The following is a 72089-nucleotide window of genomic DNA, read 5'->3' on the forward strand; positions in this document are numbered from 1 at the left end:
AATGAAGCAGGTCTGCAGGTGTCTATCTTTTTCTTTCCCCTTCTCTCTCCTTCCACTCTCAATTTTTCTGTCCTGTGGAATAAAATAGGAAAAATAAATAATAAATAAATAAATAAATAGAAAAAATGGCCACAGAGAGTGATATATTTGTAGTGCTGGCACGGAGCCACTGCAATAACCCTGGTGGCAAAAAGGAAAAGAAAAATTCCTAAGCTAAAGTTCTCATAAATATATATTTATTTTCTTCACCCTCTTCTCCCCCTTTCTTTTTTCTTTTTCTTTTTTCTTTCTTTCTTCTTTTTTTTTTTTTTTTTTTTTTGCCAAAGCACTGTTCAATTCTGAGTTATGACGGTGTCAGCAATTTAACTTGGGACCTCAGAGCCTCAGGCATGAAAGTCTATTTTATAGCAGATGTGTTTTCTCCAGGGGTATTTGATTATTCTTTTAAAAGAAACATTGAATTTATACTTTATATGAAATGGGGCACAACCAGATATTTCATAATAAAAGTAAGGATGTGATATGAAATATAAAAGAACTACTTATGCCTTCTATATAGAAGAAGATTAAAGAATGCTCTGTAAAATCCAATTTTGTTGTAATCTTAGCCTTTTAATGTTTAACAAAAAAGAAAATTGATGGAAATTTGTATAAGTAACAAAAAATAGAGTTTAATACTGTTATATAATATTGAACAGTGCAATAAACAATATATAGCCCTGCAATTACCTGTTACCCAATGTTTTTAGAACACAACCAGAAGATATAATTTTTAGGATTTTAATAATACTACCAGTTAATAAAACAACTCTTAATCTCATTCAATTCCACCTAAGCATGGCTTGTCAATTATTACCATAAGCAGTGGCATTTACAGGAAATGTTTAACTCCAAGTTATGTCAAAGCACTCTTCTGAGGGATATAATGTGTGTTAACTCTGCAAAGGACTACATTTAATGGTCCATTTCAGACATGGTCTCTTAGTTGCTGCTACAATCTAGTAATGAATGTAGAACAAACCAATGTCAAGTTTTTCCATTTAAAAAGGCATAGAGACACTGTCTTCCCCAAGCTGATCTTAGATTCATAGATTCATAGAAATATTGTATGCAGTAGTTCACTTTTTTTCTTCCCTATGCAACTTTTTTTTTCTCAGTTAATACCTTATATTCATGTTATATAAGATTGGCCAGTAAAATTCCAGCAAAAGTGACCTAAATTTTGTCTTTATTTTTTATCCTGTTCTTATACCCTCTGGAAGGCACTTTCATTGTAGAGGAAATCCTGATCTTTTATTGCTACAAGTAGCTTGTTTTCCAGTTGGTCAGCTACTTATGATGATCTTTAGTCTATCACTAAATCAGTTTCTGAACTCACTAAGCTAGTCAATTATCTATTTAAAAGATGCTTAATGAGTGCTTAGCATATGAAAGGTACCATTCTAATTGTTAGAGATAAGTGAGCAGCCTGGGATTGAATGGTACATTGGGTTCTAGAGTATGAGGCCCTGTGTTCAACCCCCTGGCATCACAATGCTAGAGTGATGCTCTGGTTCTTGATTATCTACCTTTCTATCTCTACCTTGTTAATAACGTTTTAAAGGAGATATACAGTAAGTAAAACATAACATTTCTTGATGTATTTGTTCCAGAGGAAGGAGAAAGACAATAAGTGATTCCCATTAACAAAGAGTGACCAAAAGACACACTGCAAAAAATGTTTAGAGAAAATAAATTATAAAACGTGTATGAGGAATGTTGGTGAGGATGGATATTGTTGCTGTATTAGATAAGGTAGTCAGGGGAAACCACATTAAAAATGTGACATGTGGGTAGAGAAACTGAAGTAGTGAGAGCAAACCATTGAATAAATGAGGGAGGTACCTACCCGTATACAGAATATCTGGGAAATTCAAGGAAAAACAGGGAGGCTGGTGTGTCTGGAAACGAAGAGAGACATTGAATATGAAGTCAGAAAGAGAAGTGAGAACAGAGTGTGTGAATCTTGGTAAGCAACTGGAAAAACTTCCTTTTTGCATTTTGAAAGAAGATCTTGAGAGTGTTGTGTAGAGGAGTGACAGGATTTAATTCGCAGCTAAAAGAATCACTGTAGTTTCTATACTGAAGGAAAATTGTGGTTAGACAAGCACAGAAACAGAAGTACTTACTAGGAAGCTATGAAAATAATGTAGGTGATTTATAATGGTGATACAAAGTAATTCAGAAGAAAAGTTGTTGGTGGAAGTTGTAACTAGTCAGGAGAATATATATATATATATATATATATATATATATATATATATATATATAATCTTGGAATGGAAACTGCAGGGTTTGCTGATTGATTAAAGATGGGAATTGAAAAGAAGAGCTTAAAATACTTACAGACTTTTGGGCCTGAGCAACCAAAGAAAAGTTCTTGGATTTGCTGATACAGGAAGGAAATATGGGATAATCAGTTACAAGGACGATAAGGAAGATTAGAAGCTAGATTTGGAGCAAGTTTATTTGCAGAATTCAACTTGACACAGAGTTGACAGTTATGTGAGTTCAGGGAAGAGACTTGGCTTGGAGACTAAATTTAGGAGTTCTCAATTTGTGAACAATAATCTGTAAGGTTCCTGAGAGAGTGAGTGTACATAGGAAAGACATAGTTCTGTGACTCAATCTCGAGGTATCCCCAACATTTCAAGTCTGAGGAATTGAAGGGGAAAACAGTAAAAAATATGGACAGAAGTAGTCAACAAAGTCGTAGACAAATTAGGAAATACGTTGTACTAGAAGATAGCTGTAGCATAAGTTTAAAGAAAGAAATGATTACTTATGTCAAATGCTGCCAATTTGATCAACTAAAATGAGGAATGACCACAGGTTTAACAGTGTGATCAATAGTTCTTCTCATTGGGGAAAAGAAGCAAACAATGAATGAGGCATGTTGCCTCATTTAAAGTTCTCCTTAGATAACCTCTACTTTCCATGGATTTATGAGTTGATGTCAGAATTCTTTATTTTATTTTATTTTATTATGCTTCAGTAATCAACCCCACATTTCTTTGCCATATCTGATTTCATAGTAGTATTTTTAAACTATTAATTAATTAATTAATTTATTTATTATTTTTATCAGAACACTCTGGTTTATGATGGTATGGAACATTGAACCTGGAACTTCAGAGTCTCAGACATGAGAGTCTCTTTGCATAACCATTATACAATCTATACCCCATCTTCACAATAGTATTTTCAAGTTTATCTATAAAAAAATATATGGTGGTCTGGCAGGTGGCACAATGGATAAAGCATTGAACTCTCAATCCTGAGGTCCTGAGTTTAAGCTCCAGCAGCACATGCACCAGAGCAATGTCTGGTTCTTTCTGTCTCTCCTCCTATCTTTCTCACTAATAAATAAATAAAATTCTTTAAAAAACATGTGTGAGAGCAGTCACTATTACTCTTACTGTTTTGTAAAAAATGGCAGTTTTCAAGAAATTGAATGCTTCATTGTCATATATCTGGCTAATGAAAGAGTAGTAATGACTTCAGCTCAGACTCTTCTGACTCTTATGAAATCACCTTTGATTTCATAAAAGAAGTGGCAGATGCCTCTTTGCTTGTTTTCAGAACTTCCATAATGCATTACCCACTTTTATTTATTCTTGCCTAATCCCTTGAATTTTGGTCCTTAGGTATTTTTAAAAGCTGCATGCCATGACCTTTAAGGACAAATAACGTTATGACTTCAGTGCTTCAGGGAGTTTTGATTTCTTCCTGACTCCAAACCCAGAGAACAGTTTTCATATCCCTTCATATCAATATCCTTTAATGCAGGATTTACTTCCACCTAGCATAGATGAAAGCCAGGGTAAGGGATCATTGAACAAAGAAGTTCCATTCTCCTGTTAAGCAGGTGACGATGGGGTAACAGGTTCAACATCCAATTACTCAGTAAGTCTTGATGGTGCTATATCATAGATCATCACAGTATTTGTTCTGATTCTTTCTTTGCAAGAGTTTTGTTTCCATCCTTGTATTGAAATAAGAAGTTCATACAATCTCAATGACATAAAATACTATATTGTTATTACTAGCAGCTTTGGCTTGACTTCACAGTGATGGGAACACAGTAGTATAAATTCATGCACCAAAGCCTGCAATTGCAATAAAATTATTGGATTAAGCACAGATACTAAATCATATGCCATAAACTGCAAAAATCATGCAGATAGTGAATTGTATCAGTGTCCATTTCCTGGCTGTGATGCTATACTAGAGTAATACTAAATGTAACCATTGGGAAAAACCAGTTGAATTCTCTAGACTGCATCAGATCTATAGTTATTCCTGAATAAATTAAAAAAAACATTAAAGATACATGTAAGTATAAGAATGTTCATGGCCATACCTCTTTGTTCTGAATCATCAGATTGCTGTGACACTGTGAAAGGAATGCATTAAGGAAAGTACTGACTCAGGCAGAATTTACCATGCTGGCTTTTCAAAGTGGTTTCAGCCAAAACTCCAGATTCAGTTCCCTTGCAGCAGCATAAGCCAGAGGCTGAGCAGTGCTCCCCCTTCTCCCTCTCTCTCTCTCTCTCTCTCTCTCTATTTTTGCTCTGACCTATCATTGAAATTAGCAAGTAAAAAAAAACCGGTATCAAAAAGTCACATAAATAAACAAATGGAAATCAAGGAAGAAAATGGTGCTAAAATAGAAATTTATATTTTTCACTTAATTGAAATGTGTTGATGTTAAGTATTTTTGTAACTATAGACTTTACTTCCTATCCATAGCCATACTCCGGGCCACCCACTGCAGGATAGTTTATTTTCCACAAGAATCACTTAATCTTTGTATCTTGTTATTCGTAGTTCTATTTTCCTAAAGCAAAGCTAAACAAATTGCTCTTGTTTCCTTTTTTTAAAATCATTTGGCCTTCTCTTCCTTTCTCAGGATTTCTTAAGATCATTAACTCCACTGACAGACATCAGACTTCTGACTTCCTAATAAATAAGTCCATCAGTTTAAAAAAAAAAAAAAGCCTATTTTTTATTCTGTTTAATTACAGGTTTCAGAGACACTCAGAATGGAGGGTATCTTAGGGACAAATAATACTGTAGGCTCAGTTTACTTATCTCCTGTTGGCTTTGGCACCAAGCCCTTCCTCTCTTTTGAAATTCATGACTGTGTCAGTGGCTGCATACTAAACAGACCAAGGCCACCACACTGCCTGCTTAACTCATCCAGATGCAGCTCAGCTAATCCATGTATTTTTTTAATGGCCAACTCCCAACAGTAGTTTAGATACCTTACACAGTCGGTTTGTTTTTAGCACAATCTATGTATTCCATCATAAAAGATGTAATGTCTTATCATTTGAATTAGATTTGGTCAATTGTACTAAAGCCTGAAGAAGGCTGTTTATGAATTCTACATGGTTAGATAGAAATATATGCATGTATAACATGATTTGATGACATATAGGAAAATCTAAAATTCAAACATGAAGTAAATGAATCATGGAGAATAGTTTTTTATACTTGCTTACTTAGACTTCCCTTTACTAGGAAAATTACTATTAGTAGTTTCAACCAGAGGTGTTCTATGCATATAAAAAGTACATGTATGCGATCACCATTCACCTTATTTAGAGAGAAAGCACTATAGCTATAATCCCTATAAGTTGTATGAAAGATAACAGTGATATACATAGTGTTCCAAAATCTGTTCCATTTGTCTAATGGTAACTCTTAGAAGCCTTCTTTCCATTTCAGCATCTGAAATCTGCTCACACATTTTTAAACAGCTGCCTAGTATTTTGTTGAGTGGATACGACCATTTTATATTCAAACAATTACATTTTAATGGACTTTTGCTCTTTCCAATATTTTTATTACCAGCAATGCTTTTGTGAACATCATTGCTTATAATTGTTTAGGCCATGTATCATGTCTGTAGGATATATTCCTGAAAGATAATTCTTGGCTAAATGGTATATTCAGTTTTTAGGTTCATCTAGGTTGCTAAATTGTTTTTCAAAGAGGTTGTGTGACTTTTCCAGTTGCATAATTATAGATTTGTTGCCCTACTATCTATCTCACCTCACTTTCTAATTGATTTTTTAAAATTACTAATTGGGTTATTATGAGTATTCACAGTTATCTTATTAAGCCACATCAGAAAATAATTCTTGGAGCCAGAGAGATAGCTCACCAGGTAGATAGAATATATGCTTTGTTTTGTACTGCATGGGTTCAATCTTGGACACAAAAGAGATAGTATGGTAAAACAGGAAGTTCTCTCCCTCTGTGTGTTTTTTCTCTATATCTCTATTTTAATGAAAACGCTGGGGTGGTGTAACTGTGCATTGTTAGTCCCTTGCCCTTCAAAACAACAACAACAACAATAATAGTTTGTTATATCATTTCCGTATGGTTACACTATTCTCTATAATTTATCACTGATTTGAAATGAGCTAAGCTAGACATCTCTCTCTCTCTCCCTTTCTCTCCCTCCAGTGTTATCACGAGGGCTCTGTGCCAGCACTATGAATTCACTTTTATTAGATAGGACAGAAAAATTGTAATACTTATAGATCTGCTTCACCACTTGTGAAGCATCCCCTCTGCAAGTGGGGACCTGGGGGTTCGAATCAGGATCCTTGTGTTTAGTATTTTGTGTGCTAAACTGGATGAGCTACTGCCACTGCCACTGCCCCTGCCAAGATAGATATCTATGTTTACTTTAATCTATTTTTCAATTCTGTTTATCATATCACTGTTTATATGCATCAATATCATGTTTTATAAGTTTTTATATCTTTATAATGTCTTAGTGCATAGTTCTTCTTCTAGCGTTTGCCCTTCTTCCGTAGCCAGTAGCCAGTCAACAGCGTCAGGTTGAGCCTGATGTAAAGTTTCGAGACCTCCTTTGAATCTGGAGAGGTGGCAGTTGTTGACTAAGTGGGTCATAGTCTGTCTGGAGCCGCAGGGGCAGTTCGGATCGTCTCTGGCTCCCCAGCGATGGAACATAGCGGCGCAACGGCCATGGCCTGTTCGATAGCGATTGAGGAGGGCCCAATCATAACGTGCTAGGTCAAAGCCGGGTTGACTGACGCTTGCAGGGGTCTGTGATGAGGTGTTTGTTCTTTACCTCAGCTGACTGCCAACTCTGTTTCCAAGAGTCTGGAACAGAGAAGTTCAGTGTAGGCGTAGGAGACCAGATTGGGTGACTAGACGTCAAGCGTTGGACAGGGTGGGCGAAGATATCTGCGTATATTGGCAGGTCCGGTCGAGCGTAGACGTGGGAAATGAACTTAGATGATGCTGCATCCCGACGAATATCTGGCGGGGCGATGTTGCTAAGAACTGGCAGCCATGGAACCGGGGTGGAACGGATGGTTCCAGAAATTATCCTCATGGAGGAATATAATTTGGAATCGACCCAGTGGACATGGGGGCTACGGAACCATACTGGGGCACAGTATTCTGCAGTGGAATAGCATAATGCCAGAGATGATGATCGTAGTGTGGAAGCGCTCGCGCCCCATGAGGAGCTGGCCAGTCTTGCAATGATGTTATTCCTCGCGTGCACCTTTGCTGCAGTTTTTATGACATGTTCGTGAAATGACAGAGTGCGATTGAGAGTAACGCCAAGATAGACGACTGGGCTTCATGCCGGATTCTCGTATCGCCAAGCTGCACATTAAGCTCATGCGAGGCCGAGGCATGGTGTAGATGGAAAACAGATGATACCGTTTTTGCAGTGCTAGGGATTAGTCACCATTTTTTACAGTAATCAGATATCAGAGACATGTCTTTCGTGAGTGCATAATGATTTAGTAATCCTTTCTTGTTCCTTTTCAGAACTTACCTACATATTTTTGAAGGTGCTCTACATGGTGGTAGTGGTGGAAATGTTTCATTAAAATTAATACTGAAAACTTTATGACCACGACCCAGTTTGATATGTAGGGATTGGATTTACCATAGGCATGACTCAGGTTTGAATCTGGCCCCCACCACATTGAAGGAAGGCTCAGTGCTGTGTTATCTATCTTTCTCTACCTTTGTTTTTGTATTTCTCTTTTTTTCCCAAAATATTTTATTGATTTTATTTTCTTGAGAGAGAAAAAAAATACATAGGAGAAAGATGGTACAGGGGATTGAACCTGAAACTTTGAGGTCTAGGGCATGAAAGTCATTTGCATAACCTGCCCTGCCTCTTTCTATCTGAGAAAGTCAGCCTAGGGGGCTGGGGGGTTAAGCACACCAGGGTTTGAGCCCTCACTCCCCTCCAGCAGGGGTTCCTTTTCATGAGTGAAACAGGTCTGCAGGTGTCTCTCTCTTCCTCTATCTCCCTATCCCCTCAATTTCTCTGGAAGAAAGAGAGGGACGGAGGGAGGTAGGAAGTAAGGAAGGGAAGAAAGAAGGAAAAAAGAAAGAAGGAAGGAAGGAAGGAAGGAAGGAAGGAAGGAAGGAAGGAAGGAAGGAAGGAAAGGAAGGAAACCTGGAACACTGAAGCCCTGGTAAGGACAAAACAATAAGAATAAGAATAATAAGAGGGAGTACGCGCAAGTAGCGCTGTAAGGATAGGCTTAAGGATCCTGGTTATTGCCTGATTGCAGGGGCTCCCCACCAGCAGGGAGTCCCTTCACAGGCGGTGATGCAGGTCTGAAGGTGTCTGTCATTCTCTACCCCCTCTCTGTCTTCCCATCCTCTCTCCATTTCTCTCTGTCCTATCTAACAACAATGCCATCAGTAACTACAACAACAATAAAAAGACAAGGGCAACAAAAGGGCAAATAAATAATTTTTTTTTAAAAGAATTACTAAAAATTAATAAGAATAAGAATAAATGTGTATAGAAAAAAAAGGGCAAACAGAAGAAAACTAAATAAAAACTTCCAATATAAGATTTGATTAAGCATACACTCACACGCACACAGAACAGTACTTTGGAATGAAACATGTACTTGAATGTCCTCAGCTATTTAAACAGCCAGTTTATTTTGCAGGTCCCCGTGTATAACCCTTGCTTTCAGGGTTATAAACCATGTACTCCTGACAACCAGTACTAAGGTTCTGACCTTAAACTCAAATTCCTTGAACTCTCAGCACCCCACATTCCTGCCCACAGGATGCACTTCCCCCATTACAAGGAGCCATCACTAATGAGAGATCTTGTAGGAAGCATAACTTACACAGAAAGTAACAAGTTCTGAGAAAGAGGGAGGCAAACGGGTGACAAAGCACTGTCCTGTGCAGCTTCTCCTCTAATAAGTATGTTTAGATCCAGATCTTTTAGTTTTACTGCTATGATCTCAAAAGCTGGAACCTTGTGTTTGTCACTATTCCAGGTAACCCTTTTGCTTTCTGAAAATGGTTTTGGAGTTACTTTAAGAATGATCTGTTATAGATTTGTTCTTTGGGTAAGCAAACTAATCCTACACTTAAAAGGTTTCTTTCAAGGAAGTGGCAGTAGCATCTCCCAGTGTATTTAGTGATCAGAGATACAGAAAACAAAAGTTTTAACATTAGTTTCATTTCTTCTTGATGTTATTCTCTTGCTAATGAAATAACATGATGCCATTTAACCTTTGCTTAACTTTGTTGTGCTTTAACATTTTGGAAAATCAAAAACGTGCTATTGACACAGAAAAATGTCATAGCAGGATTCGTGTAAGATATGCTTATTTTGCCTTACCCACGATCTGACAGTTTTTCAGTGCTTAGCAGTATAGACAAAACCATCTCTGAGTCTATTTTGTTGACTCTGTTCTAGCATTTCATTCTCACTAATATTTGTATCTCTTTACCCGTGAATGCAATATATCTGAAAGATTTAAATCTGAGATATATTAAGACTTTGCTTGCTATTTCATGACAGTGAAAGCACTGGCAGTGATGTGGTATAAATGTGATATTTTGTGGACCTTACTAGGGTCCAGCATACCAAAAGACTAAGAATTGACTCAGAAATGAAATGCTGGCATTATTTGTTTAACTGTTAAACAGTATCCCAAAGGATTCAATCTACTCATAAATAAGCTTTCTTTATGGACAAAATTTGAATGTTCATTTTCCTCTTAGTTAGTATGCAAATCTGTTTGCTACATACCAGCAAAAGAGAGTGCAACTTATTTTCTGCGCTTATAAATTGTTCATTACCATGCTCTCTGATGGCCAATTCACAGCTCCATCTGCAACTCCACAAATCTCTTTGCCCAGAGAAATTTGGTGGAGTAAATATAAGGTGTTAAAGAAGATGTGTTTGGGATTGAAAATAAAAACAGTCATCTTGCACAAAAATGACCATTTCTTTCTCTTTTTTTAAATTTTTGACTATTCTTTTTTATTTTTATTGCCAAAGTCTTTTCATTAGGGCACAGTGCCAATACAGTGAATCCGTTGCTCCTGGTGACCATTTTTCCCCTTTTACTTGACAGGACAGAGAGATATTGAGAGGGAGGAGGAGACAGAGATGGAGACGGAAAGGAGATACCTGCAGCACTGCTTCACCATTTGTAAAACTTCCCCACCTCCCACCCCCCACAGGTGCAGACTAGAGGCTTCCACCTGGGTCCCTGAGCATGGTAGCATATCCACCTAACTGGGTGTGATGCTGCCTGCTGCCCCTACTCCCTCAACCCTATTTCTATCAGTATAATTTTTTCAATCGTACTTGTATTTATTATAGTACATGCAAACAGATACATCACTGATATCACCAACTTAATTTTCGGGTAACAAAAATGCTTCATGACTTTTCTAACAATGCAGTAGATAATTTTCAAGAATTTTCTCACTGTAAAAAGGACTATCAGTTCAAATAAAGCAAACATACAAATAAACACACACTCCAGATATGTGATGTGAGTTCTTACATCCTGTAATGTTGAACACAGAAAACTAAGATGATTGTGCCTAAATGCTTTGAGTTCTAGCCAGAGAAAGCAAAGCAGCCAAGTTTCTCACTTCATTCCCCCTTTGATATAGGAGTTGAAATCTCAACAGTCAATCACTTGTTCTGAAATCAGCTGCATCCTTAGAGCAGGTTGAAGTAAGGCTATGCATGTGTTTTACATACATAGCTGCCAAAGGGATGAACTTTTTCTAGGTAAGAAACTTGATTCCTTTCAGTGAAAATAATGCTCACACTACTGAATTTCCTTTCTTTAACTAAACTGTGAAAATAAAGAAAAATGTAAGGTGCACAAAAGTTCTTTAAAGCAAGCAAAACTGGCCAATAGAAAAAACAAAATGTGGACTGGGGAGATAATGATTATACAAAAGACTCTCATGCCTGAGGCTCTGAGGTCTCAGATTCAATCCCTAGGTACATAATCTACAGCTGAGCAGTTCTCTCTCTCTATCTCTCTTTCTGTGTGTGTGAGAGAGACTTTTCTGTATTTCCCTCTCATCAATATAAAATAAATAAAATGTAAAAAAACAATAGTATGTCTACGTTCATTGTAGTTATATCCAAGAAAGCAATCTGACTTATAATATACAATGCTTGTCATTGTTTAGCTGGAGAATCTACCCAGAATTTTTTTCAATTAAAATTCTGTCCACCGACAATAGACTGCTATGGGGCTTTTAATTAAAAACAAACAAAATGATATAAACTCCCATTGTCTCTGAGTACTGTTTGTATTAAAGCATTAGACTAATAAGATCTTTGGATTTTATTGTTCTAAACATATGTTTCAGGTGGTGTTCTCGAGCTCACCATGTGAAGACAATGAAATGTAAGTAAATAGCAGATGTTTCGTGTTTTTATTTAGCACTGTCAAATTTTAAGAAACAAAATAGGTCATTTCAAAAGCCCTAGATGACTTTTCAATGATCATTATAATCATGCAAGAAAAAATGCAAATTATTGTAATATAAATTGCTAAATTTATCTGAAAGTAAACAAATACATTCTTCACTATATTTAGCTTTGTTAGATAAATAAGAGATCTCATTGATTTCTAGGTATTTTTTTTTCCTTACTGCATTCCCCATATTCTTCAAGATCATGGAAAAATCACAAAGTCATTAATTGTTGCTTTTATGGGGTCCAGGGGCAGTGCACCTGGTGGAGTGCACGTTACAATGAGTAAGGACCCTGGGTTTGAGCCCCTGTTCTCCACCTGTAGGGGAAAAGCTTCAGGAGTGATGAAGCAGGGCTACAGGTATCTCACTCTCTCTCCCTCTCTGTCTCCCCTTCCCTCTCGATTTCTGGCTGTCTCTATCCAATAAACAAATAAAGATAATAAAAAATTTAAATGGTTGTGTTTATATCCTTAAACCACAATATTAAGGTGGGGGTTTTCTGGCTTATTCCATTTCAAATGTAAGTAAACTAACAAAAGTTCTAACCTATGTTATGTATACCTTTCAAAGTGCCTTTGATGTAAGTTATATGACTGACTCAATTTTCTCACTTTTTGTGCTGTACACTTACTGGCTCAGAATTCTATTTGAGACATGGGAAGAAGGTACCATTAATAATGCTGCTGATGATTAATGATGTCTGTAATGCACTTTGACTTAGTGCAAGTGTCAGAAAAGCACTTCTGCCAAGCATTGTCTTCTCTTGGGTTTAGCCTTCACTGCAAGCTAGCTGTTTTCAATTATCACTGCCTCTTAGTCTCAAGGCTAAAGTCTTCAGGTATTGACTCCAGATTAAGAGGCCATATTAGTGGTATGCTTTTCTTGGCTTTGAAACTATTCACCTGATTCTGTTATATCATCTTATTATTAATCATGTCTGTGTTAACTTTGGGTCCCTCTTTTGGTGTTTGCATGACTCTCCATTGCTATTTCCTTACATTCATTTAGGAATTTTTCTCTATCTTCTGGTGCTTCTGACATAGTGGGTGTTAGTTGTTGTTGTTGTTGTTGTTGTTGTTTTGTATTTTTTTATTATTATTGATGTGGTTTACCTAATTCTGCACCTCATAGTTGCCTATCTTGTCCCTTGAACTCAGATTTTATAACAAGAAAGGGTCTAACTCTCCAATGATCCTGAAAGGACAATATGGTACTAAGAAATTTTAGAGTTTTGAGAATGCAGTTTTGATTTATTTCAGATATAGAGATTGAGGGGCCAGGCGGTGGTGCACCTGGTTAAGCACACACATTATAGTGCTCAAGGATCCAGGTTCAAGCCCCTGGTTCCCACATGCAGGGGGAAAGCTTCAAAAGTTGTGTAGAGCTGCAGCTATCTCTGTCTATCTCCCTCTTTATCTCTCCCTCCCCTCTCAGTTTCTCTCTGTCTCTATCCAACAATAAATAAGATGAAAAAGAAACAGATTGAGACCCAAAAAAATATAGTAGCAAATTGATTGTGGAATTTCTATTAGCTTTTAAGTATGACTTTTTCTTTGGTTACATAATTTTGCATATATCTGTCATTATTTGATATTACCATTGCTTTTTAATATTTAATTTTTATTTTAATGAGGGGGAAAGATAAATTAGGGCACTGCTCAATTCTGGCTTTTAGTGGTGCTGGGGATTGAACTTGGTACCTCAGAGTCTCATCCATGAAAGTTTTTTTTTTAATTATTTAAAATATTTTTCTTTTTCTCTATTTAGTGGATAAAGACAGAGGGAAACTGAGAGGGAATGGGGAGACAAAGAGGAGAGAAACAGAGAGACACCTTCAGTACTGCATCATTATTAGTGAAGTTTCCCCCTGCAGGTGCAGACTAGGGGCTTGAACCTGGGTCCTTGTGCATTGGAATATGTGTGTTCAACCAAGCCCAGGAAAGTCTTTATGTTGTGTTCCCAGATCTTAATACCATATTTAAATGTGTGTAAGCAAAAGAAAAATCTATCTTCCTGTGGAATCTTATAGACTGGGCAAATAGGCAAGCAAAAATGAGTTAGATTAGTAAGAGAAAAAGGAAAGCAAGATATTTTATTAACATCACGTGTACTTCCTATACACACAGGAGAACTCTGTGTATTCTGAGCATGCTTTCGTACATGGCCTCAGGCACTGGTATATATATATCTGAATATATATATATATATATATATATATATATATATATATATATATATTCAGATATATATATATTCGTTTTACTCAAAGAACTTTGGAGGGGGAAGGCATAGTGATGCAAATTACACCTTCTCCAAGAAGGAGAAGTTCATATACACTATTATGGCAGCACCAGACCATGATTTCATTCCTGGTTGTCTACTGATACCTGGGCCAAGTGGCTCATGGAAGGTGGAGGTGGCCGGTAGCTATGATTAGTCTCCACAGAACTGATTCTCCCTAGGAGAATACATTTCAGGAATAATCACATCTTGTCTTTGGGAGCCTGTTCTATGAAATCAACACTTTTGCCAAAAGCATATTTTGTTTCTCTCTGAGTAAAAATAAAAGCCTCCTCAAAATAAATACAGATTAATGGACAGTAAAATGTAGAAAGGAAGAAAGGTGTTGGCATTATCAGAAACAATGCAAAGTGAATAAATGTACTGAAGATTGATACACTGTCTCAGATTTTCTGATACTATTACTACAAAAAAAAAGTAGTTTGGGGGAACCATTATTATGTCTGTTTAAGTTTACTTTCAATGACCAGAATATTTTTCCTCTAATCTAACCTCTTTAATTAATGTTTATAATAGCATGTTAACTCAAACGATGCATTATTATACTGCCTTTGTGTAAAATTTATATACTGTAAATAATCTAACATGTGCAATAAAATATAACAGACACCTCTGGCCTTAATTATGCCTCTAATCTCTCTCTCCAGAAATAGCTAGTTACACGGATACACATCTATATACATGTAGAGGCACTGGATGAAATTCGCCTGCATGTCTTTTGGCAAACTAGGAAATAAATTCACATTAGAAATATTGGTAGGAAGAAAAGACCAAATTTAATTACACATTTATGGAGATTTACATGGCTACAATCTCAGAAATTAATGGGATATCTGAAGGTTGTATGTTATGAGCTAAGAAATGGCATAGTGATATGTATGTATATACAGAATGGGAGTTGTGGAATTGTGCATGTGTGAGATGCCAATATCGAGAAAAGAAAAAGATAGTTTTATTTAATATTTATTCATCTACTCATTCATTTATTTGTTTAATTTATTGCCACCAGAGTTACTGCTGGGGCTTGGTGTCTGCTCTACAAATCCACTCCTGGTTGCTAATTTTTTCCTTTTTTTCTTTCTAATTCTTATTAGATAGGGGTGGAGAGAAATTGTGAGAAGGCAGGGAGAGAGCAAGGGAAGGGGGGGAGAGAGGCATCTGCAGACATGCATACCACTCATGAAGACGACCTCCTGCAGATTGGGAGCGGGGACTTGAACCTGGATCTTTGTGCTTAACCAGGTGCACCACAGCCCAGCCCTCCAAAGATAGGTTCCTATGATCTTCAAACAGGGTACTTTTTATTCGTTAAGGTTATGGTTTCTCCTGAAGCTTACAGGACATCTACTGACCTGATTTCCACATACCAAGGTGATAAATATATTGCAAAATAAAAAATCTGAACATTTGTGGAATGCCAGTCCTAAAAACATAAATAGGGTAATTTACAAAAGCATAAATAATATATTTATATCATATGGTACTGTAAATTAATTGCATTAGTGGATTCTTATTTTTTTATATTTTATTTGTTTTCCCTTTTGTTGCCCAGGTTGTTTTTTATTGTTGTTGTAGTTATTGTTGTTATTGTTGATGTTGTCATTGTTGGATAGGACAGAGAGAAGAAATGGAGAGAGGAGGGGAAGTCTCTGGACACAGTCAGAAATGAAGCACGCTGGGGTGATATTTATTGTGTTGATAGGGTTGGGATCGGTGGATGCAGTATTATTTGGTATGAACTGAGAGAAGCATGCAGGAAAGTGTGCCCCACCTTAATGTTCCAGGACTGGGGGAAATATAGGTTCTATAGTGGAAATGTGAGGTTCCTGATGTCTTAGAGTTCAAGAAGACAATAGATTGTGATTGTCAATTTTTTTCTTCCCTATAAAATAAAATTGTAAGAAAAGAAAAAAAGAAGCAATCAACTAGAGGAGAACTATTGCCCCTTAGACAACCATTATTGGAATCATCGTAGTGTGGAAGCGCTCGTGCCCCATGAGGAGCTGGCCAGTCTTGCAATGATGTTATTCCTCGCGCCCACCTTTGCTGCAGTTTTTATGAGATGTTTGTGAAACGACAGAGTGCAATCGAGAGTAACGCCAAGATACACTGGCTGGGCTTCATGCCGGATTCTCATATCGCCAAGCTCACGCGAGGCCGAGGCATGCTGTAGATGGAAAACAGATGTTACCATTTTAGCAGTGCTAGGAATTAGTCGCCATTTTTTACAGTAATCAGATACCAGAGACATGTCTTTCGTGAGTGTTTCCTCAAGGATGTCGAACTTTGATGCCTGAGTTGCACAGCAGATGTCATCGGCGTAGATGAACTTCCTTGAAGAAGTTTCTGGGAGGTCATTGATGTAAATATTAAATAGCGTAGGAGCCAGAACAGAGCCCTGGGGGAGGCCACTTGAGACAAGTCTCCATCTGCTAGACTTGTCACCCAGATGCACCTGGAATCTTCTGTTTTGGAGAAGAAACGATATAGTGTTGGCCACCCATGGAGGCAGGCATCTTGAGATCTTGACCAGGAGACCACGGTGCCAGACCGTGTCATAGGCTGCTGTGAGATCAACAAAGACAGCACCCATCTTTAAATTCTTCTGGAATCCATTTTCAATGTAAGTTGAGAGTGCCAGAGCTTGTTCGCAGGTAGATCTTCCTGGGCGGAAACCAGCCTGGGCGGGTGATAGGAATTTCTCTGTAAAATGAGAAATACGTGATAGAAGCAGCCTCTCAAGGAGTTTGTAACACACGGAGAGGAGAGAAATTGGTCTATAGCTGGCAGCCAGTGTTGGGTCTTTCTTTGGTTTCAAAACCGCTATAATCTTCGCATGACGCCAAACTTTGGGCATAGACTCAGATTCCAAGATGTGGGACAGGAATGAAGCGAGCCACTTCTTTGCTGCGGGGCCCAAGTTAAGAATGAGTTCTGGGGTGATGTTATCATAGCCAGCAGCTGTTCCCAGTTTAACCTTCTTCAAAGCGTCTTCCAGTTCAGACAGTGTAAAGGGAGAGAGTTTTGGAGATGGACAAGATAAACGGAAGTGGGATGACCACTCATGGGAAATTTCTCTTTTCCAGACTGGGTCGATCTTAGCATGTCCAACTTGAGTTAGGTGACTGGCCACTGAGTTTGGAGATACGGGAGAATGGGAGACGGGAGGGGGTTGGCTACCGGCACCCAGTCTGTGAAGAAGCTTCCAGGCCTTCCTACTTGAGTGGGTGAAGTTCAGACTTTCCGCATCTCTGGCATTATGCTATTCCACTGCAGAATACTGTGCCCCAGTATGGTTCCGTAGCCCCCATGTCCACTTGGTCGATTCCAAATTATAGTCCTCCATGAGGATAATTTCTGGAACCATCCGTTCCACCCCGGTTCCATGGCTGCCAGTTCTTAGCAACATCGCCCCGCCAGATATTCGTCGGGATGCAGCATCATCTAAGTTCATTTCCCACATCTACGCCTGACCGGACCTGCCAATATATGCGGATATCTTCACCCACCCTGTCCAACGCTTGACGTCTCATCACCCAATCTGGTCCCCTACGCCTACACTGAACTTCTCTGTTCCAGTCTCTTGGAAACAGAGCTGGCAGTCAGCTGAGGTAAAGAACAAACACCTCATCACAGACCCCTGCAAGCGTCAACCCGGCTTTGGCCTAGCACATTATGATTGGGCCCTCCTCAATCGCTATCGAACAGGCCATGGCCAGTGTGCTGCTATGTTCCATTGCTGGGGAGCCAGAGACGACCCGAACTGCCCCTGCGGCTCCAGACAGACTATGACCCACTTAGTCAACAACTGCCACCTCTCCAGATTCAAAGGTCTCGAAACTTTACATCAGGCTCAACCTGATGCTGTTGACTGGCTACGGAAGAAGGGCAAACGCTAGAAGAAGAAGAAGAATTGGAATCATCAAGCAAGTAAATGCAATAAAACTTGAGATTAATTTATAACTCACTAAAATCCTAGGCATATTTCCTCTCCAACTTGAGACCATATCTCATAGATCTAATACCAATTTGTATACAATAAACGATACTCAACAATGATGGGAGAAAGTCCAGGTTGGTCAGATAAAGAAGGAAATACAAAAGTTGGAAAAGGGCAAGAGACTGACTCTCTTAATGATGGACATTTTTGTTACTACCAAGCTACCCCATCACCAGGGGCTCTAGTCAGGGAATTCTAGGATTCCCCTATAGATATGATGGGCCTAGCCCTCTAATAAACCTCTCTCTCCACCATCACTGGTCACCTCTATGAAGAACATAATCATAAGCCCTTTTGAGGGCCTCTCCAGGACCATATTCTCACTGTAAAATAGCAATGGTAAGGATTGCCCCATTTTCCAAAGGGAGGCTGTGTCAGCTCACTCTGCTACTTGAAGAAGACTGGTTCTGAAATGAATGCAGCCTAGAATGTTCCCAGCTGTGACCATGGACTGTGAACTCAGATTGACAAGGACTCAGATGTCATATAGGCTTCTATGCCAAATATGATTAGACATGGGCCCTGGGTCAGATTGATGTATTAATTGTATTTATATTTTATTTATATTTATTTTTATATTGTGAGCAATTCTCCGCCATAATCTAGGTTTCTAGTTCTACTCTCAACTCTGACAACATCTTGCCAGACAATATCCTTAGTTTACCCTCCTATTAATTATCAAGCTCAAGCAAAAATTTCTTTTTTTTTATATTTATTTTATTTATTTATTCCCTTTTGTTGCCCTTGTTGTTTTACTGTTGTAGTTATTATTGTTGTTGTTGTTGTTGGATAGGACAGAGAGAAATGGAGAGAGGAGGGGAAGACAGAGAGGAGGAGAGAAAGATAGACACCTGCAGACCTGCTTCACTGCCTGTGAAGTGACTCCCCTGCAGGTGGGGACCCGGGGTTCGAACCGGGATCCTTATGCTGGTCCTTGTGCTTCGCGCCACCTGCGCTTAACCCACTGTGCTACAGCCCAACTCCCCAAGCAAAAATTTCTTAAGTCATAGACCACTAGGAACATGCCTAACATAAACTCCTTAGCTTCTTACCACCCTAAAATTACTCTTCTCACCTATTTTATTCATCCTTTTTGGTTCCTGTTTATTAAACATTTTTGTCCTGCTTCATATCTTTTTTAAATTTTTTTACATATATGTATTTTTCTTTTTGTTGCCCCTGTTGTTTTTTATTATCATTGATGTTGTTATTGATGTCTTTGTTGTTAGGACAGAAAGAAATGGGAAGTGGAGGGGAAGACATGGGGAGAGAAAGACACTTGCAGACCTGCTTCACCACTTGTGAAGAGACTCCCCTGCAGGTGGGGAAGGGCAGGGGCTGGAACAGGGATCCTTACCTTGTCCTTGAGTTTCGCTCCACCTGCGCTTAACCCCCTGCGCTGCTGCCCAACTCCCCTTGATTCATATCTTAACAGCCTTTTTCAGTTGCAGATGCTATTATGATTCTATTCTGAACTCCCTGGACAACTTTACCAATGTGTCTCTAGAACTCTACCCCACCAGGGAAAGATAGAAATGGGCTGCAGGTATTCATGTATGGATTGACCTGCCAATGTCCACATCCTCTGGAGAAGCAATTACAGGTTCATATTCCAAGAGTGGGAAGAAATATTAGGGGAAGATCACTAGAGGGCTCTGAAGCCCAATTCCATCAGGACTCAGTAGTAATAGGTACAGGTATGATTTAGAAAGAAAAAAAAAAGGGGGTCCGGGGATATTGCAGCGGGTTAAACATACATGGCACAAAGCTCCATGACTGGTATAAGGATCCCTGTTCCAGCCCCCTGGGCAGTCGCTTCACAAGCGGTGAAGCAGGTCTGCAGGTGTCTATCTTTCTCTCCCCTGTCTTCCCCTCCTCTCTCCATTTCTCTCTGTCCTATCCAACAACCAAGACACTGAGAACAACAATAATAGTAACCACAACAACGATCAAACAACAAGGGCAACAAAAGGGAGAAAAAATAGCCTCCAGGAGTAGTGGATTCGTGGTGCATCAAGCCCCAGCAATAACCCTGGAGGAATAAGAAAAAAAAAAAAAAAGAGAGAGAAAGAAAGAAAGAAAGAAAGAAAGAAAGAAAGAAAGAAAGAAAGAAAGAAAGAAAAGACCGGGCCATAGAAAATGTGGGTAGGGGGGTCGGGCAGTGGCGCAGTGGGTTAAGCGCAGGTGGCGCAAAGCACAAGGACCAGCATAAGGATCCTGGTTCGAGCCCCTGGCTCCCCACCTGCAGGGGAGTCACTTCACAGGCAGTGAAGTAGGTCTGCTGGTGTCTATCTTTCTCTCCCTCTCTCCGTCTTCCCCTCCTCTCTCCATTTCTCTCTGTCCTATCCAATATCGAACAACATCAACAATGGCAATAATAATAACCACAACGATGCTACAGCAAGGGCAACAAAAGGGGGGGGGGGAAGAATGGCCTCCAGGAGCAGAGGATTCATGGTGCAGGCACCAAGCCCAGCAATAACCCTGGAGGGAAAAAAAGAAAAGAAAATATGGGTAGGGAAGTCGGGCGGTGGCACATCGGGTTAAGCGCAGGTGGCACAAAGCTCAAGGAGCAAGTTAAGGATCACAACACAATGGGCCTGGTTCCAGCAGGCTCCCCACCTGCAGGAGATTCACTCCACAGGCGGTAAAGCAGGTCTGCAGGTGTCTATCTTTCTCTCCCCCTCTCTGTCTTCCCCTCCTCTCTCCATTTCTCTCTGTCCTATCCAACAACAATGACATCAATAACCACAACAGTGTTAAACAAAAGGGAAAATAAATAAATAAATATTTTAAAAATATATGGGTAGATAAATACACAGATAGATATAGAAACAAAAATCAACCAGTATCTGTGACTTTGGGAAAATCACTTCAGTTTCCACTAAGGGGAATGGGGACACAGAACTCTGGTGGTGTGGGATTATTCTCCTGTTATCTTGTACTTGTGTAAACCAATATTAAATTACTAATTAAAAAAAAAATAATGAAAAAATATGAAACAGGAAAAGTGAATTCCTAGTGCTGGTGTTAAGCCCGCGATAACCCTGGTGGCAAGAAAGAGAAAAAATAGACCAAATATATTTGAGCTTGAAATAAAAATTAAAAATATATTTTACTTATTTCATATTAGAAATGAGACAGATAGATCAAAGCCATTTTGGTACATGCATAATTGGAGATTAAACTGGGACACTCAGGCCTCCAGGTCCTGCCCTTTACCATCTGAAATATTTCCTCAACCTCTATGCCTCGTGAAATTTTGAGGTATGTACCCTGTATTAATTAGTTTACCCTGTATTAGTAGTTTACCCTGTATTAATTAGATCAGATCATAAATCATTATTTGTACTGGTCACCTATATATTGTATCTTGTTGTACTCTGAAATTTTTATTTTTATTATTATTTTTATGATCACTGGGGTTATAGATGACACTCAATGCCTGCATGAAAAGTTCACTACACTGACTTCATCTTCACCTCCTCTGCTCTTCCACCCTTCCATTCCTTTCCCTTCCCTTCCCTTCCCTTCCCTTCCCTTCCCTTCCCTTCCCTTCCCTTCCCTTCCCTTCCCTCCCCTCCCCTCCCTTCCCCTTCCCTTCCCTTTCCTTCCCTTCCCTTCCCCTCCTCTTCCCTTCCCCTCCTCTTTCCCCCTTCCCTTCATTTTTCTTATCCCCTTCTCCCCTCCCCCTTCTCTTTCCCTACCTTTTTCTTTCTCCCTCCCCTCCCCTTCCTTCCTCTCCTCTCCTCATCCTTTCCTTTCCCTTTCTTTCTCCCTTTCCTTGTTTTCCTGTAATTCTTCCTATCTTGGAGAGAAAGGTAGAGGAGTCAGGACACTGATGGTTGGGGGAGGGGAAATAGAAAGGGAGAAAGACTGTGAGGCACTTGCAGCACTACTTTGACACTTGTGAATCTTTTCCCCAGCAAGCAGGGATGACGATTTAAGTTCAGATTTTTGAGTATGATTACTTGAGCACTCAGCTGGATGTGCCACCACCTGGCTCTCTTTAGCCTACCTTAAAGATGTTTGTTTTTTTTTTAAAGACTCACAAAGCTTATTATTTGCATTTTTCCTCGGGATGCTGTGAAAAAGACATTGTTTCTGTTATTTAAAATGCCATCTTCATAAAAATCCCAAATTTGATTTCCCCCCTCAGATTTCCATGCCAGGATTTATTGTGCATCTGGTAAGCCGTGTTTTGTGAGTTTTAAGGATATACCATATAACCAGTTCTCTCTCATCTTATTAACTGCTAGAAAGCTTAAGCCAGACCTAGAGTTCAGCTCTAATTGTATATATGGGATTTACTACTTCCAGTTTGCAAACTGATCTCACTCTTGACTTATTCTAATACTCTCCAGGTTCATCTCTTCTCTTCTCTTCTCTTCTCTTCTCTTCTCTTCTCTTCTCTTCTCTTCTCTTCTCTTCTCTTCTCTTCTCTGCTCGTCTCCCCTCCCCTCCCCTCCCTTTCCCTTCCCTTCCCTTCCCTTCCCTTCCCATTCTCTCTCTTTCTCTCCTCTTTCTCTCCTCTCTCTCTCTCTCTCTCTCTCTCCTTTTATTATTTCCTTAAAGCATTTTGGAATACAGGATGTTGAATGTATTCAGGGAATGTTCTACATAGTCTTAAGCACTAGAGCTGATTTTACTGTTCCCAGTTGCAGGAAAGCATGATAGGTAAGAAGAGACAAAGACTACACAACCAGGGGCTTTTAGGTTTCAAGCCAACTCCTACCACTGCAGTCATGTTATCTTAAGCAAATTACTTCTCTAGATTGAATTTTCTCAATTGTAAAAAGAGGGTTATGATAGTGTGGCCCTGCCTTAGTAGTATTATAAGTTAATTCACATGAACTTATACAACTGGGGCAGAAGAATGTCTCGCACAGGAAATTTTAGGTAATCTAGCAGAGAAACCAATGAAGTGATTTTTTTTCTTAAATTTATCAAATCAATGAATTCATAGCTAAATTTAGTTTCACAGGTTGTCGGCAACAAAAAGAATAATAAAGGTCAACCATTCTTATAAATCAAGAATTATCTCAAAATCTAAGTAAAGCATTGATTCTTCTGGTAAGAAGGGAAATTATCTCCTTCCGCAACTATTTTTATAAAACTCTGATTTTGGAAATGCCTTTTTTAAACATCGCACTCAGTTTTCTCTTCTTTGTGATATGTGCATATATTTTTCTGGCATCAGTATATTTTTATATATACTCAGCTTGACCAAGTATATATAAAAATCTCTGAGTAATGCCTTCATCTCAAAAAAATAAATTTTTATACTGAAGTACTTACATATAAAAATTTGTATATTTAGAATAGTATTATAGTTCAGTTTTATATATACACATATTTTTATTTAAACTTAGAAAAACCATAATTTATGGTGTTGGGAAGAATCAGGTGAGTTAGAAGATCTATATTCTAGTTTAAGACCCTTTATCACCAGTCACCTTCCCACCATATCTTTCCAATCTTGTCCTCGTTTGAACCGAGAATAAAATTAGTGTGGAATTGGACTGGTAAATGACTGGCTTAGTGTGGTTGCTTTATCATGTTTGTGACCCAGGTTTAGACCAATATTTCCTCCCCTAGTAGTGAAGGGAGTTTCTGTTCTGTGATGTCCTTCCCTCTGTCAGTCTGTCTTGGTTTTATCTTCCTGTCTGAACCAGTCAGACTGAAGTGATAAATCTCCAGTAACGAAGAAAGCAAACAACAGAAAAATATCAGTGTGAAATAAGTGACTCAAAAGTCACTGAAATTCTGAAATTACATGATCACTTTGTATTTTTCCATCTTGCTGTGTTTTTAACATTTATTATTAGATATGTAGATTATTGGATGCAATTAAGAAAGTGCATCTCTGAGACTTTCAGAAGTGCAAAGCCCACCACTTGTCCAGAGGACCACTGTTATTGATGTATTTGACCCACAAGCCAATGGGGATTGTATGTTTCCATGCAGTTGATCTGCATTAATCTTTGAGTTCTACTTTTTAGAAATATGGATCTTTTGGCAACATGAGAACTTGAAGTTGGCCTTGTTCAGGGCTGCAATCACACACTCCTTGTTCTGCAGGTTGGTGCTGATGGACGTGCTGTCCTGGCCAATGTTGACTCTGGCCACAGTGCCCTGGGGTTTTCCAAAGACACCTCATATTCCTGCCTAGAGGCAGTAAGATTGGGGACAGCAAATGGTCCGGCATAAAATTAGTATTCTATGGGAAAGGCTGTCTCTAGTGTCCCTTAGGACAACTTATATAAGCAGCAGGCTACAGATTCTCCCAAGGAATCTGTGTAGAACTATTCCACACCAGGCCCCATGAGGAGAAGAATATGATCAGCTTAATTAGCTGCATAGTGGTGTTGCAGAATCTCTACCACGGGATCAAAACAAAGGAAGTGAAGCCAGTCCATTTGGAAAGCTGTTAGCACTAAATATATATATTGATTGGCTCAAAATTAGAGGTAAGTAAAGTAAGAATAAATGGTAATTAGAATTCACATATTAATAAAGGTTAGGTCTACATTTAAATGTAGAAAAGAAACAGATTTACATATTTGAGGAGATAAAATCTTTCTGAGTAATGAACATAGATATCTAGATTCAAAAATATGAGTTTTCTAATTTTTAATATACTTAAACTGCTACCTTTCCACAGTTATTTGTACCTGTAGATTGCTAAATCTTCTACATTCAGCAAAATAATTCCCCCAGGCCAAATGGCACTACATGTATTACCATAGTGAGTGTGTTTCCTCTTAAATGGGGTTTCTATGTGGAAAATTCATTTATGACTAGTATGATGATAAACACGGCACACTGCCTCCTTAATTGCTGCTGGGCGCACTAAATTAGCTGACATTTATGAATTCTCAAGTGTTATTTTAACAAAGGCTGAAAAGATGATTAAATATAGCTTCCGCTCAAAAGCTTATTGGACTGTGATGCACACGTTTCCACTGGTTAATTCCTAAACACTGTAACAGGGGCCAATGTATCTCAGAGGTCTGAAGCCTATTCCACCAGCAAACTAGCATACAGTGCACCTTGCTGGACATCATGAGGAGTGAACAACACATAAGAGTCTACACCTGGAGAGTTAAACTCTACAGTCGCATGGTAAACTTCAGTTTTCAGTGATTTTTTTTTTTCTGTTCTTCGTATTTTTATATCACAGGACAGAGAGAAATTGAGAAGGAAGAGGAGATGGAGAGAGAGAGAGAAGGAGAGGCAGGTAGACCTGCAGACCTCCTTCACAGCTCATGAAGGTTCCCCCTACAGGTGGGGAGTGGAGCTCCAAGCTGGATCCTTGGGTGGGTCCTGGTGCTTAGTACTATGTGCACTTAACTGGGTGTGCCACCACCTGGCCCCTTTAACGATATTTTTTAAATTGTCTTGGGAATGACAGAGTTGTGACTAAATACCCAAATGATTTGATTATCTGGTTGGAAGAAATCAATTTATAACTCCTTGGTAAATGATAAGTGTGGCTATACTCGTTCATTTAACTTTCAATCTAACTTCTCCTTGCATCCTTTCTTTGCATCCAAGGAGACAGCTCAGTGAGTAAATTATGCAGGAATTGGATGTGCATTTGATCTCTGGAAATCCGAAGCATAATACCCACTGAGCAGCGTTCTGCTCTACTTCTATATTACAAAATAAAGAAGATATGTATTAAAAAACAAAACAAAATAAAATAGGAGCCGGGCAGTAGTGCAGCAGGTTAAGCGCACGTGGTACAGAGTACAAGGACCATCCATAAGGATCCTGGTTCCAGCGTCCAGCTCCCCACCTGCACGGGGGTCGATTCACAAGTGGTGAAGCAGGTCTGCAGGTGTCTATCTTTCTCTCCCCCTCTGTATCCCTTCTTCTGTCGATTTCTCTCTGTCCTGTCCCACAATAACAACATCAGTGACAATAGCAACAAGGGCAACAAAGTGGGCAAAATGGCCTCCAGGAGCAATGGATTCATAGTGCAGGCACTGAGCTCCAGCAATAACCCTAAAGTTTCCATCTTGGTCCTCAGTACACAGGGATGAGGGGATGGGGACCTACTTTGTTACAGTGTTCTTTCCTTTTCTCCCTATATGTCTGTCTTTTTCTATCTGAAGAAGTTGGCATGGAGTAGTGAAGCCCCTGTAATGACCAAAATATTGATTAACAATTAATAAACAAATGTTTCCAGGAGTTGGGCAGTAGCACAGCCAGTTAAGCGCATGTGGCGCAAAGCGCAAGGATAGGCATAAGGATCCCAGCTCGAGCCTCTGGCTTCCCACCTGCAGGGGAGTCGCTTCACAAGCAGTAAAGCAGATCTGCAGGTGTCTCTCTTACTCTCCCCCTCTGTCTACCCCTCCTCTGTCCATTTCTCTCTGTCCTATCCAACAACAATGATATCAACAACACAAATAACTACAACAACAATAAAAAATAACAATAATAACTACAACAACAATAAAAAACAACAAGGGCAACAAAAAGGGAAAAATAAATATAAATAAATAAATAAATGTGTTCCTTGAGAATTTGCACTTTAAAGGATTCCAAGTCTTATATGCCCAGTTTCTGAAATCTATGGCATGTTCACCCTGAAAATTTAGTCATTGCTTTCTCAATGCACAACGGTATTCTTAACTCTTGAATCTAACTATCAATATTATATGCAATTTTTGCTTTTGCATATCTGACAGATTTATACTTACCTCTATTCTCAGTGCCTTGCATGAAATGGGCATATGGTAAACATTTGCTTAAATGTGTTGGGAGAAGGTTTCAGTGAGTGAATAGCTATTTGGGGAAACAATTGTAGTCATAACAAATATAATGATTGTGAAAAAAGTCTTTGGCCATGTATAAATCCAACACTAACTGTACTGCTTTTATCACTAGGTGTACAGATTACAAAAATCAATACCATAATGGCTGGTATATCTGGTAAGAAATTCTTAATTTGTTTTATAAAACTTTTAAGATATATAGGCATGTAAAATGATAGACCTAAGGGAATTTTAGGGATCAGGTGAACAAATATATACAGACACATCAGTTTTAGGTTGTTTGTTGTTGTTGTTGTTTTTACATTTTCTATGATAGGTTCAGAGCTCTTTAAGAGTAAAATAATATTTCTTTCTAGTGACATCTTCCTAAATGACTTCTCTACTGGCTTTAGTTTTGACCTTAACAACCATTTTAAATAAGGCTGCTACTTCTTTTAAGAACTAATTCTTTTGAAATGTTAAGAGAACTTATTATACCCTCTTAGATCTTGACTTCTGTGTCTTTTAAATATCACCAGTTCTCTTAATTAGATAGTTCCCCAAAGACAAGACACTGTGCTAATTTAACTACCCTGAGTCTCCAATTCCAACCACTAAAATCTATACTGTTGCTTAAACACTAAGTGAACTGAGTGAATGAGGTGAATAATGAAAGAATTAAGGGACAAAAACACTGATTTTTAGAACAATTGTCTAATTTCCAAAGAGAAAATGGTTCTTATCACCTGGCAAGATAAACTAACTTTAAGCTCAGAAAACATCTGCATTCATTGTCAGTGTATAGTGGTAATTAAAGAATTGGATTCCCCAGATTACTTGCAGTGAATAGAACTGAAGGCATGCCCTTTCCCAAGAGGTAGTAAGTGTTTTCAATAACCATGGAGGGCAGACCATACTCCCCCCTTTATCTGATGTCAGGTTCCTGCTGCTGATCTTCCTGGTGGCTCTTCTCTGCGGAGTAGTGCTCTTCTGCCTTCAGTGTTGGCTGAGATCCAGAATTGGTTCCCCAAGGCACACAATGGCTGTTTTTGCTGTTGGAGACTTGGACCCTGTTTATGGTGAGCTGTATGCATACTTCTTTGTAAAACTCTGAATAAGAAAGTTTGCGAATTTGCTCTAGTAAAAAATGTAATGATTTGACCTAAGTCATACTTTATTGGAAACTTGAGACATGCATTGGGCATAGAGTATAAGCTGGATAACCCCAAAAGAGGGGGGGGGGGCAATCTGTTATAAGGATTGAAGTCATAGATGAGTACAGATATAGACCTTAAACATTTTTCTCAGTAAAAAAAAAAAAAAAATAGAATAAAAGAGATATGCACAATAATATCTTTGAGTTTTTGTTATCTGTCTATCCTATCCCCTTGTTCATAGTTTCATTCACTGAACTCTCTAATGCCTTATATATCTTCAGTAGTATTGAACCATATTTTTCACATTGCTGTCAATAGTGAGCCTGGAATAACTGAAATTCAGCCCGGGAGTATCAAATACCCATGATCTGTGTCTCCCCAAATACTTTGGCAGTATCCTGACCGCCTTCCCCATCCCCAAACCATGTCCTTCCTATTGTTTCCCAGTCAGCACTAAGTGGTAAGAAATGGAGGAAAGTGGTTGTTTTAGCTATATGGAGAAAAATTATCACCTACTGGCTACTATTGATAGTATTGTAAATGATGTCCAATTAAAATTACTTATCAAGGCAAAAAATAAGGAGTTGAAGCAAGGCATTTATTCTTTTTTTTTTTTTTTCAAGTATTTTCTTTATTTTATTTTTGAGAGAGATGCAGAGAGAGAAAGACAGAAACACCAGAACACTGCTCAGCTCTGGCTTATGGTGGTGTGCTGAGATTGAATCTGGTACTTCAGAGCCTCAGGCATGAGAGTCTCTTTGCATAACCATTATGTTATCTATCCCCACCCAGCAAGACATTGATTCTTTTGCAAAAGGGTGTGCAGTGCTGGCAACAGTGGCTGTCAGGCAGCAGCATGACCCCTTCACTCTTCTCCCGTCTTTTATACCTGACACAGAGCTGTCTCCTCCACCCCTGGGCTGGGCTTCAGAGCTCACAATCTCCCCATTGCCTAAATAAGGAAAGGAGGAAGAGCGTGTGAGGGTCTCTGCTGGGGGATTAGCAAGCACTGCAAGGAGCTGACCTAAAGAATTCAGAACTACTAGCCACAGGCGATCATAGATAACAACTTATAAAAAGAATTTTTGTACTAAACAGTTGTTCTATTCATGTTGTTTTGAAAAGAAGACCTAACCATCTCTCACAATAACCTCCTTTTTACATTAAGCATTGTTTTCAGTCAGACCATCTTTACTGAAGATTTTTTCCTCTAAGATTCTTCATTGTACACCAGAATTAATTTAAGTGTGCTTGGTAGAAATTAGCTACAATAAGAGTATAAGTCCTAGAAAAGTATGGCAGAGGACCTAGTGGGGGTTGTATTATTATGTTGAAAACTGAGAAATGTTATGCATGTACAAACTATTGAATTTACCATCGACTGTATAACATTAATCTCCCAATAAAGGAAAAAATATTTTAATTAGCTACTAATTAGAAACTTAGACCAGAGCAAGAGCTGTTGTGAAAAATAGACAAACAAAAGAGCTGATAGCTAAATAAAAAGTGGGACAAAAAGTAAAGTAAAATATTTTAATCATAAAATTTGATGTCCTAAGATTTAGTGATTATATACACTATTTTTATTTTTCTCAGCAGAGTACTGCTTAGGTCTGGCATATGGTGGAGCTAGGGCCTGAACTGGGGTTCTCAGAGCCTCAGACATAAAAATATGTTGCATGAACTTCAATGCTGTCTCCCTGAATCTTCTTTTAAATTATTTTTTTTAAATATTTATTTATTTCCTTTTGTTGCCCTTGTTTTATTGTTGTAGTTATTGTTGTTATTGATGTCATCGTTGGTGGATAGGACAGAGAGAAATGGAGAGAGGAGGGGAAGATAGAGAGAGGGAGAGAAAGATAGACACCTGCAGACCTGCTTCACCACCTGTGAAGCAAATCTCCTGCAAGTGGGGGGAGCCAGGTGCGCAAACAGGGATCCTTAGGAAGGTCCTTGTCCTTCGCACCATGTGCACTTAACCCGCTGCACTACTGCCCATCTCCCTATTATTATTTTTTATTTTGGGTAGAGACAGAAAGAAATTGAGTAAATGGAAGGTAAAAAGCGAGAGAGACACCTAAAGTACAATTTCACCACTTGTGAAGCTTCCCCTCTGCAATTGGGAATCGGAGACTCGAACCCAGGTCCTTGCACAATATACACAATATAATGTGTGCGCTCAACCGGATATGCCACTAGCTGGCCCCATATACTATTGTTTTTAAATTTATTATTTGAGAAGGATAACTTTCTGTCAATCTGAGAAATGGGAATTGTGGAATGATATTCAAACTTCCAGTGAAAATACTTCTTTCTCCTAAAACTAACAAAGTTTCTACTGATAACAGAGATAAATGAAGTTAATTATCGTCTAACAGAATGTATGAGTCATGACCATGATTTTCTTTATTTAAGTGGAGAAATTTAATAAATACATGACACTATGTTTTTCTCAACCTGACTTAAATTTTTAAGTAGAATATTCCAAAATGGTCTTCTTAGTCCTTTTCTCACTTTCAGGGAATTTTTTTTTTTTTTTTGCTAGACTATACTGACTGCTTAAAAATAAAATTCATATTTTAATTTTAAGTTATGTAATTGTAATAGTAAAGCAGTTTAAGTGCCACTGTTCCATCTCTACTTATCTAATGTTTTTATGTCTTCTTATGATAATTTACTGATATGCTCATGAGAAGGGGCTTAGGACTGACATAGAATTTCAATAATGGTATATGTAACAGCACTCAGTTATAAGACATTCACATCACATTCTGTAAAACAAAATAAAATACATCAGATGAAATAGTTTTTTAATGAAAGAATTTAGTGTTAAATATAATATGTCTGCATAATGACTGGGAGGGCCACATCTCTATCAAAGACTGTGTTTGCTGCTTGTTCTGTCATACATCCTGAGCTTGCCTGGGATAGGCTTGGAGAGAGGATGGGGAAGACAGAGAAGGGGAGAGAAATCGTCCGTACCCTGCCACCTGGGACAAAGCATTGATAATGGCAGCAGTAGGAATAAATTCCAGCTAATGATGTGTCTAGTCAAACATGTTGACCACTCCAGGAAGAATGATAGCTATTTAACCACTTACTCTGTATTGAATGCACCCAGGAAGGCTTTACTTATAAAATAAATGGTCTCAGTACAATGGTGGGAAGTCCTGGGCAAGTCTGTGCTGTCAGCCTTGACTCTGTTCTAGCAAGTCCACAGACTCAGCCTGACTAACACAGAGATAAAGCTTTCTAACTTTACAACAGACCCACTACAAGGAAATTTACTTTTATTAACCCTTTTTCTTTTGTCATCACTGGGGAGTCACTGCTGTGGGCCAACTTTTTCAGAATGAGAGAGAGGGAAGTGGGAGAGACACTACAGTACTGGAGCTTCCCCCGGTCTTATACTACTCTCATGTGATATACTCTTTTAATAAGTTCTATACAGTATCATTAATAATGGTAACTAATAAATTGTTTAACTATTAATATAGGATAGATTATGAAATATTACTGTAAATAAAAATACATGTACCTTTCTGGTGAAATACAGTTCTTGATCTTTAATAGTAGTAGCAGTAGTAATTATGATGATTATAAACCTTTTATATTTTTTTATCAGAGCACTGCTCAGGTCTGGTTAATGGTAATGTGGGGGACTGAGCCTGGAGCCTCAGGCCAGAGGCAAGAGAGTCTTTTTGCATAGCCGTTATGCTACCTCTCCCACCCTGTGATGATGTAAACTTTTAATGAGCAATTATTCTTTCCTAAGTCATATTTTGCATACATTATTTTCATTTTACCTTGACTTCATAGGCAGACATGTTATCATTTTTTGGAGGAAAATATATATTCTCAATATGACTATCTTTCATATACTAATATCTAAATTATTATATTTTGCTTTGCAAACCTATGAGATATAAAATAATATAAAACAAATCATAAAAATCTCTGATTCTGAATAAACATAAATGCACACCAAATTGATGATTTTGAGTAAACAAAAAAAAAATCTTTCTGGGATTCCCATGACTCAACTATTGCCTAATAAGCAACCATTATTTTGAAACATGCTGACAATTGGAGCATGTTTTGATACCCTCAATGGTATCAAATCTCAGTCTTTTAAGGAAAATATCAGCAACATTTTTCCATTAAAGGCCAGATAGCAAATAGGTTTGGTTTCACAGTTCCTCTGGTCTATGTGAAGATTGCACATCTCTACTATCGTTGTCCTCTCAAGGTGATGAATTCATAGAAGAAAATGCTTCCTTTTTTAATTTATTTTTTCTTTATTCTTTTTTTTTTTTTTACATAAACACCATTCCCACCACCAAAAGGCTGAGTCCCATCCCACCCACCTCCCCCGTCTTCCTTTTTAATATATTTAATGGCTCACTGCTGACCTTAATGTAGTATATACACATGATGATTTTTAGTTATATGTACCTGAAACCTATATAATGCATTGTTACTTTACAAGAAAATTTTTTATTGAAAGCATTTTATTTTAATATCTGAAAGGGTCTTTATTGTCTGTATACTTTCAAAGCAAACTTTGTATGTAACTTAGCATTTTTACTAATGATTATATGGAGATATACAGAGTAATTGTATTATAATTTTCAGGCATAAATATCAAATAATGAAATTCAGAAGTAGTATTTGAGTTCTTCATGTGACATTTGGATTTCCAAAAATGGAAACATAAACTAAATTGGCATTCTTGCTTGCAGAAATCTTTTAAAAATATTTTTTAAATTTATTATTGGATAGAGACAGAGAGAACTTGAGAGGAGGGGGAAGAGTTAGAGAGGGTGAGAGAGAGAAACACCTGCAGCACTGCTTCACCACTCATGAAGCTTTCCAGCTGCAGGTGGGCCAAGGGCTCAAACCTGGGTCCTTGTGCACTGTAATGTATGTGCTTAAGCAGGTGTGCTACCACTTGATCCCTTGCAGGAATTTTGATTTCTTATCTACCAAAAGGATATTCCCTCTAGTTTAAGCTGCTAAAGTGTAAGTGTTTACTGATAGGTTAGTCAGTGATGATCTAATCAGTTCATGAGAGCAAATTTTCTTCTGTAGTGAATACACTCTCACTGTAGAAAGCACAATGGTTGTATTTTTTTTCCTCTAGAGTGCAAATAATTTTCGGTAGCTACAGCGATCCAAGACATGTCAGATTTTATTAAGCAGTTCATGTACTTTTGTTTCACACTGACTAGAAAGATTATAAGACTCCATTTTTCTCTTTCCAGGGACTGAAACAGCTGTGAGTCCAACTGTTGGAATTCACCTTCACACCCAAAACCCTGAAATGTATCAAGTTCCATGTTTGGGTACCTTAGATCCCCCACCTCCATATGAAGAAATCCTAAAATCAGCTCAAGTTCAGAAATGAATTATCAGCTGAAAATATTAGAGCTACTTGAACTATAAGCCATCAAATTTCAGAACAACTGCTTAATATAGTCAGAGATTTTAGACATCAGGAAATATAGCCTAATAAACAAAATAGTGATTGAAGGAAAATTATTTTGGTCTTTGAGAATTTTGGTAGTAAATTTTTAAACTTTTAAAAAATTTTTCTTTATTGGGAGACTAATGTTTTACAGTCAATAGTAAAATACAATAATTTGTACTTGCATAATATTTCCACATGACAGTCCAACCCCACTAGATACTTCTCTGCCATCATGTTTCAAGACCTGAACCTTCCCCCACCTACCCCAGAGTCCTTTCCTTTGGTGCAATACACCAGATCCAGATCCAGTTCAAGTTCTGCTTTGTGTTTATTGTTCAACTTTTTTTTTTTTGGGTAATTGGATTCGTTTCATTGAACATGCCTTTAAAATCTAGATAGAAAAGAGTTCTGCCAATAATTTCCTCTAAGTATTTTATAGTTTCTCATCTAACATCCAAGGGGTGTTAAAATACCATACTATTACTGTGTTGCTGTTAATACATTGTTGTAGCCCTTTCAGTAGATGTTCAATGTGTTTAGATGACCTTTCATTCTATAGGTGTATACATGTTAATAATTTTTGAGACCTCTTGATTGACTGATCCTCTGAGCTTTAAGTAATTTCCACCCTCATTTCTGATGATATTAATTTCAAACTATTTCCTCACTCCTATGTCTAATGCCTTAGTTAGTGTTTGGATCTTATCCTCATTTTTATGTGCATCTACCTTTGGAGAGGGGGTTTTTATCTGGTTTTTTGTCCTTGTAATTTCTCCTATGTTTCGTCTTGGTTTAACCATTGTATATGATGTGTTATGAGGTCCCTCTCTCAATACTATTCAATCCACTGATCACACTTGCCTGGATTGAGTTGTGACCAAGAAAGGTATTTAAAGAATCCAAAATTATGGAAATTAATAGTTGTTTCAATATTGTCTCAATCCTTGAGGGGAAGCACTATGGCTATTAAAGCCCCTTTTATTCTTTATTTTCCCTGTAGGCTATGGGAGACTTAGAGCTTTTTAAGTATAAGTAGACTTTTTAGCTTAATTACTAATTGGTAACCTAGAGATAACACAGGCTGGGGAGAGACAGAACAGTGGTTATGCAAAGAGATCTCATGTCCCAAGGATCCAAAACCCCAGGCCCAATTCAGCTTATTTGACAGCAGTCAGAACCAAGATAGGCAGCAGTCCTTGGCACTGTGAGTTTCTAAACAAATCCTGTCTGTACTCCATGGGTTATGAGGCAATTATTCAATGTGTCTCTCCAAATTCATTAGGAGAACTGTCGGCTTTCAGGTAGGGTGACACCAGCAGGAAGGCAACTGACCGATGCTCTCTTGCCCATTCAAGAGATGCGACAATTTAGACAAGAAACACCAGGGAGACTGAAGTGTGCTCAGATCTCGTTCATTGGCAGATGGACATGAGTTTAAATAGAAAACCAAACAAAGAACATATTTCAAACATGTCAGGAATTACAAGTTTCTTAAAGGTCAGCTTGCCTCTATGGTAGGGGGCTGGCATGACAGAAATTGATGAGATACATAAAGGTCAAGACAATTATTCTCCATGATGCAAGCAACTTAATTATCAAAAGGTATTTGAGAGAAACATAGGGGTTAAGTCAGCAGAGTGAGATAGGGTAAAGATAAACAGAGCATGGTAGGTATCAAAGCTACAAGGAAATAAAGTTTAGTGCTTCACTGACTATTGTCAGTGTGTGATGATGTATGCTTTCTCTAGTGATCAGAAGTGGGTTGGTTGTGTGAATTCTGGATGACTATGTGAACTCTGAATGAAGCATAAGGCAGGCAGCCATATGGCCTGCAGTTAATGAAGAAGGGTATTGAGGTTTCTGTGTGCTTGAGAGTCAAGAAGGGACGAACTTAGCCTGAGAGACAATTTCTCCCCTTTGCTCACCTCGGTTGAGAGAGACTAACAAGTGGGTATCTTCTCAGACCTCTATCCAAGGATGGGGGGAGTTCTACCTAAGCTCTATCAAGCTTACACAGAGCCCCAACATCTCCTCCTTATTTCTTTAATTAATGAATGGTGTCTATGGATCAATGTCAGCAAGAGCATTTACCTCTTCTAAAGGAATACGGGTGTAAGGGTGAACAGAGACCCTCTGAACTGTGACATGTACAATGTCATGTATGCGTTTCTTGAGGAATTGAATGAGGCAAGGAGCAATCAGTAATAGGACGACAATAGCTAGCAAAGGGCATAGGAGAGGCAGAAGCCAAGCAATTAAAGGAGAAGAAAACCAAGAGTTAGTACCAGAAAAGGAAAAGGAATCCTTAATATCACGGCTAAGTTTGTGCAAGGTATCAACATTCTGTTGTACAAATTCAGTTTTATTCACGAAAAAAACATTCTTCTTGCAATGCCAGGCAAAGGCCACACTGTTCTGCATAAATCAAGTCCAAACCATGGCGGTTCTGGAGTACCACCTTAGCAAAGGAGTTTTCTGTCTCTGGAGAGGCTCCAAGCTGTCAGAGGTGAAGTCAACGGACTGTTGAAGTTGATTTTCAATGTGTTCAGCAGCATAGAGACATTGTCCCAAAGTACCACCAGCAAGTCAGTCGGTGTGATGGCCAGGAGAAGGAAATCAGCATGCCTGGTCCTCTGGTGGGTTGCCAACGCCAGCTGATGAAATTTTTCTTCTTCATAGAGGGTCAGCTATGGAACAAGAGAAATTAGGAGGCAAGGACTAGGTAGAGAGGAATTGACACGAAAATACATGTTAGTGTTGCACCAAAACACAAACAGAGGAGGTGCATACACATTAGAAGTCAAGGTGAGCTTCCTTGAACATCGAGGAACATTGGGAGTAAAAGAAAAGGTCAATAAACATGTAAGAATGAAGTCAGAGCCAATGGCTTCTGTATAAAGAGGAATTGATGTCAGAGGTGGTAGGTCAGCAGAGAGAGAAGAATTAGGCAGGCTGGTGAGATTAGCTGGAGTAGATACTGGCATGGTGTCCTTTATGGTAAGGACTTGCCAACAGGGACTCTGTGGATTTTGCAGGAGCAATAATAGCATCCACCATAATAATCAAAAGGAAAACAACATCTAGTGTTGGAAAAGAAAAAGAAAAAAATATGTCTTTATGACTGGAAGAATGGGTAGCTTTGCCAATGAGATATAATAGATGGACAATTCGAATTTCTGTAAATATTAAGAAGGTTTAGTATAGTTACTTCATTAACACTTTAGCCAACTGAATATTGGGGGGTGCATTCCCCTTTTTTATTTAATTGAGCTTAAAGATTATAGTATAGGGAATACTGTAATGAGAGTAATGTTCTAAAAACCACTGGGAGTGTATGTCTTCTCCTGAGTTTCCCCATCAGGTCTCTGTCCCCAGTGTCAGCACGGGGCCTCCCCACTGCTGCTCCAGCCTCCAAGGGACAGTAGCAATGGAGACTCACAGTTGCATTTGGTGAGCCTTAGGGGATCCCCTCCTCCTGCCAGCAGTTTATTTGTTGGTAAAACTCAGACCGGAGGTGGTGCCTTAACTGGTAAACTGCCAGACTGTTACCAGTCACTCCTGAGTAGTAGCTTTCAGCCCCAGGAATCTCTCCTTAGGCTTCTCTCCATCCATGAGCCACACGTGTTTGCACTCATCCATGACCTAGTGGGTTCCCAAAGTAATCAGAGTCTTGTCTTGTTGTGTTCCCAGGTGATCTTCACTATTATTAGTTGACTAGGAAGAGGAGAGAGATACAGCTGCTGCTACTCTGTTGCCTCACCTCCAGAAGTCATTATTGAACTTTTGATATATCATGACTATGAAAGATTTTTATATTATACAACAAAGTGAATTCTTCTTCAATAGCACTTCAATAAGTAAAAATTATTATAAAGATCACAAGTCTTGGTCCTAGATGTTGAAGTTTTTTAATAGTGATTTAATAATTTTTGACAAGACTGTGGGATAAGAGTGGTATAATTCCACACAATTCCCACCCCCAGAGCTCTGCATCTCATCCCCTCCATTGGAAGGTTCCCTATTTTTTATCTGTCCGGGAGTATGGACCAAAGATTTTTATGGAAAGCAGAAGGTAGAAGGTCAGGCTTACTTAGTTGCTTCTCTGCTGGACATGGGCATTGTCAGGTTGATCCACATCCCCAGCCTGTTTCTATTTTTTCCCAAGTGGGGTAGGTCTCTGGAGAAGTGGGGTTCCAGGACACACTGGTGAGGTCATCTGCCCAGGGAAGTCAAGTTGGTGTCTGCAGCTTGGTGGAAAGAAAAACATTAAGATATAAAGTACAAAAATTGATTAATAATCATTAACCTAAAGGTAAGAATATAGCAGATGAGATTTGGAGTTGAATACTATAGTTTGAGGAGAAAGGAAATGTAGATAGTAGCCGGAGATTACTTAAGATATGGAAATGTGTTTTATAATTTCAATAAGCAATCTCCCTGTTTATGTGGATGAATGTGGACCCAGAAGCCCACAGTTCTCCAGTGCCACAAGCTTTGACATTTCTTGTAGAACTATCAATATTATAAGACACTTCCCCTTGCCCTCCAAATTAGATCACAATGTTTTCATTGAGGACTATAGTTGGAGACGTAGCAGTGAGACACTACAAGTGGAATATTCATGGTTATCAAGGGGGACAAGAGGGTGTATAGGAGATGGGGTAGGGTGGTGGTGACAAAAAGAAAAAAATAGAAATATGTAGCAGTATAGCAATGTGCTCTAATAATTCCTGTTAAGTTCATAGAGGTTTAAGGTACGCAGACTACTTTCAGATTTTTCTCTCTTAGCAATTTGGTAACCTGAATATTCCTACTTTCAAGTTGTTCACAGAAAACTGAAAAAAAAACTACTATCTGAAATATGCTAAATTTACAGTGAAAACAAAAATGATTTTTAGTTCATAAGAACAAAGAAAGTGTCAAGAAGGTTGCAAAATGATTAATTAAGGAAGTTGAATTAGTTCCATAAAATATATAAGCTATAAATTATATTAGTAATTAACACTGAGTTTTAAAATGAGTGTTATTCATGTTGACAAGCAGTCAGTGGGGGAGTGTGTATGAGAGAAAGTGGCAAGACTTAATGTGAAAGCTAAATTTAATCTCAAATTGAGGGATCAAAAAACAAACAAAAACTCTTAAGATGTAAACATTTATTCCAGTTAGAAGACAGTTACAATTAACATCTATGAAAAATAAAGCATATCTGGAAACAGGTTAATGATTCAACAGCTGGAATCTGAAGAAGACATAGACGAAAATCAAGAATAAAATAATAAATACTTATTTTTTAAATAGCTTGCACTTATGTGCTGGAGACCAAAGTATACACCCTGGTGTAACTCATTGGAGAACTTGTCTGTTTAGAGAAATTTAGAGAAAGCAGGTGGAAACGAAGGAGGTGTAGGGACAGGAAGTAGGAGGCAGTGAGTAGGGCTGGTAGAAAAAAAATCTACTTTTATAGAAACATTTTTTAAAATATTTATTTCCTTTTTGTTGCCCTTGTTTTTACTGTTGTTGTTATTTTTGTTATTGTTATTGATGTCATTGTTGGATAGGACAGAAAGAAATGGAGAGAGGAGGGGAAGAGAGAGAAGGAGAGAGAAAGACAGACACCTGCAGACCTGCTTCACCGCCTGTGAAGCTACCTCCCCTGCAGGTGGAGAGCCCGGGGCTCAAACCAGGATCTTTATGCTGGTCCTTGTGCTTTGCGCCACGTGGGCTTAACCCGCTGCGCTACCGCCGGACTCCCATAGAAACATTTTTGACAAAGATCTCTTAGGCTAATTTTCATTTGGTGTCGAGTGACTATTATGTGTCAAGTATTGTACCAGTTTCTGGATATACTTCTTCAATACACTGTATTAGTGATATTTTTTAGGGTGGTGGGCTTTCTTTTTTTAGTATTTTTTAACTTGTTTTTTTATTATCTTTATTTATTGGATAGATATAGCCAGAAATCAAGAGGGAAGGGAGAGGTAAAGTGGGATAGAGACAGAGAGACACCTGCAGCACTGCTTCACCATTCATGAAGCTTGCCTTGCATCCTGCAGGCTGAGACCAGGGACTTAAGTCTGGGTACTTGTGCATTGTAACATGTGCACTCAACCAGGTGCACTAATACCCGGCCCCCAAGGGGGTGGTTTTTATTTATTTATTTATTTATTTGCTTTGTTTTGTTTTGCTGTTTTCTTTTTTCAGAGATATTTAATACTTAGAGAAAGATTGGGAGAGAGGTAGAGAAGCAGAGTTATCATTCTGGCATATATTATGCCTGAGATTGAATTCAAGGCCTCGTTTACGTTAATATGACACTCTACTAACTGACCTCCCAGGTGGCTTTTCTAGTATCATTTTAAATGATACTTGTGTTTCCATCAAGTTTTCTTTCTAATGGCAAGTGGTTAATAGAAATTGCTCTGGCATCCAGACCCTGATTTGAATGATCTGGAGCAAGTTGCTGTTTATGGTCCACTGAAATGATTGCAGATAATAAAATAATGAAAACCAGATTGGGTTATATGATTGTCATAACATTTAAAATGAAATTTAGAGATATAAGCCTGTGGTACTTTTCATTCATTTCTTCTCTGAAAATTTTTGCCATCATCTTCATTTCTTGGTAGTTCACTAAAATTTTACTTAACCTGAAATTTCAGATTTTAACTCTGGTAGGATAAGTCCCCCCCCCCCCCCCCTTATTAAAGAACATTCATTTCTTAAAATGAGCTTTTTTTTTTTTTCCTTATTGTTAAAAGTTTTTTCTTTAAGCATCCAGCAGAGGGCATAAAAGCCTGTCTATAAGTCAAACCCATTAGTTAGACTTAATTTAAAGGCTAAATGAAACCATGAAGTTGGGTTCCTTTTTATTGATATCAGATTTTTGACAAGCCCTAGCAGAATAAAATAATAATGAGGTTCATATTTTAAAAATGAATCTGATACTTTAGCTCATGTTGCTCACAATAAAGCTGAACATCAGATGAGATGTCTGGTGTCAGTAGAGATTAGAAAATCTGAGATATACACTCTCTTCTAGGGATGAGTGCTGTGATATTTTGAGTCGCCACAAAAGCAGGCTAATTTGTGCATTGCCCGATCACATGGTTTGTAACATCCACAGCACTGACCCTGGAGGTCTAGCCTATTTCTTTTTTACCAAGCTACTAGCTCCCCTTTAATTTTCAGTTTTGTCATTCCAAATTTGTTTCATTTGTACTTACAGGGAAACTTTTATATTAAAAAAAAACTTTAAAATGCACTATCTTTCAGAGAAATGAAATAGAACTGAATAGCATTCATGTGGACAATAAAATGAAACCCACCAGAATACTGTACTTAAAGCAAAATGTGAAATCCTTGAGAATTGAAAATGAGACAGTGAAACATAATGTGTTGGCTATGAGATCCCACTTTCACTAGAGAATCATTTTTTAACGTATCAGAATAAAAGAAGTAGACTATATATTTCAAAAGAATCATAAATTGATTTTGCTTTTTGATTTTATATAAAATACAATGCAGGTTTTTAAATTTTAATATTCTATCCAGGAAAATAGTATTTTTTTTTTTGTTATTTTACTAGCTGTACTTCTGGGAAAATGAAATAAAAATAGTGTTTTAGTCTGAAACATAATAGGTGATAAAATGTAATTCAAATCTGTGCATTTAAAAATAGTTATTAATCTTTCAAAAATTATGCACTTTCACATACTTTCTACACATGATGCAAAGATGTTTACCAAGGTGTCATCTTTTTTTTGGAAATGGTTTCCTTTTTTTTAAAATTATATTTATTTATTGGATAGAGACAGGTAGAAATTGAGAGGGAAGGGGATGATAGGGAGGGAAAGAGACAGAGAGACACCTGCAGCTCTGCTTCACCACTTGTGAAGCTTTCCCCCTTGCAGGTGGGAACCAGGGGATCAAACCTGGGTCCTCACGCATTGTAACATCTGTGCTCAATCAGGTGTCCCACCACCTGACCCCCCAAGGTGTCATCTTGTTGTATTCATAAGATAAAAACAATATGGTTGCATGATGGCAGAGGAGGACCTAGTGGGGTTGAATTGTTATGTGGAAAACTAAGAAATTTTATGCATGTTTAAACTATTGTATTTTACTGTCTACTGTAACCCCCCTAATCCACCAGTAAAGACATTCAAAAAATTAAATAATCAAATGTCAAAAAGTTTGAAATAAACAACCAATATTGTTTAGAATTCAATGAATGTAGTTTATTTGATTTTATTGGGAATAATTTCTCTTAGTAAATTCTACTTATTGGATTCAGTTAACAAAATTAAGATGATTTTCCTCTTTTAGTAGCTAATATTCCTGACTTTACATTTACTGAAAATCAGGTTTTATTTTGTCTTAGCAGGTATAACTACTTAAATTAATTGTCAATTAATACTACCATCTGCAATTTCTCTAAGTCTGGAAAAATTAATTTTTTTCCCAACTTCACTATCAATTTATTGAGAGAACGTTGATTTGTAAGATTGTTGTCGCAAATGTATATGTCCATATTTCCCCAAGACAGGGGTCAGTACATCTCACCTTCTATCAAACTATCATCCTGTTCCCCCAGAGAGATTTAGATCCCTACCTCTTTTAATGTCCTTTTCTTCCCTCTTCTGAGTCCCCAAATCTGCTGCAATAGGCTGTAGACCACTGAAGAGTCACCCTGAATTGTCCTTTGCTTTGTTTCTTAGATCCCATCTATAAGTACATTTATTAAGATAAGTAATCTTAGCAGTTACTGGCTAAATTGTCTTGTAAATTTAGAAAACGGGGAGCTATTTATTTTCTCTTGAAGAATACTAAGATCCACATAATAAGAAATCTATAGACTTAAGAGGAATAATCATTGGACAATTGCAGGCTTGCCTGGTACTTTGTGGAATGTCTATCATCTGTCACATGACCAAAAAAATCAGCTATGAATAAAGAGTCGGATGAGGGAAGGGATACCAGTCCCTTAAGGATGTGAAAGAATTTCTAGAGTGTAAAGATCTTTTGAGAGATGTATGAATTCCTTAATGGAGAATAACATATTAGAAGGGATTGCATAATAGGAGCTAGAAGGAGCAGTTGTGCAAAGCACATATTCAAGTAAAAATAGGAGGTCACTAACAAGAATGAATCTGTGTAACTGCAGGGCTTTTGTTTGAAATGTATGTATTTGCGGTTAGAATTAAAAAAGACTTAGTGGACCATTTGTTTACTTTACATATACATATATTTTAAAAAATAATTTTATTAGATTGGGAGAGGATTTTAATAAGGCAACAGAGATTGGTGCAGGCTAGGAACAGTCATTACTGGAACATTCATTCCATGTTATTAAACCTACACAGTACTTTAATCCCCTGATTTTTATTCTCTGGTTATGTGGGCTTTTCCCTTTTTATTTTCTTCATCTTTACTTTTCTTTTTCTACAAGTCTTACAGATTACTTGTTTTTCTGATATATATACCAAATTAGCTGAGTTAGTTTCTATTTGCTAAAGCTTTCCTTTTCTCCTATAATATTTAGTATCCTTCTGACTTCCCCTTCAAATTCAGTAGCTTTAAACAATAAAGATACTCTGTGATGTTTATTTTAATTGAGTGAATGGAACATTACCATTTACAGCTACAGAATATCTCAGCTCCTCTCCACACTTCTCTCAACTACACAAACATAGATTTGCAAACACAAACTTTAATAGTCAACTGATTAGCTGATGTAGTGGAAAAGATCCTTTTCAAACAACTGGTAAGTACAGCATTAAGAACAATAGGCATGAATAATTTCTAATTATTAATGATGCTGTGAAAATATATTATAATTATTCTCCTAAAACTACTTTTAAGAGTGTTATTATATCTTTTCAATATTACTTTATTGAGAAAATGTTGATTTACAAGATTTTTGTTGTCACAAGGCTTTATTTTCCTAAAATATGTGTATCACCCTCAACTAAGCCATCATCTTGTCCCACCATAAGAACTTAGGACTGCAATCTCCTTTTAGTATACATTTATAATTTTAAGATGTGTATTTTTCTAGGAATCTGTATCTCTTATATATGACTATCTGTGCACATATAGTGATGTATGTGTATGCTATAATTTCTGAGATCTGTTTTAAATAATAACAGATAAAGAAGGGAAAAATCTTATTTGATGGGCTCTAGAGAAAGCATGTATATTAAATTGGAATATACATCCATTTTATATGCTCCATTCATTCAAATGTGGACTTTCTCAATTTTAATACATATATGATAGACTTGTCCTGTTTAAACTGGTATTTGGGGAAACACTTGGTCATAACTGATTCAGCCAGTAAGATGCTTCTTTTTTCTGGAGGTGACAGTGGGGATTTATATTTTTTCCCACATTCTCAGGGCTTTCTTCAGTTTGAGATCATTTGGAGTTACTTCAGAGAGAATTCCTATGTCACAGAACTTCAATCATTTAAAAGTTGCTTCTTGCACCCAATGAGAGACCATATAAACACATCAAACATCTACTTAAAGGGCTATAGCAACACAATAATAGTAGGGAATTTCAATACCCCTTGGATTTTAGACCAGAAGCTATCAAATACTGAGAGGAAAATATTGGCAGAACTCTTTTCCATCTAAATTTTAAAGGTATCTTCAATGAAATGAATCCAATTACAAAAAAAAAAAAAAAAGCTGAATAAACACAAAGCAGAACTTGGACTGGATCTAGTGGTGTATTGCACCAAAGTAAAGGACTCTGGAGTGGGGTGGGGGTAGGGCTCAGGTCCTGGAACATGATAGCAGAGGAGAACCTAGAGGGGGCTTAAAAACTGAGAAATGTGAACAGATGTAGATGGCATAATGGTTATGCAAAGAGAATCTTATTCCTGAGGCTCCAAAGTCTCAGGTTCATGGTGAATTCACTTTCTTGACCCCATCTTGGATGGAGCTCAAAGATAATCATGTTAAGTGAGATAAGTCAGAAACAAAAGGATGAGTATGGGATGATCTCACTCATAGACAGAAGTTGAAAAACAAGATCAGAAGAGAAAACTTTAAGCAGAACTTGGACTGGAGTTGGTGTATTGCACCAAAGTAAGACTCTGGTTGGGTGGGGCGTTCAGGACCTAAAACGTGATGGCAGAGGAGGACCTAGTGGGGTTGTATTGTTATGTGGAAATATATGCATGTACAAATTATTGTATTTTACTGTTGACTGTAAACTATTAATCCCTCAATAAAGAATTTTTAAAAATTAAAAAAAAATTGCATCTAATTTTCTTGTCCCTCTGATCTCTAACTGCTAAAGGTTCCTTTTGTCATGGTGTGTTGAGGAAATATACAGCAGTGGGGATAGCTCTGCTTAGATAATAGAGATGAGATAAATTTTGTCAGCTATTCCTTTATAAATGGATGAGTTTTTCATTAAAAGTGCTTTAGGCAGACTTCAGGGAGTTGTCACAAAGAATTTTCAAAAATTGCCTGATGGCATTCAGATGATCTTTAGACTGGGTCTTTATCTCCCTCATATCAAGTCATAGACATTTTTCTTTCAAAAGGAAGTTCCTGTGAATTCTTTTTTTTTTCTTCTTGTAATCATGTTTATTGAGAAGATAATGGCTTATAATACAGTTGCTCGCACACTAGTATACTTTCCCAGCTCCCCATAAAAGATCTTTGTAGAAACACTCTCTCTGTCAGCATAGGTCATTTGTCTTTATCATACAACAGGATCCCAAAGCTCTCTCCACCCTCTACCTCTCCCTCCCTTCCCAGAGACTTTTGCTTTGGCACAATACGTCTCCTGTCTTGTTCCCATTTCATTCTGTGTTTTTCCTTTTTGTCTTTATTTCTTAAGTTCCACTTCTAAGTGAGATCATTTGGTATTTGTCCCTTTTTCACATATCTTACTTAACATGATGCCCTCTAGTTCCATTCAAAATGAATGCAAAGAAGATAGCTTCATCAACCCAGGTGCCCAACAACAGATGAGTGGCTGAGAAAGCTGTGGTATATATACACAATGGAATACTATGCAGCTATCAAGAACAATGAACCCACCTTCTCTGACCCATCTTGGACAGAGCTAGAAGGAATTATGTTAAGTGAGCTAAGTCAGAAAGATAAAGATGAGTATGGGATGATCCCACTCATCAACAGAAGTTGAGGAAGAAGATCTGAAAGGGAAACTAAAAGCAGGACCTGGCCAAATTGTAAGTAGGGCACCAAAGTAAAAACCCTGTGGTAAGGGGTAGACATGCAGCTTCCTGGGCCAGTGGGGGGTGGGAGTGAGTGGGAGGGATGGGTCACAGTCTTTTGGTGGTGGGAATGGTGTTTGTGTACACTCCTAGCAAAATGTAGACATATAAATCACTAGTTAATTAATATGAGAGGGGAAAAATCAATTGTATGTCTCAAAGTTTTTCAAAACACATTGAATCTTTTTAATATATAGGCTGTGTATTTGATATGCAGACTCTCTCAAAAGCCTAGACCAAGTAGATTAGAAGCATCCAATAGCACAGCTATATACGAGATACTGGGTACTATACAGCAAACCATAACAAAAGGACTTTTCAAAGTTAACCCAATTACCAAATAATGTAATGATAACATTAACTATTGATTGTCTTTTTGAACCCTAAGACAGCAGGAACCACACATCTCCACTATAGAGCCCCTACTTCCCTCAGTCCTGAAACCCTTGGATAGGGCCCACTTTCCCATATGCCTTTCCCAATCCATATCAAATAATATTGCATCTAACGATCACAACCTAACCAACGCAACGATTGCCACCTCAACATGCTTCACCTCAGACTGTGTCCAGAGACTTCACGTGTGGAATGACAACCTTTCAGCTTCATTACTCGGGTGAGACCTTTCCTTTTATAGTACACTCTAATTTCATCTCAGGTGGTTCACTTTCTAACAAAGTCCCAAAACCTAGATATACACCAGTTTCTGTGAGAGAGAGCATATGTTCACACGTATCCATAAACTACTGCAAAACATATACCTGAAAGCAGAAGTACACTAGAGTTTGCAGTGAGTACCTCCCTAACACTTCCTCTCCACTATTCCAAGCTTTGGGTCCATGATTGCTCAACAATTTGTTTGGCTTTGTATGTTAACTCTCTTTTCAATCACCAGGTTCCAGATGTCATCAGGATGCCGGCCAGGCTTCCCTGGACTGAAGACCCCACCAATGTGTCCTGGAGTTCAGCTTCCCAGAGACCCACCCTACTAGGGAAAGAGAGAGGCAGACTGGGAGTATGGACCGACCAGTCAACACCCATGTTCAGTGGGGAAGCAATTACAGAAGCCAGACCTCCACCTTCTGCAACCCTCAATGACCCTGGGTCCATGCTCCCAGAGGGATAGAGAATGGGAAAGCTATCAGGGGAGGGGGTGGGATATGGAGATTGGACGGTGGGAATTGTGTGGAGTTGTACCCCTCTTACCCTATGGTTTTGTTAATTAATCCTTTCTTAAATAAAAAAAAAATTTTTTAAAAAGAAGAAGATAGCTTCATAATTTTTAACAACTGAGTGGTATTTCCCTGTACTACACCACTTCTGTTTTGTTTCTTATTCTTTTTTAATTTGGGTGGGATGGTTTACAGTACAGCTGTTGACACATGGGTAAACTTTCTCATCTCATCTTCATAGGAAACTCATTCTCAGTCTAGGTCTTTGTCTACCATCATGCACCAGGACCCCAAAGATATACCCCCTCCCACCCTGTGCTCCAAACACCTTCCTCTTCTCCCACCCCAGAGTCCTTTGCTTTGCTGTAATATGCCAAACACAGTCCAAGTTCAACTTTGTGTGTCCCCTTTCTGTTCTTGTTTCTTAAGTTCTGCCCACGAGGAAACACATATACCCAAAGCAGTCTGTGTATACCAATATTCATGCTACCACAATTTGTAATAACCCACATTTGGAAGCAACCTATGTGTCTAACAACAGAGGAGTGGCTAAGAAAGTTGTGTTGTATATACATAATGGAACATTACTCACCTATTAAGAATGATGAAGTCAACTTCTTCACTTCATCTTGGGTAGAGCTTGAAGGAAGCATGTTAAGTGAGATAAGGCAGAAATGAAGAGTGAATACACAATAAGCACTTGTGAAATCTTTTCCACTCTCTTATCTGTCACATATGTAATGGAACATTGTTTTTTAATTTTTGTGTTAAAGTTTATTAAAATCTGCAAGACTCTCGTAAATACATATTTTTGGTTTTTGATCAATACTAAATCATTTGCTTTTGATCTTTCCTTGACACTATCATAGCGTAAAAACTTTCAGTAAGTATTCATGGTAATAGGCTTATTTGTTCAGTTGAAAGAAGAATTCCTTTTTTTTTTTCCTTCACCATAGTAGACGATTAGAAATTATTGTATTGTTGGAACTTTGATTGGAATGTCATTATTTGAGACCAGATGCTTTCAGGAATTAAGACTAATCTCTGTGTTAATAGAAAGAAAACAGACTACTCCAGAACTTCAGAAAATACCAAAATATTTTAAAAAGTCGTATTTTGTTAACTTCCCACAATGTATACATGTAACTTTTATAACAAAGGGAAATTACAGTTAAAACATGCTACTGGAAAGTAAATAGTTGTAAAGGTGTTATGCTTATGAATCTTTTTTTCTTTGTCCCCCTAGTAGGACATAAATAAATTATAGAGTCCAGGGGCCGGGTGGTGGTGGTGTACCTGGTTGAGCAAACATGTTACGATGCTCAAGGACCCGGGTTCAAACCCCCAGTTCCCACCTGCAGGGGGAAAGTTTTGCTAGTGGTGAAGCAGGGCTGCAGGTGTCTCTTTGTCTCTTCCTCTCTATCACCTCTTTCCCTCTTGATTTCTGGCTGTCTCTATCCAATGAACAAAATAAAGATGTAAAAGAAAAACTTAAAAAAAAAGAATTCAGCATCTAGTAGGCTATTACAATGTTTTAGCTTAATAATCATATATTATTTGAGGTCTGTATATGTTTTCTATTTTTTTTTTGTCTTGTTGTACAACCTTAATGTCGATTACAATCTCTTCATTTAAAATACTTATTCATTGATATTTATTTATTTAACAAAAAAAAATAAAGAAAAAGAAACAGCTAGAAAGATAAAGAATCACTCTGGGATATGTAATGGTGGATGTGGAAGTTGGGACCTCACACCTAGCTACTTGTTATTTCTTTAGTTTCTGATGATTCTTTAATGATCATTTTGTGGTTCACCAATTGCTATACAAAATGTATTTTGTTATATTTATTTAGGGATGCTTCACCAAATCACAGTTAGTTTGCAATAAACTTTCTCAAGAAAAAAAATAAAGTTTTAATCACTCTCTAAAATGCTCTAAACTTTTTTTTTTTTTTTTTTTTTTTTGCCTCCAGGGTTATAGCTGGGGCTTGGTGCCTGCACTATAAATCCACTGCTCCTGGAGGCTATTTTTTCCCTTTGGTTGCTCTTGTTTTTTTAGTTATTATTATTGTTGTTATCACTGTCATTGTTGTTGGATAGGACAGAAATAAATCGAGAGAGAATGGGAGGGCAGAGGGGGGAGAGAAAGATAGACATCTTCAGACCTGCTTCACCACCTTGAAGTGACCCCTCTGTAGGTGGAGAGCCGGGGGCTTGAACAGGGATCTTTACACCTGTCCTTGTGGTTTCTTGCTATTTGCGCTTAACCCGCTGTGCTACTGTCCCATCCCCAAATGTATAATATTTTAACAAAAAAATCAAAATCATAAGAGATGTTAGTTATCATAATCTGCATAAGTATTTACTTATACAAATAAAAAAACTTAAGCAGAAAAAAACTGTCTCTAAAATCTAGTGAAACATTAAATAAAATTTATTTTGTTTTTCCCCAAAAGGATTTTAAAAAACTTATAAGAATATATAAAACATAATATAAAGTGTATCATAAAATCAAGATAGGAATACAACTTTTTAAAATGTTTAATTCCTCTTGTTGCCCTTATTTTATTGTTGTAATTATTATTGTTGTTGTTATTGATATCATTGTTGTTGGATAGGACAGAAAGAAATGGAGAGAGGAGGAGAAGACAGAGAGGGGGAAAGAAAGACAGACACCTGCAGACCTGCTTCATCACTTATGAATCGACTTACCTGCTGGTGAGGAGCCGGGGACTCGAACCAGGATCCTTACGCGGTCCTTGAGCTTGGTGCCACCTGTGGTTAACCTGCTGCACTACCACCTGACTCCCAGGAATACAACTTTTAAAGCTAGGTATAGAAAATGGTACAACACAAAAATCTTTTTAAAAATAAATTGAATGATAACAACCTAAAAGGTAAACATAGCGTACATTTACTTTTTTATTTTTAAAAGATTCATTTATGTATGTCTATTCATTTGTTTTTAATTATTTTTATTACATACAAATCGATGAATTGAAGTAAGACATGGAAAACCATTACCAAATAACATTGGTCTACAGTGTAGTCTTTAACACATGGGCACTTCTCATCTCCTCTTGATTGGTGTCTAGGAGACACATCATGACTCCAATCTGTCCTGTCCCATCTTACTCCAAAGTCCTTTGTGTTAGTGCAATATTCCACACCCAGTCCAGATTTCATCTTATGTTTTCCCTTACTGTTCTTTGTTTTTTACGTTCCACCTATAAATGAGATCATTTGGTATTGCTCTTTCTGGTTTGTCACACTCAACATTATGCCTTTGAGTTCTGACTATGCTATTGCAAAGGAAATGATATATGATCTTTTGAAAAGCCTACCATTTAGGGGAGTGGTGCTGCACCCAGTTGAGCACATGTGTTACAATGCCGGAAGACTTGGGTTCAAGCCCCTGATCCCCACCTGCATGAGGAAGATTTAAGAGCGGTGAAGCAGTGCTACTAATGTCTCTCTCTCTCTCCTTCTGTTTCTCTGTCTTTCCCCCTTCTCTCTTTATTTTTCTTTCTCTCTATCTATTAAATAATATATACATAAAATATTTATTTAAAGTCTATCACCTAAAATTGAAGAGGTTTACATTTTGAATATGAGTAAGATCTTGTTAGCAATAACTCCCTGATTTCCTAAAGTGGAAATACAATTTTTTTTTCTTAAAAATACCCCACATTTTTATGAGGAAAACAGATTCTTTGCAGTATAGATGTTTAAGTCTTTATTACCTTCAGGTAATATAGGGAATATTCCTCCACTTGTGCTGACGGCTCTATCTTAGCCGACTGGGCTTCAGCGAATGACCTCTCCCTATTATACGATCCCAAACAGCCAGGCTCTTTTCACAGTGCTAGATGGAATAAAGACTCATCACCCGACCTGTGCTGGATTAGCACAGTCAACGGCCAAGCCTTTCCCGCTACAAGACAAGTTCTCAAGATCTTCCCGCACAGTCATCACCGCCCAGCTATCATCCACATTGGTCTCCAGCTCCCACTGATTCTGTGCTTGGAGAAACTAAGATGGAACTTTCGGAAAGCAAACTGGCGTCTGTTCAGTGATCTTACCAACAAATCTATTCCTGCAATTCCAATTAACTCTATCCCCTCTGAAGATTCCTACAGGCACTTCCCGCCAAGCCATCTTCAAAGCAGCTTCCCAAGCTATTCCTTGTGGGAGACGTGCTAACTATACGCCTTGTCTTGATGCTGAATGCGAGCAACTACTAAAGCAGTATGATGAGTCAGGCAACCCAGATGTGGCCGACCATCTCATTGCCTCCCTGGATGCAGCACGCCAAGCCCGCTGGCAACAACTCATGGAAAGTCTGAACTTCACCCACTCAAGTAGGAAGGCCTGGAAGCTTCTTCATAGTCTGGGTGTCGGTAGCCAACCCTCTCCCGTCTCCCATCCTCCCATATCTCCAAACTCAGTGGCCAGTCACCTAACTCAAGTTGGACGTGCTAAGATAGACTCACTCTGGGAAAGAAAAATTTCCCATGAGTGGTCATCCCACTTCAGGTTATCTTGTCCATCTCCAAAACTCTCTCCCTTTACACTGTCTGAACTGGAAGACGCTTTGAAGAAGGTTAAACCAGGAACGGCTGCTGGCTATGATAACATCACCCCAGAACTCATTCTTAACTTGGGCCCTGCGGCAAAGAAGTGCCTCACTACATTCCTGTCCCATATCTTGGAATCCGAATCTATGCCCAAAATTTGGCGTCGTGCAAAGATAATAGCGGTTTTGAAACCAAAGAAAGACACAACACTGGCTGCCAGCTATAGACCAATTTCTCTCCTCTCCGTGTGTTACAAACTCCTTGAGAGGCTGCTTCTGTCACGTATTTCTCCTCTTACAGAGAAATTCCTATCACCTGCCCAAGCTGGTTTCTGCCTAGGAAGATCTACCTGCGAACAAGCCCTGGCCCTCTCAACTTACATTAAAAATGGATTCCAGAAGAATTTAAAGACGGGTGCTGTCTTTGTTGATCTCACAGCAGCCTATGATATGGTCTGGCACTGTGGTCTCCTAGTCAAGATCTCAAGATGCCTGCCTCCATGGGTGGCCAACACTATATCGTTTCTTCTCCAAAACAGAAGATTCCAGGTGCATCTGGGTGACAAGTCTAGCAGATGGAGACTTGTCTCAAGTGGCCTCCCCCAGGGCTCTGTTCTGGCTCCTACGCTATTTAATATTTACATCAATGACCTCCCAGAAACTTCAAGGAAGTTCATCTACGCCGATGACATCTGCTGTGCAACTCAGGCATCCAAGTTCGACATCCTCGAGGAAACACTCATGAAAGACATGTCTCTGATATCTGATTACTGTAAAAAATGGCGACTAATCCCTAGCACTGCAAAAACAGTATCATCTGTTTTCCATCTACACCATGCCTCGGCCATGGTGCAGCTTGACAATACAAGAATCCAGCATGAAGCCCAGCCAGTCTATCTTGGCGTTACTCTCGCTCGCACCCTGTCATTTCACGAACATCTCATAAAAACTGCAGCAAAGGTGGGCGCCAGGAATAACATCATTGCAAGACTGGCCAGCTCCTCATGGGGCGCGAGCGCTTCCACACTACGATCATCATCTCTGGCATTATGCTATTCCACTGCAGAATACTGTGCCCCAGTATGGTTCCGTAGCCCCCATGTCCACTTGGTCGATTCCAAATTATATTCCTCCATGAGGATAATTTCTGGAACCATCCATTCCACCCCAGTTCCATGGCTGCCAGTTCTTAGCAACATCACCCCGCCAGATATTCGTTGGGATGCGGCATCATCTAAGTTCATTTCCCATGTCTACGCTCGACCAGACCTGCCAATATACTCGGATATCTTCTCCCACCCTGTCCAACGCTTGACGTCTCATCATCCAATCTGGTCCCCTATGCCTACACTGAACTTCTCTGTTCCAGACTCTTGGAAACAGAGTTGGCAGTCAGTTGAGGTAAAGAACAAACACCTCATCACAGACCCCTGCAAGCGTCAGTCAACCCGGCTTTGACCTAGCACGTTATGATTGGGCCCTCCTCAATCGCTATCGAACAGGCCATGGCCAGTGTGCTGCTATGTTCCATTGCTGGGGAGCCAGAGACGACCCGAACTGCTCCTGCGGCTCCAGACAGACTATGACCCACATAGTCAACAACTGCCACCTCTCCAGATTCAATGCAGGTCTCGAAACTTTACATCAGGCTCAACCTGATGCTGTTGACTGGCTACGGAAGAAGGGCAAACGCTAGAAGAAGAACCTTCAGGTAATATTTGAAATACTTGTCAAATTTTATATATCAGATATTTTTCAAGATTTTGTAGATCCAATGGTGAATAAAACACATAAATTAGTGAATTTTAGTATGTTTCTTTCATGCGACATATTTGTATATGCAATCAGTAATTGAGTGAGTTCTCTGGTATAGTTCACTGCCATAGCCCTGGCAAACTCAGCATGGTAATAAAGTGATACATGGGTTTCTTATGTTGTTAATGAGGAAGAAGGTTGTCACTGGCTATTGTATTAGTTTGCCATTTGCTTTTGGCATTTAAAATGTGGAGGAAAGTCTGATCTTGAACTCCTACCACTGGCTGGTACATGAAGTTATTTTCTTTTTCTACTTTTACAGAATCAAATCAATGGTAGGACTGGATAAACTGGTTTAAATTTGGAAGAATAATTTTCTTCAAAGCTGTCAAATATCTCATTTAATTGAGAACACACAAAAAAAAATCAGGGGAAATTGTTAAGTTTGTCAGTCTCTATAAAAATCAGACTCTCTGCTCTTTTTTGAAAGTTGTTTACTATTAAAGGTATTATTTTATTTTCATATCATCACGTCACAGACTCTTATAGCAATATAAAAATACAAACTCCTTAAATTGTAATATCATTATCCTAAAATACAGAGAATGTGTGGAAGACAGAATGAATCAGAATACAAGACCACTAAAAAAGGACAAATGATAGGAGAATCAAACTTTTTGACTAAAACGAGCAATGAGTTTATTGGAATATGACAACAAAAGTAATTGCTCCTATCTTGACCTTCTAATTTATTAATCTGAATATACTGAATGATTAGTTCCATAGCATATAAACACTGCTAAATGGAGGCACTTTACACTCTAGTGTCTACAGCATACATTTTGGCAGTCTTTGTTCGAGGTGGCATATATGACTTGGCTGTGGAAACAGCAGCGGTTGAGTACACTTTTCTCATGGAATATGGATAGTTCCTTTCAAGTCCAACATCTGTTCAAAAGAGAAAACATTGAAGTTGAAATAGAATTATATCTCAGCAGGCTGGGAGTATGGATCAATCTGTCAACACCCATGTTCAGCGGGGAAGCAATTACAGAAGCCAGACCTTCCACCTTCTGCATCCCACAATGACCTTGGGTCCATACTCCCAGAGGGATAAAGAATGGGAAAGCTATCAGGGGAGGGGATGGGATACGGAGGTCTGGTAGCAGGAATTGTGTGATGTTGTGACCCTCTTATCCTATGGTTTTGTCAATGTTTCCTTTTTATAAATAATTTTTTAAAAAAAAAGAATTATGTCTCAGTAAACACTGGGAATTATTTTTAAAAGTCCTTTCATATTTTATTCTTTAGCAGGCACAAAATAAAAATATTCTAAGAAGGTGTCGTCTTAAAAGAATCATCAAAACAAATTTAAGACATTTATCCTAAAAGTTATTTTTAGGCTTAATATTCAGCCAAGTCATTTAATTTCATTCTGAACCTTCTGAAATTCCCTAAGTTTTATAAGGTAATTTTCTAAAAAAAAAATTGTACACTAACACATTTTTTTTTTTGTATATATGTGTGTATGTAGGAGACCAGATCATGCTGACCTAAGGAAAGAAATGGTGGAAAACCTATTAAAATAGAATTCTGTAATGTGTGTGCCTCATCAGGTACACCACCACCTGGCCCCAAAACAGAATTCTGAGACAAACCTCATAGTAGTACATGCTGTATAGCTTTCAGAGGCAGACCTCCGTGTTGCTACATGCTGTGAGTCAGCTTTCAAAGGCAAATCTCGATGGTGATATGTGTTTGTTGTGAAATAGCTCTCTTAGTACAATCTCAGTGTTCTACACGCTGTAAAGACCACCACTAGCTGCTCCTGGCCTTCCTGACTAGATTAGAGTAAGAGACTGAGTCAAGTCAAAAAGACAAATGATTCCAAGTAGGTGACAGTTCCAGCTTCATGAGGAAGTGGGCCCAAAACTGCTATATAAAAATGTCCCAATAAATGTGCTCAGGGTTCCAGTCCTCCTGAATGGTTCCAAGGTTCCTTGCCTAAGTGTCGCATTTCCCTCCCCTTCTTAGGACCCTACAGGGCTGGACTCTGCATATATATTGAGAGGAAATGGGGAGACAGAGCTGGAAAAAGATGGATGCAGCACTGCTAAACTTCTTATAAAGCTTTCTAAACCTTGTAGGTGGAGACAAGGAGTTTGAATCTAGGTCATTGAGCACTGTAGTATGCACACTCAACCAGGTACGCCATGACCTGATCACACCCACAGTTCTTAGGCTAAAAATATTTGTCTTGGCTCCCGATATTTTTCTCTATTTAACTCCATATATAAATTTAGTAAGCTGTATGAAGGAGGGTATATAAGTAAATTACATGAAAATATTTACTGTATACTTGAATATTGAACACAGTTGTAGCAGAGCTTCTCCCCAACCCCGACAAATACACTATTAACTGGATAAGAAGGCTGAAGTGTTGCAAATCAATTTCCCCTGAACATCTGACATGTTTTCCTGGTAATACACAGGGGTTGAATAAGCAAAATTATTTTATATATTTGAATAAGCAAGGAAGTGTGTTATTTAATTTTGATTCTTACCTTTGAAGAGATATAAGCAGCATGTGAGGAGAGCTCCAGCCAAAAAGCAACTCAGAGATCCAGCCATCCCCAGCCAACAAGACCAGCCAAATTTGTACTGGATGCCAAGAAATATATTGTGCAAAACCAGGGAAGAACGTTCCACATAAACATCAACAGCATACCACACAGAGCCAATGATTCCTGGGGCACCTGAAAGGAAAGGGAGATAACAAGAATAATGCAAGTATCTTCAAAAGCTAATTCAAGCTCTGGCTGACAACCAAAATGGCTGCCATTTTTAAAAGGATATTGATCATAAAAATAGGGATTCAAGAACAACTAAAATTTTGGTCACTTTCCCATTTTTTTTCACTTTCTATTTGTATTCCTTCTAAACTCTCAATTTATATGTAAAAAAATTAAAAAGCAGAGCAGTGCTCACGTGTTTGTATAGATTTAAAACAGTCACTGCCATTCTCTTTAGTTTTTATAACTTTCCAATATGATCTTAATGTATAAAGTAAGACATGAAAAACAAGAGTGAGAAAGAAAGCCCAATTGAAAGATAAATAAGACACAGCACACGTTCCTCTATATTGACTTTTTAAAAAGCATGTATCACTGAGTATTCTGCTGCTTTCCTGCCAAACATCCCAGATCCATAGTTGAAGCAATGGCACCTACAGAATCAATGTTCATATAAGAGATGTGTTTTAGTAGCTATTTATTTACGGGGGTCAGGGAGATAGCAAAACGGTTATTCAAATAACTCTAATGCCTAAGGCTCCTAGGTCCTAGGAACAATCTCCAGCACCACCAGAAGCCAATATTAAGCAGAGCTATGAAAAAAAAAAAAAAGGTGTGTGTGTGTTGGGGGGGAGAAAGTAGTTATCTATTTTGAAAGATAGTGGAACACTACTCCAGTATATGAAATGCCAGATATCAGGATTGGGGCCTCATACATGCAAGTGTTGTACTTTACTACTGAGGCACCTTTCCAACCACTGAAAAACAACTGCTTATTTATTTTGTGTGTTAGAATCACAAATAAATGAAGCAAAGAAAGAAAAGTGTTTTATTTTAAAACAAACTCTTATCTACTATCAGGACATCATGTAAGAGTGAAGTAAAAAAACTGTACTCCTTTAAATAAAATTAAACCCGAACATATCACTGCATCAGATAATCAGAGGCATAAAATGATGAAAGGAGGTTCTTCTGCTTTTAAAGGGATAAAGTGTATGTCAAGATTTAGATGCAGGAAATAGGGTGGGTTGATAGGGAACAAAAGGCAACCTTTAAACACTGTTTCTGAAATGAGTAGCCTCCAGAAAACACACTCCACCCCAACCCACAACCAGAGTTTATGATGTCTATTTAAGCCATGTTTTCAAGGGCAACAAAAGGGAAAAAATAGCCTCCAGGAGCAGTGGATTCATACTGCAGAAACCCAGCTCCAGCGATAACCCTAGAGACAAAAAAAAAAAAAAAAATCAAAGTAAAAAGTAATTTTTTAATAGTTACTAATATCTAGGGACTTTACCACAATCTAAGGATTGTGGTTATTCACACGTAGCTATGTGTGAAGAAAAAAAATCAGGGAATCCCCAGTTTTGAGTATGTGATGGATTAGACCTTCTTGTATGAACCTGCTCTACTACTACTGGGTTTTCACAATAGCCATTCAAAGTAGATACTACTAACTATACTTCTGTTTTACAGACCAAGGAAGAGTGGGTGGGGCTGGGAGACAGCTCACTTGGCAGAGTGCACACTTTGCCAAGTATAAGGACCCAAATCTGAGAGCAAATGCACAGCAGGTGCTATGGTGTCTCCCCTTTTGTTCGCTCTTTCTCTCCCATGTCTATCTCTATAATATACACACCTTAAATTTAAAAGTTCAGAATAAAGTATAAACGGGAACTCACTGAATCAAGTAAGAGTGAAGCTTTAGTGTGAAAAAATAAACAAAGAAGGAAAGAGAAAAAGAGAAACAGAAAATGGAGATAGGATAAGTGACTGGCTTAAAGTGATTATATATATATATATATATTTCTGAACCTTCTGAAATTCCTATCTAGTCACTTGCCTACCCCAGACTGATTGCTAAGTACTCACTGTTGAAACAGTTTGACTAACAGATGCTACTACAGTATATATCCACTGTAGATATGCTGGTTTTTCAAACCCCAGTATGACCTCTCCCAGCTTATGCTAAGATCCAGAAAAGGCACCATGTTATCACAGAGGAAGATTCAACTTTGAAGGTGATGACAGACCCAGATAATATATAACATGTAAATTGGTTTTTACACTGTAAATGCCATATCAAATTCTTTATAACTTTATTTGTAATGTTTGATTTTTCTTTTGTCTTTAGAACTCTATTTTTACCTGTTCTCTAGGCGAAAGTAATAATTTGGCCCTTCTATTTTTACATTTATGTTCAGCTGGGCTGACCCATGAGAAAAAAAATATATAATACAGACCTTGGCACATTTAGTTTATTGCTGAATAGGATTTGTAACAGTGAGTACAAACAAAGGATTAGGGGCTTGCTTTAACATTTATCTCCCAGGAATTATCAAAAATGATAGGTTTTTTTTTCTTGTTGTCACTGGACTATGCCTTTTTTTTTTCCATAGAAAAATAGAGACAGAGGGAAAAAAGGGGGGAATACACTACAGTAGTGAAGCTTCTTCCCTTCACTTCAGAGAAGGCAGGATTCCAACCTGAGTTTCATGCATGACAAAGCAGGTTCTCTCACAGCTGAACTATTTGACTGGCCCAAATTGCTCTATTTTAAAAGGATTAAATAACTTTTCCAAATGGTAAAAATAAATAACTGAGGACTTTAAAAAAACACTTTATGGGGGGGGGATATTAAACTCTTTGTGTCCTCAGTTTAAATGACTGTGCTGGCAATAGCTCACTTAGATAGTGAGCTGCTTTGCTATGTGTGCAATCCAGGTTAGAGCGCAACTCTCAACACATTGAAGGAAGCTTCGGTGCTGTGGTCTCTTTCGTTCTCTGCCTCTATCTTTCTGTCTCCTTGTCTCTATTAAGAACCAAGAAAAGGGAAAGAAGGAAGAAAGGGGGAAGAAAAAGAAAGAAAAACAAGTGAGCACAAAATGAACTGCTTTACAACAGTACCTCCTGTTTTACTATAAGTCTTTAGAGAAATGTCTTTATCTCTGTCACTAGTCCAGACCAGTACCTGCTATTAGCAGTGTGGCTCCAGCAACAAAGCAGATACGGATTTTGATATATGGTTCATCAGGGAGGAATTTCACACAGTCAAGACCCAGGAGCAGAGTGATAAATCCAAACACAGAGAGGATATCTGCGGTAATCATCAACGCCCGGGTTACCACCAGCTTCACTGGAAGATCAAGTCATGCGGTGAACAGCAAAGAGAGGAACCATTAACACACAGGGAGGGATAACACCACAAATAGACAGCCAATATGTCAACACAAGTCAATGAAAGAATAAGACTTGAAATTTACAGGAACGTGGAAACAGGCACCCTTCATTTTTTCATAGCAATCAAAACATTATGGAAAATTGACATTATTTGAACATTGAGAGCTATTGAGAGACTTATTGCCCTTTTGTACAGTGCCTGACATATAAGTGGAACTAAATAAATTTCCTTTGGTTTTTCTTTTATGGAATGAATGTTATTCAGGAACATTATTAGTGAACATGAGTTCAAGAAAAGAGTGTCTGCTACAATAAGTGAATATTCAATAAATAAATGATTTGGGGGGGCTGTGTGGTGGTGCACCTGGTTAAGCACACATGTAACAATACACAAGGACCCTGGTTCGAGCCCCAGCCCCTATCTGCAAAGGGAAAGTTTTACAAGTAGTAAAGCAGGGTTGCAGGTGTCTCTCTGGCTCTCTCCCTGTCTATCTTCCCCTTCACAGTGGATTTAAGACTGTGTCTATCCAATAAATAAATAAAGATAATAAATAAATAAATAAATATGTGGGTGTTTTATTGAAAAGACTAAAATAATTAATTGAAATTTGGTGCAGGACAGTGGGATGAAATAACCAAAGCCTTCTACTACCAACTCAGAGTGGAAGGAACTACCAGCAGATTGGTTAAAACTGAATGAAATTAGGGACCAGATGGTGGCACGCATGGTCGAGCACACATGCTACCATGTTTAAGGACCGAGGCTCAAGCCCTTGGTCGCCACTTGTGGGGGTGGGGAGCACTTCATGAATGGTGAAGCAGTACTGAAGTTGTCTGTCTTTCTCCCTCTTTATCTCCCTCTTCTCTCTCAATATCTCTATCTCCATCCAATAAAGAAAAATGAAGAGACTAAGGAAATGACTATTAACTAGAAGACTGCTGTGGCCCAAGTGGTGGGATAGTGGATAAAGTGTTGGGATTTCAATCATGAGGCCTAGAGTTTGTTTCCTGGCAACATGACCAGAGTGATGCTCTCGTTCTCTTTCTCTGCCTTTTTCTCCTACTCCTTTCATTCACAAATAAAAAATATTTTTAAAAAACAGTTAAAAAATTTAAAGACTTTCTGAAGGCCATGTCGTATTATCTTTTCAACTCTTTACATCATGATTCTTCAGGGTAACCCCTCCTTTAGCAATGATTTGTCAACTATTTGTCAAAGCTGTAACCAATGAGAATAAATGTTAGAAAGTCCAGGGAAATTAAGATGAGGTAAATAGAAGCGGCAGAAAGTCTTATAAAATGTAAGATTCATCTATACCAAATTAAAAGTATGAAGATGGTGCAAATGAAGAGTTAATTACCTAAACTCACAACTACTACAATTTTAGTCAACTAATGGAAAGGGGTACAAAAAGATTACTCTTTTGTTAGTATACTAATTGCTTTATTTCATAATTATTTAGAATTATTTTTGCATTCTAAATATTCTAAATAATTTCCTCCAATGCAATGTTACTTGAAAAATCAAAGCCAGTTTTTCATATTTAAAATAAAAATAATTTATTTTCATTTAAAAAGTCAACCAGTTCATAAATCATTATTATGAACTGATTAGTAGGTCAACATACAGCGTATAATTATGTTACTAATATGTGGTAACTTTTATTTATAGAATATTTTTAATTTTATTATTTATTTTTAATGAAAGAGAGAAAGCTAGAGAGAGAGAGACTAGAGAGGGTCAGGTTGTGGTGCACCTAATCACACACTATAGTGTTCAAGGAACTGGGTTCAAGCCCCTGGTCCCCACCTGCAGGGGGGAAGCTTCAAGAATTATGAAGTAGAGCTCATGTCTATCTCCTCCTCCTCCCCTTTAAATTTCTCTCTGTCTCTACCCAATTAAAAATCAGATATATATAGATATATATACATATATATCTATATATATATATATATATATATATATATAGAGAGAGAGAGAGAGAGAGAGAAAGCGAAAGAGAGAGAGACTAGAGCATTGCTCAGTTCTGGCTTATGGTGATGCTAGAGATTGAATCTGGGACCTCAGAGCCTCAGGAATGAAAATCTTTTGTATAACCACTATGCTGCCTCCTTAGCCCTCTGTAGTATAATTTATAACATTTCTAAATTGGGTATTCTTTCAGAAATGTAGGATCAAATTTCAAACTTAAGTCAAATGTATGTGTTCTTTTTGTTTTATTTATTTATTTATTTATTTATTTATTTATTTATTTATTTTACCAGATCACACTGCTCTGCTCTGGCTTATAGTGGGACAGGAGATTAATTGAACCTAGGACTTTGGAGCTGCAGGCATAAGAATCTATATGCATAACTATTATGCTATCTTCCTTGCCAGGATTCTTAGTCTCAAATTGAGGGAAAGGAAAAATATCTAAGCCAGTAGATCATGTAAGTTTGCACACTTCATCATAATTCTCTGATCTAGAAATGGTGCACACAAATAAACCACATGACTAGTGCCCTAAACAATAGTATCATATTCCTGAAAAAAAAATCTTTGTTCTTTGAAACCTGGGGCAACCCAGATCCAGAGTGCCATCTGCATGGCTATCCTGACATCATTATGGAAGCTTGTCTTCCCCTTCCTTTCAGAAGCTGTTTGACCCTTAGCCCTACATGTAGCACTGGTCAGATGCACTGCAAAGCTTTAAAATCCATGCATATAAGCACTGTAAATAACCCCCTGACTAATTCAGTCAGGAATTTCTTTTTTGAGACAGAGAATTTCAAGCAGTTCTCTGGTTGGTGTCTCTGTGTGTGTGTGTGTGTGTGTGTGTGTGTGTGTGTGTGTGTCTTCTCAGCTGTACTTTTTCTTGAAAAAACAAATAAGACATTTCATTTTATAATAATGTATTTATTTATTTATTTATTTATTTATTTATTTATTTATTTTACCAGAGCTTAGTTTATGGTGGTTCAGGAATTGAACCTGGGACCTCTGAACCTCAGGCATGAGAATCTTTTGTTTGGTTTTTTTTTTTTTTTTTTTTTTGCATAACCATTATACGATCTCCCTACCCAGTCAATAAAACATTTTTAAAAGAATAAAAATAAAGTTTCTTACAGGTAACATTCTAACATGAAGGATGTAGACAACTTTTTTTAAGTTTAAACATTTCTCTGATCAATCATACTATTGCATTTCTACTATAGCCTGCTGTCCATGTGAATTTCCATTCCTGTTCAGTAAATCATGCTTCTTTATAGCTAGAAGAGGAAAAGATAAAGAATTAAGAAGCATTTTTAGTGAAATAAAGGCTTTTAAAATTATATTGGAGCATGCTCCATAAATTATGTTAAAACATGCTCCAGACATTCAAATCCAAAAAGACAAAAGAAGAGTTTTTTTTTCTTTTTTTCCTCCGGGGTTATTGATGGGACTTAGCGATAGCACTACGAATCTTCACTGCTCCTGGTGGACATTTTTTTCCCATTTTATTGGATTGAACAGAGAAACTCAAGGGGGAAGGGAAGATAGAGAAGGGGAGAGAAAGACACCTCCAGAGCTGCTTCCCCACTAGTGAGGCAACCACTCTGTAGGCGGGGAGCCTGGGACTCTTGAACCCACATCCTTGCCTGGTCCTTGTGCTTCATACTATGTGCACTTAACCCAGTATGCTACCACCAGGTATCTTGAGGAAGACAGTTTAAAAGACTGATTCTCTTAAGTGCTTGTTCCTGGACTTAAATATTCAAAGAAAAGTCAGAAGCCTGGGGGTTACTTTTCATTCTTTAGAAAACAAGCTGCTATACCATCCCTCATCCATTATAGATAATTGCTTTGAAATAGTGAAAACTAATTTACCTTAATAACAAAACCAGTATTTATTGGGATTGGTCTATGTTCTAAAAAATAATAAATAAATAAAATGCTGCAGGGAAAAATTTAAAGACTTAACTAAGATTTGTAATGTATAGACATTGTTGACAGGAGGAAGGTGAAGGAGATTTATCTTTATTATTGTTCCAAATAATATGTTATGTATACTGATTTCTTTCATACACTGCTCCTAAATCTGTATATCTCTTTGCTTATCTCCTTATCTGTTTTTCTCTCTGGACTTTATCTCCAGCAATTGAAATGTTGTAAAATTCCTGTTTACACTCAGGCCTAGCTAGAAGATCTCTATGAGATGTTTTTCATTTAACCTTTCAGTTCCAATCATAAAAATCACAGTACTCTGAAGGACTCATTTCAATTTACAAAGTGTTTACTATACATCTACTGTGTCTGAGGCACGAGGCCATGTCCTCTGAGGTATAGCAGAGCTAAGATACTATTTTTACCCAGAAAGATTTTATAAATATAGAGAAGATAACCTCTGCTAACCTATGCTAATTTCACTTTTTTTTTTTTTTAGAAATAAATTTTCAATGAGAACACTTAAAACCAAGCTTAGCCATTCTGGGAATGAGCACAATGAGAAACCATGTTCAGTTCTCATATTTCCATCCTGGCAAGCTGGGTGGTCTAAGATATACGTACAGGGATGCTCTGCAAGTATAGAATCGTATTCATCACAGGTGCGAATCCCATCAAAAGCATTAGTGACACACTCCCACCACAGGCCTCGGCATTTTGTGCTCACCTAGATGTTGAAGAAAACAGCTTGTGAAACAACTCATGCAAACACGCCTTGACACCTATAGATCAAAGGAAGAATTGTGAGTCTGATAGCTAAGTGGTTACTAAAATGTTAAGTATTTCATTTTTAACAAACACCATGCTTTTTGAAAGAGCATTTTTTTCTTAAGTGCTGACAATTAAAGGTTGTTTTCACAGGGAAATGAATTCAGTACCTGATTTAAGGGAGTGGCGAATGGAAACAATTTACTCCAAAATGGGATAAAATAAGAACTAATTGGCGTCAGGTGGTGGTTCACTTGGTAGAACACATCTGTTTTTATGCAAGACAACCCAGGTCCGAATCCCTAAACCCTCCATGCACTGGGGAAGCTGCAGAGATGCAGGAACTGTGCTTCAGTGTCTCTCCTTCTCTCTCCCTCCCCTTCTCTCTCTCTCACCCTCTATCAAAATAGAAAAAGAAAGAAAAAAAGAAAGAAAGGAACTGAAAGAAAGAAAGAAAAAAGAAAAGAATTGAATATTGAGATGAGTGTAATCATGCAGGTACTGAATTCCAGTGATAGCCTTGGAGGCAAAATAAAACCAGTTAGAGCTAAGTATAACAAATGCCTATCATTCTATTATAGAATCTTAACTTAGCACAGAGGTGATTACTTTGACTTCTCTGTACTGACATTTACTAAAAAAAAAAAAAAAAAAATTAGTATAACAACAGTGGACTTGTAGAGTTTATTACCAAATTTTAGACTTCTAGAGTTTATTACAAGTGTACATTAATTTTTTTATAATGAATACTAAATTCCATAAAGAAAGGTGTGTTATTAGGGAGTCAGGCGTTAGCGCAGCAGGTTAAGCGCACGTGGTGCAAAGCGCAAGGAATGGCATAATTGCAGTTAGAGCCCCCGGCTCCCCACCTGCAGGGGAGTTGCTTCACAGGTGGTGAAGCAGGTCTGCAGGTGTCTCTCTCTCCACCTTTCTGTCCTCCCCTTCTCCATTTCTCTCTGTCCTATCAAACAACAACGACATTAGTAACAACACAATAATAACTACAACAATAAAAAAAAACAAGGGCAACAAAAAGAAAATAAATATTAAAAAAGAAAGGAGTATTATATATGAAGTGTATATATTTCAAACAAATACCAAAGAAAGCTATACATAAAAATATCAATAATTAAAATATAAAAATTTCTAGACTTTTTTCAAGGGCAGACACAAATACTTAGCTCTAATGTATGATTTAAACAAACTAAAGGATTTTTTTTTGATAAATAAAATTATTGTGGGGCCCAGGTGGTAGCCTGGTTGAGCACACATGTTTCAATATGCAGGGACAGCAGTTCAAGACCCTGGTCCCCACCTGCAGGAGGAAAGCTTTGCAAGTGGTGAAGCAGTGTTGCAGGTGTTTTTTTTGTCTCTCTTCCTCTCTATCACCCCCTTCCCTCTTGATTTCTGGTTGTCTCTATCTTATAAAAATAAGGATAATAAAAAGTTATTAAAATAAATGAATAAAAATAAAGTTTTAAAAATCATTGTGTAGAAATATATATGTAATTTACTTCTTATGTGTATTTATTGGCTAGTGACAAATTGTGAACTCCTAAAAATTTAAATAAATTAAAAAATAAAAATAAACTCAACACTGATTGTATACACTCTAACAGCAGATGTAAGCCATCTTTACTTAGAAATGCTTTTTGGGGCGGTAGCACAGCGGGTTAAGCACACATGGAGAAATGCTTTTCAGGTGATTCTCAATGTCCTGTTATCATGAAAAGGTATTGTTGCCCCAAGTCCTCAGATATTTTATATAGGAACTATTAAGTCAGAGTAGAGTTCTTAGAACTGTAAAGTGGTCAGTACAAAACAGTTTCAAATATTCTTAACAGAGTTTGTGCATATGGAGCAGAGCCAATGTGAGTATTTTTCTGACTCAACCAGATTCACTTTACATTAGATACTTATTCATACTTAAGGAAGATTAACAAAGATTTTGGAGAATGATGAATTTTTTTTCTTCTTAAAAAGGAATATGTAACAAAGTGAGGTTGAAAAATAAATGTATGTGAAGTGGGATTATTGCTGGTTTGTAAAAGAAATGAACATAAAACAGTTTGATTACCAAAGAAAATTATAAAAGCAATACATGTTCTCTGGCCATGTTCTGCTTTGAAGCTCTGTTGCATACCAACAACAACAACAACAAAGCACTGCTTGCTGTACCGTAACATTTTTGATGTCTTACTTCTGTAATTAATTTGTTCAAAATACTTATAATAATTTTGTGTTGAATCTACTATAATGGAGTTACAGTTTCTGCTATCTCATTTATTCCTTAAAGAAACCACTGTTAGTTTATATTTTAGAAATGAAGAGAAGGCGGTCAATCTTGAGACAATCTTGAGACAATCTTGAGAAAACTAAGTTAATAAATGTAAGTGACAATCTTGAGAAAGCTAAGTTAATAAATGGGCGAGATAGGACACACACAGCAGCCTTCGTGAATGCTCAGAAATAACACAGAATATTTAAACTCACAGTATTCGGAGTGCATTTCAAGCTAAAGTGCTCTAGGACAGGTTATTAGAAGATAGTTTTAAGTGATACAGTAAACTCTGAATTAATCTTATTATCATTATTCTACAGAATCTCACTTTGGTTCATTCTAAGGTGAAATCTGAAAGAAATGTTCTGGAATTTATAGAACATTATATGACCTGAACACAGAGATTAAGAAGAAAAAAAAAAAGCCATGAGATTTAGCATGATGACCTCTACAGAAGAATGTGAATTATCTATCTACTTTATGCAGTACTTTGAAAAGTAGGTAAATAAGATGACTATAAGAATTAAAAATCACAGATGCACAACGTTTTGAGTTTGCTCCATAAATGATGATATTAGTAAAATGTAAATGATGATATTAGTAAAATATAAATGATGATATTAGTAAAATACTTTAACAATGTATTAGCCTGAGTAGTGACTCTATTCAAATTTACTAACTAAGCAAAATAGAAGTAAAGAAAGATGTAATGTAAAGAATGGTGTTCCCAGGGAGTCGGGCTGTAGCGCAGCGGGTTAAGCGCAGGTGGCGCAAAGCACAAGGACCGGCATAAGGATCCCGGTTCGAGCCCCGGCTCCCCACCTGCAGGGAAGTCGCTTCACAGGCGGTGAAGCAGGTCTGCAGGTGTCTGTCTTTCTCTCCTCCTCTCTGTCTTCCCCTCCTCTCTCCATTTCTCTCTGTCCTATCCAACAACGACAACAACAATAATAACTACAACAATAAAACAACAAGGGCAACAAAAGGGAATAAATAAATAAAATAAATATTAAAAAAAAAAAAAAAGAATGGTGTTCCCGGGGAGTCAGGCGGTAGTGCAGCAGGTTAAGCGCAGGTGGCGCCAAACGCAAGGACCGGTGAAAGGATCCCGGTTCGAGCCCCCGGCTCCCCACCTGCAGGGGAGTTGCTTCACAGGCGGTGAAGCAGGTCTGCAGGTGTCTTTCTCTCCCCCTCTCTGTCTTCTCCTCCTCTCTCCATTTCTCTCTGTCCTAGCCAACAACAATGACATCCGATAATAACTACAATAAAACAACAAGGGCAACAAAAGGGAATAAATGAATAAATATAAAAAATAAATAAATAAATAAATAAATAAGAATGGTGTTTCCTTCTCTCCCCCTACTCCACCGAAAAAGTATATATGTCCATACATTAGGCCTAGAAATTGTAAGTGTAATCTTATTTGGAATAAAGACACTTTACATATTTGATTAAGGGAAGAATCTTGAAATAAGAAGTTTTCTTGGTTAAATCACCCAAATTGCAGTGATTTGCCATGGCAGCCCTAGAAACTAAGACCATAGAGAGAATTGGTACTGAACTACTTTACCGTGCGAGAAAACAAGCTTTCTCTAAGTCCACTGCCCTTCAGCCTCTCAACTAACAGGAACACCCTGAATCCAGTTTATTCCAAATTGAGCTAGGCTATGTGAATTTGAAATCCTGCTCTATAAACACATTATTCACAATTCCCTAACTCAGTCATTAAAACAAGTGAAGGAATCAACTATAGTCATTCTTGTTACATGAGAGGCAATTTGAAAATGCCCTGAAATATATATGTGAGACTTTGTTCTTCTTCTTCTAGCGTTTGCCTGAGACTTTATATTTTACACTGAAGAGAAGAGAGGCTTTCTTGCCAGAATAATCCTGTACTGGTGTCATTTTCAAGGCTATTGATCATTTACCTGCAATGACCATATTTAGAAAAGCAATGAGCTCATTAGAGGAAACAAGGAATCCAATTTCATTAGTTATTAATGCTCAGGGGCATATTATTAGATTGCTTGGTATTTGTCCTCAGTTAAGGTACGTGAGAATAGTGGCTGTAATTAACTAAACTTCTGTGTTAATAGAGCACTTACTGGTGAAACCCTTAAAGGTGCCTTTGTGCACAAATACAAGGTTACTATATTTCATGATATTTGTAATACTTAGGAAAATATTCCCTATTTGTAATAGACAGTCTTCACTTAACTACTCCTCAATTGCATGAGAGCTTGGTAAGGATCTGGAAAAGGCAGAGAAATGTATTTTTTGAGAGTTTTAAGACAAAGATTTTTAAAAGCAAACTGAACGCATATTTTAAAAAATATGCGTAATCTTTTTTAAAGGGCAAGAAATGCAAAATGATAGCTAATAAGTTTTATCTCATAGTGTAGTCCAACAGAAAATTCCAAACTTAAGTTATCCCAAAGCATGATTCATATATTAATAAAAATCATAGAAAATAATGCTAGAGGAATGTGTAAATTATCTCAAGAAGTTTCTATTGATCCTAAAGTGAGAAGGACATTTTATTCTAAATAGGAAGAAATCAGGTTAGTAGTTAAATATAGTGGGCTAAACAGTTTCAAAAGGCTGTTGACTTTTTCCTTTGGTACATGGTAATGACAATAACTATCCTTGTCCTTATGTTGCTAAATTTCTATCTGTCACTCAAACCTCTTTTCAAAGATATTCTTTCTTCCAGGTGGTTCTTTCAGTCTCTCAAATTGGAGTTAGTCTTCCTATCCTGGCTCTCACAGTAGTATTCGTGATTTTTTAATCATTTACAGTTCTATGTTTTATGACTATTTATATGCATCTGTGTCACAGGTCTGTCTCCTTTTTTAAAAAATCTATTGATATATTCATTGAATGTCCTGTGTTAGTTGGACTACTAAATAAGATTTTTATTTCAATACACAGTAGATTAAAAATGCTACTGTCAGGTGGGGATAGATAGCATAATGGTTATATAAAAATACTAGGGAGTCAGGCTGTAGCACAGCGGGTTAAGCGCAGGTGGCGCAAAGCACAAGGACCGGCATAAGGATCCCGGTTCGAGCCCCGGCTCCCCACCTGCAAGAGAGTTGCTTCACAAGCGGTGAAGCAGGTCTGCAGGTGTCTATCTTTCTCTCCTCCTCTCTGTCTTCCCCTCCTCTCTCCATTTCTCTCTGTCCTATCCAGCAATGACAACAACAATGACTACAACAATAAAACAACAAGGGCAACAAAGGGAATAAATAAATAAAATAAATATTAAAAAAAAAATACTCTGCAGTCTGAGGCTCTGAAGTCTCAGGTTCAATCCCCTGCACCAGCATAAACCAGAGTTGACCAGTGCTCTGGTAAAAAATTAATTAACTAACTAATTAATGTATGCATATACCTTGGGATTTACATATAAACATTTCATTAATATATGTATACACATATACATATATGTGGAAAATACACAAACCAAAAGAAAAATGGAATAAGTTTTGCCATGTTATTTTTCTAAATATTGACTTGGGGTTGGGTGGTGGTACAGGAGTAGACTGCATATGTTCCATGTGCAAGTACACAGGTTGAACCCTGGTCCCAACCTACAGGGAGAAGATTGACCAGTGATGAGGCAGGTCTGCGTGTGTCTTTCTGTCTCTATGCCTCTCTATCCCCCTCCCCTATCAATTTCTCTCTCTAATAAATAAATAAATAAAATATTATAAAAATGTACATTCATATATTATAGAAATTGTAGTTTTCACATCATCTTGTCATCCTTATGCTAATATACCTAACTCTGAAGACACAATTGACCTTTACCAATTTTCACTCAAATATATTTGTTAAGATGCAAAGTTTAATAACACTATTTAAATAAAATTTTATTACTAAAACTTAAGACATTTTCAATTTTAACATAAAATATAATTAAAATGTTAAATGTTAGATTTCTGACCTGTTAATACTTTGTTTAAAACTTTAGGAACCAGGTGGTGGTGCACCTGGTTGAGTGCATATGCTATAATGCTCAAAGACCTGGGCCCAAGCTCCTGGCCCACACCTGCAGGGAGAAAGCTTCACAAGTGGTGAAGCAGTGCTGCAGGTGTCTCTCTCCCTCTCTATTTCCCTCTCCCCTATGGATTTCTCTCTGTTTCTACCCAAATAAATAAATATAGAAATTTTTTAATATCCCAGATTTTGAAAGCACTCAAAATGGCCATGATGGTGCTTAGTGCACAGCAGCTTCTCAGTAACTAATTAAAAGATTAATTGAAAATTTGAATGTTGTGAAAACTTTCTATTTTTAATATTCAAGAAGCAAGTAAATTGAGATGAGTATTTTCTCTTTCATTGTGAATAATTAAGAATTACTATTTTATAGCTAACATGTCCATGTCATTAAATTATTCATTTTTTTAACATATTGAATGGAAACCTTATGATATTTTGTCTTTACTGTTTCCCTTACTCTCCACATAATCAGACACAAAAGTGAAAATTGTCATTTATATAAATAAATAGGCAAACATGGAGCAGGTGATGGCACATTGAATCGAACATGCATGTTAATGTGTGAGGACTCAGGTTCTGGTCCCCTCTGGTGAAGTAGTATTGCAGGCATCTCTTCTTCTCTCCCTCTCTGTCTCTACCTCCTCTCTCAATTTTTCTAACATATAAAATAGAAAGAAAGAAAGAGAGTAAAAGGAAGGAAGGAAAAAAGAAAGGAAAAAAAAGAAAGAGGAGGAGAGAGGAAGCACTAAGCCCCATTGATAACACTGGTGGCAGTTAAATAAACTAATTAGATAATTAAATAAATTAGATTAAAAACAAGCAAACCAAAGAAGTAAATAGTATTTGTGTAACAGAATTTATAGTAAAAATAGTAATAGAACCTAATCTCATATCACCCTTGAGTGAATGAACATGATACAAATTGCTATCTGCTCTCCCCAAGCATAAACAAAATAATGAACTTCAAGTAAACTATAATAAACCTAACATTTATGGACTGATTTGTATTTGCCTAGTACAATACTTTAGATATATGAGTTTATTCCATCCTCACAAGATGCTTAAAATGTAAATAATACTGCTCTACTTTTTCAAAGGGGAAGTGTAATTTAAAGCAGTTAAAACATCTGTTAAAATTCATACAGTTACTATCTGACTTGTTTTAAATAACCACAGGTTCATCTAGCAGCAAGTCCCACTCATGAACATCCCTATTATTATATATAGCATGGGACTTCAAGGTTGCCTGATACTGTATAACCCAAGTGAGGAGAAAATAGTGGGGCAGCTCCATGAAACTTGAAATGACTGTGTAGAAAACAATTCTTCCTTCAACTGAGTACCAGGTAAGTGATATCACAATTCCTTCAAAACAGAAAAGGGTTTCAGTCTCAGCTTCTCCCTCTTCATGGTCTTTCTTTACTTCAATATATCAGTTCAATCAACTTGAGTGCTTTAGAGTTTTCTATGTCTTTCCATATCTCCTTTGTATTGCTATCACATTAATGCAGAGTATGTAAAAGAAAGCATATATTTTTTTTATGTAAGAAGAAAAAAGAAATTCCTAATCGATCCCCTTGTATTTCTTGTTAACCCTTTTAAGATTCCCCACAAATAGCAGTGATGACTAATATCCTAACACTAAATATCCTTTGCTTATTGTGAAATACATGTATGTATCTGGAGAATAAGATCCATATTTTACCTGACACACAATGTCTCTATAGTCTGCTTGCGATGTTGGAAATGTTTCTCATGCTGGGATATGTGCAAAGCCACAAAGATACATTGCTTTTGTCACACTTCCTACATTGGCATCTTCTCTACTTCTACCTCCTTCACTTGTTCATAAAGTCCTACTCTGGATATTTTGTCTCCTGATTAGGAA

General features: G+C 37.7%; 2 protein-coding genes and 1 non-coding gene across 3 annotated transcripts in view; 1 reads left to right on the forward strand and 2 right to left on the reverse strand.

The window, feature by feature from the left end:
* The first annotated feature begins 9227 nt into the window (after positions 1–9227).
* TMEM207 (transmembrane protein 207) lies at positions 9228–33807 on the forward strand. The gene is made up of 5 exons (XM_016189356.2): positions 9228–9356; positions 11713–11750; positions 27017–27061; positions 27823–27962; positions 33305–33807. Exons 1-5 carry the CDS (start codon positions 9282–9284, stop codon positions 33445–33447), a joined length of 441 nt encoding a protein of 146 aa, XP_016044842.1. The 5' UTR covers positions 9228–9281; the 3' UTR covers positions 33448–33807.
* On the reverse strand, positions 24352–24482 carry LOC132540605 (small nucleolar RNA SNORA70). Its single transcript, XR_009551797.1, has one exon. It is a non-coding gene; the product is annotated as a small nucleolar RNA SNORA70 (small nucleolar RNA).
* Positions 33808–53945: 20138 nt separating the features above from the next.
* CLDN16 (claudin 16) overlaps positions 53946–72089 on the reverse strand; it is a 22704-nt gene continuing 4560 nt past the window's right edge. Inside the window, exons 2-5 of the mRNA XM_007525661.3 lie at positions 63775–63877; positions 59035–59199; positions 55836–56027; positions 53946–54219 (exon numbers count right to left, since the gene is read on the reverse strand). Coding sequence (XP_007525723.2) covers positions 54086–54219; positions 55836–56027; positions 59035–59199; positions 63775–63877 — 594 coding nt within the window. The 3' untranslated portion in view covers positions 53946–54085. The remainder of the gene's footprint in view (positions 54220–55835; positions 56028–59034; positions 59200–63774; positions 63878–72089) is intronic.

This window comes from Erinaceus europaeus, chromosome 9 (assembly GCF_950295315.1).
Source record: "Erinaceus europaeus chromosome 9, mEriEur2.1, whole genome shotgun sequence".
In the NCBI taxonomy this organism is placed as follows: domain Eukaryota; kingdom Metazoa; phylum Chordata; class Mammalia; order Eulipotyphla; family Erinaceidae; genus Erinaceus; species Erinaceus europaeus.

Coding starts and splice junctions, on each gene's coding strand:
- TMEM207 (XM_016189356.2), top strand. CDS start 9,282: ATGTTTAGATCCAGATCTTTTAGTTTTACTGCTATGATCTCAAAAGCT. Junction 27,062..27,822: donor CATAATGGCTGGTATATCTG/GTAAGAAATTCT, acceptor ATCTGATGTCAG/GTTCCTGCTGCTGATCTTCC. Junction 27,963..33,304: donor AGACTTGGACCCTGTTTATG/GTGAGCTGTATG, acceptor TTCTCTTTCCAG/GGACTGAAACAGCTGTGAGT.